At 39.3% G+C, this 72,089-nt stretch overlaps 1 protein-coding gene across 2 annotated transcripts; it reads right to left on the bottom strand.

The window, feature by feature from the left end:
* Positions 1-21,500: 21,500 nt before the first annotated feature.
* On the bottom strand, positions 21,501-64,900 carry cybb (cytochrome b-245, beta polypeptide (chronic granulomatous disease)). Of its 2 annotated transcripts, XM_072585103.1 has the most exons (13): positions 64,839-64,900; positions 54,326-54,421; positions 54,124-54,234; positions 51,836-51,908; positions 50,030-50,169; positions 47,693-47,874; positions 44,105-44,234; positions 43,904-43,996; positions 40,657-40,910; positions 37,836-37,998; positions 34,056-34,202; positions 29,111-29,235; positions 21,501-22,450 (listed from the first exon to the last, which is right to left on the bottom strand). In XM_072585103.1, exons 1-13 carry the CDS (start codon positions 64,881-64,883, stop codon positions 22,324-22,326), a joined length of 1,686 nt encoding a protein of 561 aa, XP_072441204.1. In that variant the 5' UTR covers positions 64,884-64,900; the 3' UTR covers positions 21,501-22,323. The 2 variants fall into 2 exon arrangements, with proteins under 2 accessions (XP_072441204.1, XP_072441206.1); XM_072585105.1 differs by lacking the exons at positions 51,836-51,908; positions 64,839-64,900.
* Between the last annotated feature and the right edge of the window lie 7,189 nt (positions 64,901-72,089).

The raw sequence follows: 72,089 nt of genomic DNA, 5'->3' as shown, positions 1-72,089 counted from the left end.
CAATGAGTGAGGTAGGTGCCATTGTACATTGATAAGGAGGAGGGGAGACCACCAAGCCCCCAGGGATTGTCAGCTTAAGATATTTCAAAGTCCCTGGCACGCCATCTCCTCTGCCAGGGGCACAAACACCTCCATCAGGTCAGATCAAGGTGGTCTGCCCTGCAGCTATGCAGGAAATCTCAGCAGGCCAGAGAACACCCTCCAATTACTCTCTGAGGCAAGCTGTCAAAATGAGCTTACTCACACTCAGCTGCACATGCTGAGGTGGCACCAAGATGTAGCAAGAGGAAAAGAATGATTAAACTATTATAAAGTCACTTTAAGATACACATACATATTTAAGCTACACCGCTATCAACCTTCTGTACAACCTAACACATTGTCACCATGTAGCAGTTTGGAGGCAATTTGTGTTGTCTCTGTCAATCTATTAAAATTTTGACTATAAATGCTTTTCATGTAGGCTACCCTGAATTACTTACTTTACATCCTGTTATGCGCAATATGTAGAGCAGAATAAAGAGCACTGAGGCTGTCATTCTCTGCTCCCCTCTAGGAGGAACATAATTTCTGGAAAGCAGGAACTTGATCAAGATGTTTGGATTTTAGGAGTCAATCTGCATAGTGTAACCCATCTCTGGAAGAGCTGGATGCTCCTTGCAAAATGAGGTTTGAGTCCGCAAAGCTCCATGAAATCCTGCATAACTTTATGCTGGTGTTCCGGCCAGAAAACTGATTATTGGTACATAGGTTGAATGGCTGGTTTGTGATGCAGAATGACACTAGGGTGGAGTATCAATTCCTGTTCTGGTTGAAATCACCATCTGGTATCTCAACATCACCCCTTGATTGAAGTTTGGTGACCCTCAGATTAAACTCGCCAGCAGTCATCCCTTTCTTTGAGACAGTACCTCTGTAGCTGTGGCAACTTAGCTGACTAAAGTTTGGAGGAAGAAGTCAATTCCATCGCCTACCCACCTCATATAGAGGTAGACTCATGAACATAGGTAATTCCTGTTCTGTGCCTGTGAATGTAGAATCATAGAGATCCGATAGAGTGGAAGCAGGCCATTCATCCTCTTGAATGCACATTGACCCTGCAAAGAGCATCCCACCCAGACCCATACCCCTACCCTATCCCTGTAGCCCTACATTTTCTGTGGCTAATCCACCTAACCTGCACATTTTTGGTCTGTGAGGAAACCCGTAGGGGAGAATGTGCAAATTCCACACAGATCATCCAATTGAACCAGTGTCCCTGGCACTGTGGCAGTAGTGCAAATCACTGAGCCATTGTGTGGCAAAACATAATTCCAGAGAGCTGGGCTATTAGTAAGTATTGATGGTAAAGAATGAAAAGCCAATCTCCCTGAAATATTCTGAGGACTGAACACCAAAGCAATTGAACCTTTGTGTCTTACCCAATTAATTTCTTCCACACTATGTCCCTTCCTGCTCAAAATCTCTTTCACCCAATGAGGGAGCTAGAACAGAGGGAAATTGTTAGAATATGACACGCACTGTTAAAGTTGTGAGAAGGACAATCACATGTAACAAAGAAAAAAAATATAGTGGCTGGATGAGCATGATACAAGATGAAGGAAAATACAAAGAAAGAAACAACTTTATTTTAGCTGCAAAATAACTGGAAGAGAAGCAGCAATTCATGAACAAAAACTTGTTTTTATATGGCACCTTTAAACCAATATAGCATCTCGTGACACTTTACAGAAATCTTATCAAACAACCTTTGACACTTGATCATATAAGACAACAATATGGCAGATCCAAGAACTTGACCACCAAGATAGGTTTCCAAGGAGAGTATTATAGAAGCTAACAATTATCTTGAAATCTCTTTCCATTCTCCACTGATTTGTTAGCAATACATTGCTGTCACCTCTTCTGAGATTTAAAACTGAAATAACAAATTGAATTGAATGATGCAAATTTCCAGCAACGTTGGAAATTCATGTTAATTTGGTCAACGTGCCAAAACAGACCAACTGATTAGTTAATACTTCTGATAATAAGAGTCCATCCAAAATAAGGGCCTTCCTTAATTAGATTAGATTCCCTACAGTATGGAAACAGGCCATTCAGCCCAACAAGCCCACACTGACCCTCCAAAGAGCAACCCACCCAGACCCATTCCCCTACATTTACCCCTAACTAATGCACCTAACACTGTGGGCATTTTAGCAGGCCAATTCACCTGACCTGCACATCTTTGGATGTGGGAGGAAACCAGACAAACCCCACACAGACACAGGGAGAATGTGCAAACAGTCGCCCAAGGAAGGAATTGAACCTGGGTCCTTAGTGCTGTGAGGCAGCAGTACTAACCATTGAGCCACCGTGCCACCCTAAAAGTGCTTTAAAATATTAAAAAAACAAAGAGAAGAAAATTTTTAAAAATCAGAAACTCAAGAACAGGCACTAGAAAACTGGCATTTGGCTGATCTGTATCATAGAAATGCTGAGTATAAAAGAGGCAGCTTAAGCTCTTATAAGGAATAAATATATATCAGAATAAAATCCCGTCATGCAAGTATTAAGCCTGTAAGGTCTTGGCATAATGTATTTATACGATTTGTGCTTGGGTTGCTATAGCTTCCAATTGCTTCTCTTTAACGTAGTTATTTATTATTAATTAAATCACTTATTGTTGGATTCACCCAAGTATTGTTAGATTAAGCAATTGTTTCACATGTTGTATTCCTCACACAACTGAAATCTAGTCTGGAAAAAACTAGCCAAAATTGGTCAAGTATGTGGCAACATCTGTAGCATGAAAAAAGGAAATTGGCTTTACTGAACTCCAAAAAAGTTTCATTTCCTAAAATGAGTTCTGTTTTAATGATAATTGAAGCAAACATTGTATTTGTCAATCTCTTTGCTGGTCAGAATCCATCAAATCTTATTGATGGTTATTGCATACAGCATTTTGTTTTGTCCTTGGTTTCAACACTATTATATCAGGATGAAATTACACTAAACCAGTATCACATAATAGGCTCATCACAATTGTTAAGCTGCTTTACTATACATTTAATTTTCTGTTGCATTTTGTAAAATTTCACTCTTGCAGGCCTTTTTCTATATCCAGGATAAAAGCTCAGCTATTCATAAATACAGAGGACAGAGCAGGCTTTTAGAACATAGAAGATAGAACATTACAATCCAGTACAAGCCCTTTGGCCCTTGATGTTGTGCCGACCTATGCAACAAATCTAAATCCCATCTAACCTGCACTATTCCATTATCATCCATTGTTTATCCAATGACCGTTTAAATGCCCTTCGTGTTCGCGAGTCCACTACTGTTGCTGGCAAGACATTCCGTGTCCTTGCTACTCTCAGTAAAGAACCTACGTCTGAGATCTGTCTTATATCTATCACTTCTCAATTTGAAGCTATGTTCCCTCATGCTAGCCATCACCATCTGAGGAAAAAGGCTCTCACTGTCCACACTATCTAATCCTCTGATCATCTTGTTTGCCTCTATTAAGTCACTTCTTAACCTTCTTCTCTCTAACAAAAGCAGCCTCAAGTCCCTCAGCCTTTCCTCATAAGACCTTCCTTCCATACAGGTCTACATCCTGGTAAATCCCCTCTGCACTCTTTCCAATGTTTCCACATCCTTTCATATAATGCAGTGACCAGAACTATATGCAATACTCCAAGTGTGGCTGTGCCAGACCTCATTGCTCCAAAACTCAATCTCTCTATCAATAAAAGCTAACACACTGTAGGCCTTCTTAACAATCCTATTAACTTGGGTGGCAACTTTCAGGGATCTATGTACCTGGACACTGAGATCTCTGCTCATCTACACGACAAAGAATCTTACCATTAGCTCAGTATTCCTGTTACTCCTTCCAAAGTGAATCACCTCACGCATTAAACTTGATTTGCCACATCTCAACCCAGCTCTGCAGCTTATCTTTGCCCCTCTGTAACCTGCAACATCCTTTTACACTGTCCACAACTCCACCGAATTTAGTGTCATACGCTAATTTACTAACCCATCCTTCTACGCTCTCATCCAGATCATTTATAGAATGACAAATGACAGTGACCCCAAAACAGATCCTTGCGGCATGCCACTATTAACTGAGCCACAGGGTGAACATTTCCCACCAACCACCACCCTCTGTCTCCTTACAGATGGCCAATTTCTGATCCAAACAGCTAAGTCATCCTCAATTCCATACCTCCTTATTTTCTGCAATAGCCTACCGTGGGGAACCTTATCAAAAGCTTTATTGAAATACATATACACCACACCAACTGCTTTACCCTCATCCACCTGTTTGGTCACCTTCTCAAAGAACTCAATGAGGTTTGTGAGGCACCACCTCCCTGCACAAAACCATGTTAACTGTCCCTAATCAAGTTATTCCTATCTAGATGAACATTATAGTGAACTCTTATAATCCTTTCCAAAATTTCACCCATAACAGAAGTAAGGCTCATTGGTCTATAATTACCAGGGTTGTCTCGATTCCCCTTCTTGAGCAAGGGGACAATATTTACTATCGTCTTGTCTTCTGGTACAATTCCTGTGACGACATGAAGATCAAAGCCAAAGGCTCTGCAATCTTTTCTATAGCTTCCCAAAGAATCCCAGGATAAATCCCATTTGGGCCAGGGGACTTAGGTATTTTCACATTTTCCAGAATTGCTAACACCTCCTCCTTATGAACCTTAATCTTGTCTAGTCTAATAGCCTGTATGTCAATAGTCTCCTCCTCAACACTGTCTTTTTCCTGCATGAATACTGACAAAAAAATATTCATTTAGCACCTCTCCTATCTCTTCAGACTCCACGCACAACTTCCCACTACTGTCCTTGATTGGCCCTAATCTTACTCAAGTCATTCATTTATTCCTGATATACCTATAAAAAGCTTTAGGGTTTTCCTTGATCCTACCTGCCAAAGACTTTTTATGTTCCCTCCTGGCTCTTCTAGGCTCTCTCTTTAGTCTTTCCAGGCTTACTTATAATTCTCAAGCACCCTAACTGAGCCTTCACATCTCATCTTTATGAAAGCCTTCTTCTTCCTCTTGACAAGAGATTCAACTTCTTTAATAAACCACAATTCCCTTGCCTGACCACTTCCTCCCTGCCTGACAGGTGCATACTTATCCAGGACGCGCAGTAGTCGTTCCTTGAACAAGCTCCATATTTCTATTGCACCCATCCCCTGCAGTTTCCCTTCCCCCAGCCTATGCATCGTAAATCCTGCCTAATTGCATCAAAATTGCCTTTCCCCCAGCTAAAACTCTTGCCCTGCTGTATACAGCCATCCCTCTCCATTGCTAAAGTAAACATAACGAATTGTGGTCGATATCTGGTATCAGATGTTGTTCTTGACTCCCCTGACTGATAGGTGTCTCCTTGCACTTCAGTGAGGATGCCTCCCCTAACACTTTGAGTCAAGGCTGCCTGTTGCACATGCAGTGTGTTTATCACAGAAGCTGTTGGCACATGGGGCAACTGTGAGATTGTTACTGGACACTGCTGTTCAGCAAGATGTCCTCCCCCCTGACTGAGGACTGCTGAGCAGCAAGGCAAAATGTAAGTCCTGTGAGACTGTGCTAAATGGAAAAGCATGGTAAGGCATGGGTAGTAAGAGCATGCAGATAGATACTAAGTGACAGAGTATTAAGAAAGCAAGCAGGCTGCTCTGAAATGCAGCCTAATCCAATCCCATGAGCTGGTCTATGGCCTTGTATACAAAATGTCTCTTATGCAGCCTTTCAATGCTAGTTGCCAGTAAGCCCTGCAGTGTAAAACTATGCTTCCAATACACTCTGCCAGTGTATCAGAGAAATGCCATGATGGTCATGAGGGGTTGGCAAATCCAGGATACCAATGTCTGTGGACAAGGGTTGCCTGCGACTGATGCCCGTGGATTGTATCCTGTGATGCTTTTTGGTTGTATGTAGCACAGAAGTCCTTTTGGAGTATGTGGTGAGTTGAATTTACCAAGTACTTTAAGACTATAAGACCATAAGACATAGTAGTGGAAGTAAGGCTATTTGGCCCATCGAGTCCACTCCTCCCTTTATTCATGGCTAATGGGCATTTCAACTCCACTTACTTGCACTTACCCTGTAGCCCTTAATCCCTTGCGAGATTAAGAATTTATCAATCTCTGCCTTGAAGACATTTAACGTCCCGGCCTCCACTGCACTCCATGGCAATGAATTCCACAGGCCCACCACTCTCTGGCTGAAGAAATGTCTCCTCATTTCCATTCTAAATTGATCCCCTCTAACTCTAAGGCTGTGCCCACGGGTCCTGGACTCCCCGCCTAATGGAAACAACTTCCTAATGTCCACCCTTTCTAAGCCATGCATTATCTTGTAAGTTTCTATTCAATCTCCCCTCAACCTGCTAAACTCTAATGAATACAATCCCACGATCCTCAGCCATTCATCATATGTTAGGCCTACCATTCCAGGGATCATCCGTGTAAATCTTCGCTGGACACGCTCCAGTGCCAGTATGTCCTTCCTGAGGTGTGGGCCCCAAAATTGGACACAGTATTCTAAATGGGGCCTAACCAGAATTTCATAAAGTCTGAGAAGCACATCACTGCTTTTATATTCCAACCCTCTTGAGATAAAAGACAACATTTCATTCACTTTCTTAATCACTGACTCAACCTGCAAGTTAACCTTTACAGAATCTTGCACTCGCACTCAGATCTCTTTGTACTTTGGCTTTATGTATTTTCTCACCGTTTAGAAAATAGTCCACCCTGTATTATTTTTTCCAAAGTGCAAGACCTCACATTTGCTCACATTGAATTTCATCAGCTGTTTTCATCAGTATTCTCCTAAACTGTCTAAATCTTTCTGTAGCCTCCCCACCTCCTCAGTACTATCTGCCTGTCCACCTAACTTCGTATCTTCAGCAAACTTCACCAGAATGCCCCCAGTCCCTTCATCCAGATCATTAATATATAAAGTGAACTACTGCAGCCCTAACACTGAACCTTGCAGGACACCATTTGTCACTGGCTGCCATTCCAAAAAAAAGATCTTTTATCCCAACTCTCTGCCTTCTGTCAGACAGCCAATCCTTAATCCATGCCAGTAGGGCATCTCGAACACCATGGGCCCTCACCTTACCCAGCAGCCTCCTGTGAGGCACCTTTTCAAAGGCCTTTTGGAAGTCTAGATATATAACATCCACTGGATTTCCCTGGTTTAATCTACTTGTTACCTCTTCAAAGAATTCTAGCAGGTTTGTCAGGCATGACCTTCCCTTACTAAATCCATACTGACTTGCTCTAATCTGACCCTGCACTTCCAAGAATTTAGAAATCTCATCCTTAAGATGGATTCTGGAATTTTACCAACGACTGAGGTTAGGGTAATTGGTGTATCATTTTCCATCTTTTGTCTTGATCCTTTCTTGAACAAGAGGGTTACAACAGCAATTTTTCAATCATCTGGGACCTTGTGACTCCATTGACTTTTGAAAGATCACAACCAACACCTCCATTATTTCCTCACCCACCTCCCTCAGAACTCTAGGATGTAGCCCACTGGGGTCAGGAGATGTATCAATTTTTACACCTTTTAGCTTTTCTAGCACTTTCTTTTTTGTAATGGCTACCATACTTAACTCTGCCCCCAACACCCTTTAATTGTTGGGATATTACTCATGTTGAGATATTACTCATGTATTACTCACTGTGAAGACTGACACAAAGTACTTATTAAGTTCTTCAGCTATTAACCTTATGTCCCATCACTAGCCTTCCAGCATCAATTTGGAGCGGCCCAATGTCTACTTTTGCCTCTTGTTTGTTTTTTATGTATTGAAAGAAACTTTTACTATCATTTCTAATATTACTAGTTGGCCTACCTTCATATTTGATCCTCTCCTTCCTTATTTCTCTCTTTGTTATCCTCTGTTTGTTTTTGTAGCCTTCCCAATCTTCTGATTTCCCAGTGCTCTTGGCTACTTTATAGGCTCTCTTTTTTTCTTTAATATATTTCCTAACTTCCTTTGTCAGCCATGGCTGTCTAATCCCACCACCCCACCACCCCCGATAATCTTTGTTTTCTTTGGAATGAACCTTTGTACTGTGTCCTCAATTATACCCAGAAACCTCTGCTATTGTTGCTCTACTGTCTTCCCACTATATTCTGCTTCCAGTCAATTTTCATCAGTTCCTCTCTCAGGCCCCTGTAATTACCTTTATTTAACTGTAAATCATTACATCTGATTTTGCCTTCTCTCTTTCAAACTGCAGACTGAACTCTACCATATTATGGTGGCTGCCTTACTTTAAGATCTTTTATAAAATCTGGCCCATTACATAGCACTAAGTCCAGAATAGCCTGCTTCCTTGTGGGCTCCATCACATGCTGTTCCAAAAGGTCATCCTGTAAGCATTCCACGAATTCCCTTTCTTTCGATCTACAGGCAACATTATTCACCCAGTCCACTTGCATATTGAAGTACCCGACGATCACCGTGGAGGGTTGTTTTTTCAGACTGGACACCTGTGACTAGTGGAGTGCCACAAGAATCGGGGCTGGGTCCACTTCTTTTCATCATTTATATAAATGATTTTGATGTGAGCATAAGAGGTATAGTTAGTAACTTTTCAGATGACACCAAAATTGGTGAAGAAGGTTACCTCAGATAACAACGGGATCTTGATCAGATGGGCCATTGGGCTGAGAAGTGGCAGATGGAGTTTAATTCAAATAACTGCAAGGTGCTGCATTTTGGGAAATTAAATCTTAGCAGGACTTATACACTTAATGGTAAGGTCCTAGGGAGTGTTACTCAACAAAGAGACCTTGGAGTGCAGGTTCATAGCTCCTTGAAAGTGGAGTCGCAGGTAGATAGGATAGTGAAGACGACGTTTGGTATGCTTTCCTTTATTGGTCAGAGTATTGAATACAGGAGTTGGGAGGTCATTTTGTGGCTTTACAGGACATTAGTTAGGCCACTGTTGGAATATTACGTGCAATTCTGGTCTCCTTCCTATCGGAAAGATGTTGTGAAACTTGAAAGGGTTCAGAAAAGATTTACAAGGATGTTTCCAGAATTGGAGGATTTGACCTATAGGGAGAGGCTGATCAAGCTGGGCCTGTTTTCCCTGGAGCGTCGGAGGCTGAGGGGTGACCTTATAGAGGTTTATAAAATCATGAGGGGCATGGATATGGTAAATAGGCAAAGTCTTTTCCCTGGGGTCAGGGAGTCCAGAATTAGATGGTATAGGTCAGGGAGTCCAGAATTAGATGACCAAGGGGCAACTTTTTCATGCAAAGGGTGGTGCATACTTGTGCCCCTGGTCCTGATTCCTGTACATAACTCCCATTATGATTTTTTGCCTTTGTGGTTCCTCAACTCCATCCACACAGACTCCACATTATCTGACTTATGTTATTCAGTGCCTGTTCTGGTTTGCCATGTGGGGTTTTCTCAACATCCAGTTTGTTTGGTGCCTTTGGTGAGATAGGAACGTGAACATTAATAAAGCAATTGGGACTGTCAACAAAGTGTTTAACAAGCAATAATCCATTTGCACTGGAAACTCCCTGCGACATAGCAAGAAACTAGTCATGCTGCTCATCAAAACCGTAAAAGGTGAAGCGAGATGCTGCCAATATTGAGATGGACTTTGCTGGACATTTCATCTGATTGGGCCATGAATTTTGCCTTAACCCACATCACTCCGATCTATACAGGATTCCACCTTTAACTCCAGATAGACACTAGGACGTTTCTGAAACTCACTAATTCTGTTAAACTTTATCAGGTCAATCCCTCCAGACTTTATATCTCCTGGATAATTATGGGAGTGCTGTGTAGGTGGAGATAGTTTCTTCCACTCTCCTAGACATCTTAGTGATATGTGGGAAAGTGTCATTTCTGAGTTATATGCCATTGTGGCCATTTCTGGAGACTAATACTGAAAGTAAAGACGTCATGTTGCCTTGTAGAAAGGTTGATAAATATGTTGAAATATGTATCATTGTGAGTCAATTCAGCCAACTTTGCTAATGCAAATGAAACCACACAAGAAAGCTTTTTTTAGTCAGTTGATAATTATTATTTTATAAAGTATAAAACTTCAGTGACTCACAAGTAAATGTATTGCTTTGCTATAGTGTTTATCATTTTAGTATTAACAATTCATAAAATCCTTGCACAATTTTTATTAACAAAAAGAGGAAGCAGATATTTGCAACTCTGTAAAGGCTGGCTATTTCTGCTGGGTGTTACTGAAAAAAGGTCAGTTGCAACTGACAGGAAATTGATAATTATGTTGAAATATGTTTGACTATGAATTACAGTGTTGGACAGATGACAAATGTAATCTAAAAATGTAGAATTAAGTTGGGAAGCCTTTGACTCTGTTGATGCTTGCATTATTTATCTTGTTTAAAGTATCAGAGATTGGTGAATATACTATTTTTGTATGTTAATTGTTTAACAAAAATAGTAGATAGAACAGTAAATACCTAACACTTCACTGAGCAATTTGTAAAATATAAAAATTTTGAAAAAAAGACAAACAATAATATTTGTAATTCTCTGAAGCTTGTCCACTTCTTTTAGGCTTAAATTACTGAAATATTGTACAACTAAACCTTGTTTCACAATAGCAGTGATGCAGAAGAAAAAACACATGATGCTCAATTCACCTTATTCTATTATTCCAGAGAGGTTGGCTAGAGGAAGAGCTGATAAATTAATTTTCAAGCATTTGTTTTTAAGAATAGAAAGTTTATTTTATTAAATCTTCCGATGTCACTGAAGAATAATCATTTGACTTGGGAGTGTGAGGCATTGACAGTGTGTGTGATGTAAATTAAATTTCTATTTAAAATTTTATGTAACAGATTTCAAGGTACAATACGTCAATTTAGAAGCCAAGTCATCAACTAGCTCTCTCCCTTATGATGTCAGACAGGATTTTAATTCACGGTAAGTCCATTCCTTTGCACAGAGTCAAAATCTGGTCCATAAATTTATCGGAATCAGGCTATCACAGAATGCAGATTCACAGAAGTGTTAGGATACAGAATGATACCATTTGATCCATCGTGCCTGCACCGGTTCTGTTACTAGTGCCAATCTCCTGCTTTTACCCCATATTCCTGCACCCCATTTCTATCCTGTTTTGGACCAGACCTAACCCCCTCAAAACACATTAAGGAGATAACTGGGACCCTAATTTTTTTCTTATTTTAAAGGCAAGTGCCAGGTGTTGCAATTCAATTGGCTAAGCTACCAGAATAAAGCAAAACATACTTTATTCATACACTATAGTCAAAATATATCAAAAGAAAGAAGAAATTGGAAAAATTTAACTCAACTGGAAAACCTAACAGGATAACAGATTATTTAACAATGAAATAGTAACTGTTCCAACATAGTAACATCTCATAAGCACATCTTTGGCAAAGGCAAATTTAGTCAAATAGATTGTCTCACATGCAATTCTAGCAGCAGGAAACGAAGTCCTAGCTTTTAGCTATAACAGAGGGAGGAAAACCAGCTTCCATGTCTGGCTTCAAGACCCCAGCAAGACATACTGAAAATCTAAAACTAAAACACCTGGTTCTGTGGGAGCTTGACCCCACCCATTCAGACTGCTTCTATTGAACCAATTTAAAAAAAACTCACAAGCTGTTTACTTTACTGGCTTTGGAATAGACTGCACCACTTCTGTCTCAACCTTTCTTCATTAAAACGAGCCAGGAAAAAAACACCTCTTAAAGGCACAGTATCATTGCAATCTAAATAATTAGCCAATTTTTTTATATGTCAGTGACAGTCTCATTGAAACATTAGAAGAACATTGAAAATATTTACAAATTTAGGTGCAGTGATGACCTTAATTTACTCAAACTAATTAAGATACCAATACACTTATGCAACTTGTACATCTCCATTTATGAACATTCTTTGAACTACATAGTAATACAATCTGAAAACTCTCAATCTCTGTAAATAGGTTAATTTTCTATTCAGTCAGAATTGTGGATTAAAATCCTTACAATGACTTGTTTGCATTGCCAAACTATTTTGTGTAATATTTCACTGGTAACAGCTCCAGGTTTAGTTGTTGTAGGCACAACCTTTTTCTTTGGATATACTATTTCCTCAAATATCCTGAAGTTGTTAGTTTCCTACTACAGTACAGTTTCTAGATAGTAGGTTATATAATTTCAGATCCCTGTGTTGCATGTATGGTATATTTTTGGTATGGCTGAGAAGCTTTGGGATTCGCTGACATGAAATCTTCTTGTCAATATTAGACCTAGCTCCTGATACAAGGTGGGAAGGTAATCCCCCATGTGCTGATTTTGGCAGAAAGTTGTCTCAATATTGATAAAGTTAAAAATCACATAACACCAGGTTATAGTCCAACAAGTTTATTTGGAAACACTAACTTTCGAAGCTCTACTTCTTCCTCAGATGGTTGTGCAGAATAAGATCATGAAACACAGAATTTATAGCCAAATAAGTACAGTCTCATGGAGATGTGATGATACATTAAACAATTTTAGATCAAACCTTTCATCTTTTAAAATGGGATTTGTTAGTTTCTGTTCTTAGATATGTAAATCCCAGAACTACTTTTTCTTAAGATAGGTCTAGTTTTTCTACTAATAGGTGCCATCTCAGCTCAGACAATGCATTAAGGTGGGAGGTCTGTCTGTGTCCCAATGTTGAGTTAGACTGTTTCTATTTCTAAAGTGGGATTTACAGAGTTTTACATGGCTTCATGCAGTTTTTTAGCAAAACAAAATGTAATTCTGCAAAAACAAATACACTCCATAAAGTTACGTGTGTGCATATGTAGGAGAGACAGAGTGTGTGCATGTGAGTGTATGTGTTTAGGTGTAAGTGCATGTGATAGAGTGTGTGTGTGTAGTCATGGTTAAGTGTGTGTGTGAGTGTGATGGGATATATGCCTGTGAGAGGGTGAATGGTGGGTGTGAGTGCGGGGGATGTATGTGTGTGCGTATGAGAGAGAGCTTGTGTATGAGAGAGGGTCTGCATGGGTGTGTGAGTATGTAGGAGTGTGTGTGAATGGACACTGCACAACAGTTCAGGCAGGATCCGAGGAGAAGGAAAATCGACGTTTCGGGCAAAAGCCCTTCATCAGGAATAGAGACAGGAAGCCTCCAGGGTGGAGAGATAAATGGCAGGGGGGGTTCCCCTCCCCCTCCCCACATCTTACCTCTTCCAACCTTCCAGCTCCGCACTGTCCTCAAGACCTGTCCTACCTGCCAATCTCCCTTCCCACCTATCTGCTCCACCCTCCTCTCTGACCTATCACCTCCATCCCCACCACCATTCACCTATTGTACTCTTTGCTACCTTCTCCCCAGCCCCACACACCCCACCCCCATTTATCTCTCCACCCTGGAGGCTTCCTGTCTCTATTCCTGATGAAGGGCTTTTGCCTGAAATGTCGATTTTCCTGCTTCTCGGATGCTGCCTGACCTGCTGTGTTTTTCCAGCACCACTCTGATCTAAACTCTGGTTTCCAGCATCTGCAGTCCTCACATTTGTCCTGCACAACAATCACCAGGCAGGACTGTTCCCTCCCAATCAGGAACACTTCAGTGTTCGACCTCAGATTTTCAGGTGACCATTCTCCAAGTGGACTTTGGGACAAGCAACAATGCAGAGTGACCGAGCAAAGGCTGATAGCCAAGTTCAGTACCCATGGGAATGGCCTCAACTAGGACCTTGGGTTCATGTGACGTTTTGGGTGACCCCACCTCATTACACACTCTCTCTCTCACACACACACACTCCTACATGCTCACATACCCAGGCAGACACTCTCTCATACACAGGCACTCTCATATGCACACACGTACACCCACAGCACCCTCTCACAGGTGTATATCCCATCAACTCACACACACGCGCACGAACACACACATGCGCACACACAAGCACGCATACACAATCGCATGCACTCACACCCACCCGCACACACTCACATGAACACACTCAAAAACTGCATGAATCCATGTAAAACTCTATAAATCCCATTTTAGGAATAGAAACAGTTTAACTCAACATTAGTACACAGACAGACCTCCCACTTTAATGCATTGTCTGAGCTGAGATGGCACCTATTGTTAGAAAAGCTAGACCTGTCTTGCAAATGTAATTTAAAAGAAGTTTTGGGATTTACATATCAAAGAACAGAAACAACACATCCCATTCTAAAAGATGAAAGACTTAATCTAAACTTGTTTAATGATTCATCACATCTCCATGAGACTATACTCATTTGGCTATAAATTCTGTGTCTTATGATCTTAATCTCCACAACCACCTGAGGAAGAAGCAGCGCTTCAAAAGCTAGTGTTTACAAAAAAACCCTGTTGGACTCTAACCTGGTATTGTGTGACTTTTAACTTTGTACACCCCAGTCCAACACTGGCACCTCCAAGTCATCAATATTGATAAGCATAAAAGTGTATCATGTAGCTGCTTAATAGCTAGTTACAATTGTCTAGATACATAATTGTCTCTTGTGAGACAACAGGCTTAACTTTAGGTGTGCATTTAGGAGCTACTTTGCACTAAACAGCAACTGAATACTTGCAGCAAGCTAGCTCCTGCCAGGTACTCTCCTTTATATCCTGATGGTCAGAACTTATCATGTGATACCATTTAAGTCTTTCAGGTATTAACTACCTCATTCAGCATCTCCCCTCAATCTTTTTTGTGGTTTTTAAATTATTTGTATAATTGTTTGTCAGACATGCTGTGAACATGCAGGTTGACACTAAGTGAGAAAGTGCTGAGCAAGCAAGTGAGCAGCTTTAAGACCATAAGACATTCCTGATGAAGGGCCTTTGCTTGATTTTCCTACTCCTTGGATGCTGCCTGACCTGCTGTGCTTTTCCAGCACCACTCTAATCTAGACTCTGATTTCCAGTATCTGCAGTCCTCACTTTTGCCTTTTGATTTGGAGTCAGACCTCGCCAGACTTCTCTTTCAATTCTGCCACAAATCTTGTGGTCGTCCAGATTGTTCAAAACCCCATTAGATTTGCTTTGCGTGTTTAATTTAAACATATTATTACGGTCAAAGTAAGTATAACTATCAATCAGAGACAATTTTAATAAAAGAACAAAAATGCCCCTTAAAGATGCCTTTTCAGTTTTAGTAGGTTGATGAGATGATGTTCATTTGTACTATATTGTTATTAACTAGGAACTTGGATTTGAAAATGGAAGAAAAATTAATTTTTATTTGTTAGTAATGTGAAGATGACATGTTCTGCTCACAAAGTTGAGAAATTAATTTTGGACAGTGAACTAAAGGCAACTTTCCCAAGAAAACATGTGATGTAAGTGACTCAATTAACTACTTTAGAAGTTAATTGCTAAATATTTGTGAGGTTGAATTTTAAAACAGAGAAACAGATGTTCAGGGACCACTGGTTGAGTTCAGCAAAAGAGAAGTTTGATTTCTGATAATGTATACCTGTTCCACGTAATATTGACCTTTGTATTTTAAGACTACTTCCTGTATTCCTTCAATTTTGAGCAGTGCTTATCTGCTCCATGCCTTTGCCTGTCAGATGTTTGTAGTTTTATTCTCTTCCATCAAAGGATTTTTTTTAAGTTAATACAGTAACCCTTGTTCTTGTGTCAAGTTTGAAATTAGTTGGGTGATAGTTAATCTGTAGGATCTCTGTCATAATGGCTTCACATGAATCACCTAATGCCTCTCAAAATGGTTGATACACATCTTCAAAAAACAGTGTATCTTCACATAGTGAAGATATCTTTGAATATTCTGGGTTTTCTTCCAAATCTGCTTGCTATAAGGTGTTAACTTCTTTATGCAAGTAAGCATCATTAGTTATATTGTTCAATAATTATTTTTGACTTTTGCACATTCTGTGGAACTGTATTTTTCATTCAGTTTTGAGGACCAATGTATTCCAGACTTCTTAAAAATCTTAATCTTACCTTCCTGAACTTCTTTAGAGAGTCTATCAAAATAGACTTGCAATCCCCACCACAGCATCTTACCACTCCTAATATATCTTTTACTCCAGCTGTTTTTGTTTTCGCAAACTCTCTGTTAACTGCTGAGAGAAAGTGAGGACTGCAGATGCTGGACAGTCAGAGTTGAAAAGTGTGGTGCTGGAAAATCACAGCAGGTCAGGCAGATCCGAGGAGCAGGAGAATTGATGTTTCGGGCATAAGCCCTTCAACAGGAATGTGGGATTGAGAAAGGGCTGAGAGATAAATAGGAAGGTGGGGGTGGGGCTGGGGCTGGGGAAGGTAGCTGGGAAGGTGATGGGTGGATGCAGGTCAGGGTCGATGGGGAAGGTGGTGCAGATAGGTGGGAAGGAAGGTGAACAGGTAGGTCGGGTCAAGAGTGCGATACTGAGAAGAAGGGTTGGATCTGTGCACTGCTGTCTAGCATACCTAAATGCACTGTACATCTAGGTTTACTTAAGGTTTACTCAACATGCATTTAATTATAATGTAAAACTGATGTTTCCAAGGTTCTCAAATTTACAGCCAATTAAATGTTGACTTTACCGTGATGTCCCACTTCTACCAGCACTGTTAGATTTTGGGGTTTAGTTATCTAATATAAGCAATTGACCATTGAAAGCAATTTTCAGGAAGTTTATTGAGTTAGTGAAGAAAGGAAATACATGACTACGGTCAGAATGGAAGTACGTCTCCACATTTCTGTCCCTTCTTTTGTCAAAAATGAAGGGCTGGGAGGCAACTTGCATGAGGTTGCCAGTCCCGTGAGCCACTCCTGGGAGATGCAGCCACAATTTCTAACTATTGTCTCAAGTAAAGACACCAGCTTGAATCTGTACAGCATGGAAACAGTTGAATGCTCCTTTAAAGCAGTTGGTTATTTACGTTAATCCCTATCCTTAGCACCTTCAAAGCAGAAATTTATCTCATTTTTTGAAGGACTACTGATGCTGGAACTATTCCACACCTCTAAGTCTCCAAGACATTGAAACTCTACTTTGTAGCTGAAATAACTCCACGGAGGCCAGAATCCTGACACCAAGTCACCCTTTATTTACATGTGCACATTACATGGACGCTGACCAGCCAGCTCAAAACCAGTCCCTGGGGTGAGGAGAATCCCAGAGACGCCTGTTTATGTCTATCAGCCAAGACTCCCTGATTGTCCCAGGTTAACAGCCCCAATCAGGGATCTCATATTCAATGATCTCCATCCAGCCACCTCTCATTCCAACCACTATAGTGATCCTACAATGAAGTTAAGTGAAGAATTAGGCCACCTTCTCCCTATCAATTCATCCAGCTAAGGAACATCATCACCCCTCTGTCCCCACTGTACTGACCAAGTATTTCTTAAATTATCCTTAGATTTCAAGTTTCCACAACTGTTTCTCAAAGTATATTGAATGTGCCATAAAGAAGAATTCCAGTGGTATATTTTCAAATCATCATCTAATGTTTGAACCTGTCACTGCTAATTTTACACTTGCAGTTTGGTTAAAATAATGTGACTGGTTAACTTTTTTAGAGCATCAACAGTCATATTATCAAAGGATTAAAGACATGAGAAATAGTGTCAATAGGAATATTATAGAAGTACATTAATGAATGCACCAAACATTATGCTGAGCTGGATTTAAATGCAACTCAGGGAATTTTGATTTGAGACATGTACATTTCAAATGTGCATTTTCTTGTTCCACATCCAAACCAGTCTGCTTACATCGACATTATTTACAAAATTCAGCATTTCTAAAGATCCTGTCCCTCCCAATCTTTCTCAATGAAATGAAAGTAAGGGCTTTTCTTTGTGCCAGCCTCCTCTTATAATTTTAGATCAAAGCTATTATTGTCACACAGCACGGAAACAGACCCTTTGGTCCTACAAGTCCATGCCAGACCTAATTCCAGTCTAAACTAGTCCCACCTGTCTGCACTTGGCCCAAAACCTGCCAAATATTACTTCTTCATGTATTTATTCAAATGTCTTTTAAACATTATAACTGTACTCACATCCACCATTTCATTCTGCACACGAACCACACTAATGTAAAAGAAATTGCCCTCATGTCTTTTAAATCTTTTTCCTCTCACCTTAAAAATATGCCCCCTAGTCTTGAAATCCTCCAACCTCTGGAAAAGACACCTGTTATTCACCTTATCTATACCTCTCTTGATTTTATACACCCTATTAAGTCACACCTCAACCTCCTACATTCTGGTGAAAAATCCCAGCCTATTCAGCTTCTCCAACTCAAGCCTTCCATTCCTGGCAACAACCTGGCGAATCTTTTCTGAACCCTCTCCAGCTTAATAATATCCTTCTGATAACAGGGGGACCAGAACTAGACATAGTATTCCAGAAGATGCCTCACCAATGCCCTGTATAACTTCAACATAATGTTCCAACTCCGATATTCAAAGGTCTGAGCAATAAAGGCAAGCATGCTAAATGTCTTCTTTATTGCCCTATCTACATATGATGCAAACTTCACAGAATTATGTACCTGAACTCCTAGATCTCTATGTTCTACAACATTACCCAAGACCCTACTTTTAAATGTAAAAGTCCTGCCCTTGATTGTTTTGCCAAAATGCAATGCCTCACATTCATTCAATTTAAATTCCATCTGCCACTCCTTAGCCCACTGACCCAATTGTTCAAGATTTCTTTATGATCTTCAATAACCTTTTTCACTGTCCATTGTATTACCCATTTTGGCATCATGCACAAAATTACAAACCATGCATCCTATATTCTCATCTAAATCATTTATATAAATAACAAACAAACATAAACCTAACCTCTATATTGTGGACCATGGGTAGTCACAGGCCTTCAATCTGAAAAAAGAACCCCACCACCACTCTCTGTCACCTGCTGTTAAGCCAATTTTGTATCCAATTTGCAAGCTCATCCTGAATCCCATGTCATCTGGCTTTAGTAATTAGTCTACCATGCAGAACCTTGCCAAAGGCTTTACTAAAGTCCAAATAAACAATGTCTGCTGTTCTGCTCTGACCAGTCTTCTTGGTTACTTCCTCAAAAAACTCAATCAAGTTTTTGAGACACAATTTCCCTTGTACAAAACCACACTAACTCTCCCTAATCATTCCTTGCCTCTCCAAATGTATATCCATCTTACCTTTCAGAATCACTTCCAACAACGTACACCACCAAAGTCAGACTCTGAGCCAGGCTTCTCCCTACTTCCATTCTTAAAGAAAGGAACATTAATCACTCTGCAGTCATCAGCCACCTCACCTGTAGTTACAGATAATATAAGTATTACTGCAAGGGCCCTGCAATTCATTCCATAACTTCTCACAATATCCTGGGAGATACTAGATCATGTCTGGAAATGTATCTATCTTTATAGTTTCTAAGACCTCCAATACCTCCTCTACTGTCATGTGAACACTTTTCAAAACATCTATATTTATTTCCCTAAGTTCTCTAGTCTCCATATCTTTCTCTGCAATAAAATTGGTGTGAAATATTTATTTAATATCTCTCCCTCTCCTGAGTTTCAACAAAAGGATGACCGCTTTGATGATTAAGAGGTCCTATTATCTCTCTCTTTTGCTCCCTTGCACTTAACATGAATCTCTTTGGATTATTCTTAACCTTATCTGCCAAGGCTATTTCATATTCCCTATTTGTCTTCCTGATCTCCCTCTGAAGAATGGCCCTATACGCTCTATACATTTCAACAGAATCATTTGAACCCAGTTGACTATTATCTAATATATGATTCTTTTTTATTCTTGACTGGAACCTAAAAAGCTTTATTCATCCATTGTTCCTCACTCCTACCAGCCTTACCTTTCACTCCAAAAGGAACATAAAGACTGTGAATTCTAATTCTAACAATTTTGAAAGCCTCCCACTTATCAGACATCCCTTTAACGATGAACAGTCTACTCCAATCAACTTTTAAAAGCTCTTGTCTCATACCATACCTTATGCCTTGTCTCATGCCTTACTCTAATTAAAATCTTTAATTTTTATGGAAGGCTTATCCTTTCCCATAACTACTTTAAAACTAATAGAATTATTTTCATTGGACCTAAAATGTTCCCCAAAAACACTTCAGTCAGTTGCCCTGCTTAATTACCCACAACAAGGTCAAGTTTTGCTCCTTTTTCTAGTGGGAACATTTACAGATTGATAAAGAAAATTTTCTTGAACACATTTGTCCAGTTCCTCTTTTAATCTGGTCAAATACATTGGCGCTATTTTGAAGTAAATGTCCTAAAACTACACATGAGGTGTTCAGCCTTTACATTAATCCCATGGGTATGTCGTAATCTTTATTTTCCTTTCTGAGAAGTAATAAAAAGTAGACGATAACCCAACTTTACTTTCTGATCTACTGCCTGCAAATTCCTTAATAATAATTGACTGTTTGACAGTAAACACTTTTACCAGACACCAGAGATACAAGAATGAATCAGCTTGGGTAAAATTAATATCTAAGTCACAGAGCTTACTGGACCTTAGTGGCTAACTTTCTTTGAGGTCACTCTGGTGAGCACAATCACTATACCGAGAAAGTGAAGAAAGGAGTTCAAACCAAACCAAACCAGTCAATGGGAGAAGAGGATAGGCAGGGAGCCTGTGTTGAACTGAACATTAGGTTGCTTTAAATATCTTACACAAAGACAAAAACATTGGAATGATTTTTCTTTGCTGAAGGGAGTAGAAAGAGCAAATAATCAGGCAGGTTTTGCCCTGGATTTACATCCTGCCACATCAGCAATTCAGTTCTGGACTGAATGGTTCGTGGTTGAGCTTCCCAACTTGCAACTACTTGCAACCTTAACCTGCCACTGCCCCAATTATCTGCTTTTCCAGATAGTGACAAAAATAACTCCTAGGGCTGCCAACCTTCCATGTTGGAAGGAGGTCCATAATTTGACCCATGATGAGGAGGAGATAAGAGACCATTGGAATGGCCACTGAAAGCCACTCCACTGGACTTGCCTACAACTTCCCTGATCTTTCATCATGCCTACCTTGTGAATGCCCCTTCCTTGAAAACATATACTCACTGGTGCAGCCCTTCAAAGCTACACAGCTGAGGTCTCCAGCAATGCTCTATAGCACTCTGAATGTTCCAGCCTCTGACTGAGTGTCCAGCCTAGGCAAGGGTGGACTTTAGTGGCTTGGATCCTAATTGGACAAGAAACTTTCAGGACCGCATATAAGTACCTGACTGATGAGTCATCTGTTGGGGGTAAAGAATTCATCATTCCTGAAGTCACATACCCCAAACCTTAGCGTACAGAGCACTGAATCCCAGTCCTCTACTCCAAAATATAGTTTTGTATAGTGACACCTTTTACTTGAAGAAAGTGACAGAAATTATCTGTGTGAAAAACCAAAGACAATCATCCTCATCTTCTGATCTAGGCCATCAAAATCAAACATCAGACATAATAATCATTGAGTTTTTTATTCAAGTATTTCTTTAATCCTATACTGAAATTACAAACAGAAGTATTATGTTACATTCAATGAAGTTGGTGCTTTATCTAAAATTGGAAACTTGCATTACTCCAAGGATTAAATACAATGTACACACAATACATTCATTTTCTGAGAACTAGGCTTTGCAGCTTTTTTTCTGATATAGAAACTCAATGTCAAATATCAACAGTTTATTTGTATCTATTTTTCAGGCAAAGATAAAGCAATTTGTTCAAAAGATTGAAGCTTTATGCATCCTTATCTTAGTCTGTTGAAGCTGTGCCATTTACATTTAAACTATTGCCTTAAAGCTTTTTGATTTCTAATTACCTCAGGTGTGACAAAAAACAGATCTCATTTTTGGCTCCATTAGCATAAAGCTAGTCCTTGAGCTTCTTATTTTCCAATGTGTCAGAATGAATTTCAAAATTATTTGCAGTTACTGAATGCCTATAAATGACCAGAATGTATTGTAAACTCCTCACGAAATCATATGAAAAATTCAATTGTTTACTGCAAATATCTCATGTAAAGTGCTGTCAAAGTTACTGGGCATGAATTTCAACTCATTTGAATTCACGCCCAAGAATTTAATTTGTAATCTCTTTTCTCACATTGAGGATATTTGCACTAATCTTTTATGCACAAGCTTGTAGCAGGAATAGTCAAGAATAACATTTTAAGAAAATAATGAAAAACTAATGATGATGCTAGCTAATGTAGATGCATGATGACGATATCTGAGTGTGTTTTATCATGAAAAGTTACAAATAGTGTGGAATTAATGAAAACAAGTGACATCAATAGAACTCAGAAGTTTTCCTTGTTGAATATGAAATGCACTCCTCTTGGATCAGCAGATGAATGAGCAATACTCATTTTATTTAATGTTTTAGCCAGAGCCTGTGGTCCACAGAGGAAGACTCCCACATTAGTGCTGAAAAAAGAAAGATATTTATTTCAATAACAAGTCCTTACTTTTTAAAAAATATGGCCTTACCTATTTTTGACTTGTGTTTACTCTTTAGCTGGAAGGGTAAAATTCAGGATTCTCTTAAAAGTTTTATCAAATTGGCCAACAGAAAACAAAGTGTTTTTAGAGTACTCATGGATCCTGTCCTGCATTGGAAACGTAGGAAATGTGATAACCACTTTGTGCTGGCAGTGTTCCACAAACAGACACAGGATGGATGACGATTACAATTGAATAAGGGAAAATGTTGAACAGAACACTAGGGGAAATGTCTCACTTCTATTCAAATCATTAACATCTAATATAGACAGAAAGGATGTCACTCAACTGAGAATGGTACCTACAAAACTTTATTGTCAACTACATTTGATGTTTAGTTTGGTGCTGGAATTAAAATATTCTAACTATGAGCCAATAGTTGATACACAACAATGCAATAATACAGTAATCCTAGATGAAGCTAGCTAATAAAGTTGACGCTCATAGAGTTAGAGGGTGCTGTAAGACAGTTCAGTGGGGGTAAATTCCCAGGCTGAGAAATGAAAAAAAAACAGAAGTATATGCTCAGGAGTTACAAATCACCTTGGACTGTTTCCTGGAGAATTAATTGTTTCTTCAATGGACAGTGTGGAGTATATCTATGAAAAGTGTGTTTAATTGTGCTAAAAGGAACAGGGAAATGTGTTGCTTTGTGGCATACAGTATAAGCTGTCTATAAAGAGAGTGCTTAGTCAATGATGCTCATTAGAATTTGCTCAATATTATTCATTAGAATTTGTGATATCTTGATGGCATTATCAGAATTTGAATTTTTGTCAATATGATTATTGACCAGACAATGTAGCAAGTATATTGACTACATCCACATGTAGTGTAAATATCAGGTATAGGCCAGAATAATGGAAGCCACCAAGCTGTATCCCTAAACCATTTGAGATTATCTAGGTCCTTCTGATCCTATTATTAATCTTAATCAAGAAAGCCATTTTGCCAAATAAAACTGACTTTGGATGCTGGAAATCAGAAACAAAAAGAGAACATGCTGGAAAAGCTTAGCAGGTTTGGAAGCTGTTCGAGGCTGTTAATCTTGTCCAATCAGGAAGCTCTGGCTGACCCATAGAACAGGAGTGTCAGACATCCTGTTCATTCTGACAACAGGCTCTGAGGAAGCTGGATCAATGTCAAGGACTCTCCACATGTAAATAATGGGTGACTTGGTGACATGATACTGGTCTATGTGGAGTTATGTCCATCAGGATTAATGCAAGAATCCAAGTTGTATGAATCTGTTGTACAACTGTATTCATTATTTCAATATTGTGCATGAGTTAGAAATTTGCACTTAAAAAACACACTCAAAACTAAATCAGAAGAATTAATCTAATTGTATCTCAAGGTTTTCTGAACAGTGCTTTTGTCCTTTTCTTACTGGAGAAGTATTAATACAGAATATCTTGTCATATCACCCTTTCAGCTATTAATGAGAAATTCAAATTTATTTTTAACAGTTTACAGTTTTAATGGAGGTTGTTAGAAGAGTTCTCAAAAGTCTGCAGGAAAAGAGGCACCTGAGCATGCATGTGCTTTGAGTTTTGAATGTGGCAGAGTATATTAAGAGAATAGTTAGCAAAGCATATAGGGTCTTGGATTTCATAAAACAAAAGCAAGGAGGTTATGCTAAATCTTTATAAAGCTTTTGTTATTCTCCAAATGGAGAATTGTGTATTGTTCTAGTCACCACAAGTTTTGGAAGAGATCTGTCGAAAAGGTTTGTGTGATGGCTATTTCAATATTAAACTGGGGCATTTTCATGTTGGAGCAAAGGAGATTGAGGCGAGTGTTGATAGAAATATGCAATTTTGGTCCGGGTTTGGATAAGGTAGAAAATGAAAAATTGTTCCAAGAAAGATTCAAAACAGTAACTCTGCTTCTGTCTCCACAGATGCTGTCAGATGTTTTGAGTTTCTCCAGCACTTCCTGCCTTACTTCAGATATCTAGCTTCTGGAGTATTTTGCATTTATTTGAATGAAAACTATTCCCATTTACTGATGTTACAAAGACTAAGAGACATAGATTTAAGGTTTTTGAGCAAGATACAGAGAATAAATATAAATAATTTGGGACTCACTACCAAGATGATGATGGAAAAGGAAACAACAATGTTTTCAAAAAAAAACATTGTGGTCAGCCGAAGTAAGTAAAGCTGCTGAGCTTTGGGATTGAGCTGAGAAGTGGAACTGACTTAGAAGTCATAGAGTCATAGAGATGTACTGCACAGTAACAGACCCTTTGGTCCACCTCGTCCATGCTGAACAGATATCCTAAATTAATCTCGTCCCATATCCCTCGAAACCCTTCCTATTCATATCCCCATCCAGATGCCTTTTACATGTCGTAATTGTATCTATATGCACTACCCTCTGTGTGAAGAAGTTGCCCCTTAGGTCCCTTTTAAATCTTTCCCCTCTTATCTTAAATGTATGTCCTCTAGTTCTTGATTACTTCACCCCAGGGAAAATACTTTGTCTATTTACCTTATCCTTGCCCCTCATGATTTTACAAACCTCTATAATATCACCCTTCAGCCTCTGATGCTCCAGGGAAAACAGCCCCAGTCTATTCAGCCTCTCCCTATAGCTCAAACCCTCCAACCCTGACAACATCCCTGTAAATTTTTTCTGAACTCTTTCAAGTTTCACAACATCTTTCTGATAGGAGGGAGACCAGAATTGCACACAATATTCCAAAAGTGGCCTAACTATGTCCTGTACAGCTACAACATGACTTTTCAACTCCTACACTCAATGCACTGACCAAGAAAGGAAAGCATCCTAACTACTTTCTTCACTGTCCTCTCTACCTGTGACTCCATTTTCAAGGAATTATGAACCTGCACTCCAAAGTCTCTTTGTTCAGTAACACTTGATGGGGTAAATGGAAATCATTTATTCTAAAAGTGACTATGTGGCTAAAAGTAATTTATTATTTGCGATGCAGAACTTCCTTATTTTGATCACATTTGTTTGCATCGAGGACATTTCTGTGTGCATTACCATCAATTAGTTTCAGATTGTGATTACAATTAAAACAGAAACAATATAGTAAGGAAAATTTAGAATTACTTTCAATCACCTATGAATCTGAAATTGTTTTGAAGAATGTCTAAAGAAGGCTGTTAAGAGTTTGTATAATTTGTAAAGTGATTAATTATTTTCTTTGATAAGTAATAGTGATCTCTGTGATCTGGAGACATCTAACCTGGAAGTGATATCATCAGAAAAGAAAAAGACAAAAGAGAGAATGCAGGTCTACAAATAGAAGAGTTGGAGGGTGAATTTAAAGATGCAGACATAAAAATAGAGTAGACAGAAACAGAAAGAAGGATACAGAATTCATCTGAGGAAAAGCCAATGAGGTCACCCAACAAAAATGTGTTTTTCGGTTTGGCAGTGAGAGGAAAAATAGAATTCTGGAAATGAATATGACGAGCGGAAAGGGCTGGGTCCCAAAACATGGTGCAAATAGCTCAGGCATATAAAAGAGCTGAGGGATTATGTTAGAAGACTGGGCTGTGAACTGGGTAACATTAGGTGATTAGTTGAAAGCTAATGTTTAAAAGCTACATCATCAGAACTGCCAAGCTTAAAGGAGCGAGGTTTCATCGAAATGCATCCGACTGTTCGTAATCATACCCTTGGGGTCTAAGGGTGAAAGCTGTTGCTGGATAGGACCCCTGATCTACCTTGCATGAATAAAGAACAAGTTGTAAAATTGTGCTGCATATGTAATGCCATGTTGGCTGAAGGGGGGAGGGCCTGTTGCTGTGTAACAAAAATCTTTTCCATAACAGCTGCGAAATGTGCAATTTATCTTTTTACTTCACATATGATTTGCCTGTTAATTCATGTTCGTTTGTGTTGTGTCAATGCAACAATTACAAGCAGTCAAATCTTGCTGGTGATTTAATCATTTAGCAGTTTGGTAAATTTGATTATTTTGGTAACAGTTTGTAACAAGATTTACAGCTGTTCATTTTCATTGAACAGTCACTTGTTTACATGTGAAGAGTCTGCATTAAAAAATTGCTTTGCAGACACTAGCTAATTAAATTTGTAAAATTAAAGTACAGTTGGGAGTATTGTATCTTCTAATTTATGGCGAGGGGGGGGGTGGTTGGTTGTCTCACTTGGCTAGCTAGCTGGTTTGCAATGCAGAGTAACACCAATAGTGTGAGTTCAATTCCTGCTCCTGGCTAAGGCTACCATGAAGGACTTTCCTTCTCAATCTCTTCCTTCACCTGAGGCATGGTGACCCTTGGGGAAAACCATCACCAGTTAACTCCCTCTATTCAGATAGCAGTCCTCTGGGACTGTGGTGGCCTTACCTTGTATCATTTAGTTTTTAATTTATATAGAAACTTTTCTGTGGCCGCATCAGCTTCTTTCAGCACATAGTTAGGTCCAGAAATTCATAAAGGCAAACTATTCATTTGTCTTTGTACATGCAATGGAGGCAGCTCTATACAGATAGGACTTGACCTGGACTTCTTGATCCAGAGGAAGGGAAACAACCACAGTATCACGGGAGCCCAATATAGCTGTTTTATCATGGGTGTCTGGTGTCCAAAGGTTCTCCACAGACCATATTGTTAGCATGCCCTGTAGTCATCAAGGAATCTGTTGAACAATGGTAAATGGACTCATAGAGTCAGAGGTGTACAGCATGGAAACAGACCCTTCAGTCCAACCCGTCCATGCCGACCAGATATCCTAACCCAATCTAGTCCCACCTGCCAACACCTGGCCCATATCCCTCCAAACCCTTCCTATTCATATACCCATCTAAATGTCTCTTAAATGTTGCAATTGTACCAGCCTCCACAACTTCCTTTGGCAGCTCATTCCATACACGTACCATCCTCTGCGTGAAAAAGTTGCCCAGTAGCTTTCTTTTATATCTTTCCCCTCACACCCTAAACCTATGCCCTCTAGTTCTGGACTCCCGGACCCCAGGGAAAAGACTTTGCCTATTTACCCTATCCATGCCCCTCATAATTTTGTAAACCTCGATAAGGTCACCCCTCAGCCTCCAATGCTCCAGGGAAAACAGCCCCAGCCTGTTCAGCCTCTCCCTTTAGCTCAAATCTTCCAACCCTGGCAGCATCCTTGTAAATCTTTTCTGAACCCTTTCAAGTTTCACAACATATTTCCGATAGGAAGGAGACCAGAATTGCACGTATTATTCCAGCAGTGGCCTAACCAATGTCCTGTACAGCCGCAACATGACCTCCCAACTCTTATACTCAATACTCTGACCAATAAACGAAAGCATCCAAAACACCTTCTTCACTATCCTATCTACCTGTGACTCCACTTTCAAGGAGCTATGAACCTGCACTCCAAGGTCTCTTTGTTCAGCAACACTCCCTAGGACCTTACCATTAAGTGTATAAGTCCTGCTAAGATTTACTTTCCCAAAATGCAGCACCTCGCATTTATCTGAATTAAACTCCATCTGCCACTTCTCAGCCCATTGGCCCATCTGGTCCAGATCCTGTTGTAATCTGAGGTAACCCTCTTCACTGTCCACTACACCTCTAATTTTGGTGTCATCTGCAAACTTACTAACTGTACCTCTTATGCTCGCATCCAAATCATTTATGTAAATGACAAAAAGTAGAGGACCCAGCACCGATCTTTGTGGCACTCCACCGGCCACTGGCCTCCAGTCTGAAAAACAACCCTCCACCACCACCCTCTGTCTTCTATCTTTGAGCCAGTTCTGTATCCAAATGGCTGTTCCTTAGGAAAAGTAAGGGGCTAGCATCTGATACAGACTTATTTGCAAAATCCATGTGTGACTGACTGGAGAATGCGGAATTATTATTTTCTCTTTCTTCAGCAAGTTCCAGACAATTTTCAAAAAAAAATTTGAATAATAGCATATTCTGAGTGTGCAACTATTCATGAACAGAATTTGAAATAACACCATTAAGTATATGACAATACTGATGACTGTCAGTCATTTCTTCTAGAATAGATTAGATTCCCTGTTGGAAGCAGGCCCTTCGGCCCAACAAGTCCACACTGACCCTCCGATTAGCAACCCACCCAGACTCATTCCCCTATATTTACCCCTGACTAATCCACCTAACACTACGGGCAATTTAGCATGGTCAATTCACTTGCAAGCAAATAGAGATTATATTTAGTTAATGGAAAAGTTTCATCTAAGACCCATTTTGCTTTATGTAATGTATTTTGTAAATTTTTAAACTTTTGTTTTAGTTTGTATTCGCTATGGAGTGAAATGAAAATTATGCCTGTTCTCTTTTTCTGCTACTTGCAGACTACATCACAGTATGCAAGTCATTCAGAAATTGCTGTCTCACTGCGAGAAGGAGTCTTGAAATATTTTAAGTTCAGTTTATGATAATGTAACACCACAGACTAATAAAGGCTGGAAACCATAGCAGCAATGAAAGATATAAATGTGTTATTAGTACAATTGTCAGAAATCTATTTTACTTTTAGCATTTACAATGTAGATTTGTGCTGGAAAACCAAAACAAAAACATAATAAACCAGCATTTCAGGTTCAGTTGCTCTGTTCACTCAGCCTACCTTGGATGATTGGTTGCAATGTTTTTGAACTCATTCTCCCAGTTGGGTCTCCCATATAAAGTCTTTTGTTTCAGTCCTGTGATAACATCTGTTTGGGCTTCATGGTGCATGGCAAAGTGAGTGGCCTAACAGCATGAAAATAACATTTAATATCTGCATTAGTGTCCATCATTGACTTGAGAGGCAACAGTGTGTTCTAAAAATATACAAGTGGCTAGAATGAATTTACTAAGCCACCTCGTACAAAGCAAATAGGTAGTGATAACAAGGCAGAAGATGTATTATCATAATCAAGCAAGTGCTGAAACATGGAACCAATCCCTCTTTATTTGAAGAGAATAATAGAGAAAGAAATCTGATACAAACATGTTCACCATTCAAATAATAATTTTACAAACAGTACTTATCCTGATGGAAATTGACAATACTTCAGGGTGGACTCCTTAAGATGGAAGCCTGTAGTAAGAGTAGGTACTATTAATCAACCTGTTCAGACATGTCTCTGGAGCGGGTAAGACTGGAACCCAGGTTGTCTGGTTTAGAGGTAAGGACACTATTACTGTGCCAGATGATCCCTTTGGAGCTGGTGTAGACCATTTACTCCTTAGTTCTGCTCTGCCATTTACTAAGATCTGATTTTGGACTTGACTTTTCTGTCTATGTCTGATATCCATTGACTACTTTGTCAGTCAAGAATCTACATCTCAGCCTCCCAGGAAGAGAATTTCACAGACTAACCGTCTTTGAGGCAAAAAAACCTCCTCATCTCTATCTTAAAGCGAGATGACTTATTTTTAAGCTATTCCCTATTTCTAGTCTGTCCCATAAGGAGAAATACAATTTCAACATTCAAAAATCATTATGCATTCTTCGAACTGGTACCCCTGGGGAGGGCCTCAACCGGGACCTTGGGTTCATGTCACATTACAGGTGATCCCATTGCACCACACACACACACACACACACACACACTCATGCAGACCCTCTCTCAAACGCTCACACATACACTCCCACACTGAAACATGCACCCTCTCACAGACTTACTCACCCTTACACTCACAGTCTCACACACACACACATATACACATGTTCATTCTAAAAGATGTGAGACTTAGCAAACAATCCTGGTCTTTTTCAATGTATAATTTCAGTTACATCACACTGGAAACTTTTGCTATAAATTCTGTGTCTTATGATCTTATACTCCACAACCACCCGATGAAGAAGCAGTACTCCGAAAGCTAGTGCTTCCAAATAAACCTGTTGGACTATAACCTGGTGTTGTGTGATTTTTAATGCCGTACACTCTAGTCTAACACCAGCATCTCCAAATCATGAGTTCCAAGAAAAACATTAATTAATTGATGACTACCAAGCCTCTGAGTCTATTCTACAATATTTATTGACACACAAGGTTAAGAGGTTGCAAACGTTTGCAGTTTCTACAATTGATATTTAAAGATTTTGGATGATTGATATTTTTATTGACTCACAGTAAGAGGAAAGTGATCTGGATAAAAGAGAGCTGGCTATATATTTAAAAGTGATAAATTTAGAGGGCTATGGAGGTCGAACTGAAGAAGGTGACTAGATGAGTAACTCATTTGGGAGCCAGTACAGACATGATGATCAAATAGCCTTCCTCTATATTGTTAAATTCTATGATTCATTTGGATGGTATAAGGTGTGAGGATATTGCACAGGGGATTCCCCTACACCTAACACTACAGCCAATTTAGAATGGTCACTTCACCTAAACTGCACATTTTTGGATTGTGGGAGGAAACCGGAGCAAACCCACCCAGAATCGGGGAGAATATGCAAACTCCACACAGAGAGTCACCTGAGGTGAGAATTGAACCTAGGTCTCTGGTGCTGTGAGGCAGCAGTGCTAACCACTGTGCCACCAGGCTGCCCATTGAAATGATGATTTGTTAGGAGAGTTGTGGGGATAAAGGTGTGCTACTGGAACTAAATCAGATGTGTCTTTTAAGGAATGGACACACAGATAACTGGTCAGTTGGCCACTTTCTGTGCTGTAGGGTCATAGAGTCATTGAGATGTACAGCATGGAAACAGACCCTTTGGTCCACCTCGTCCATGCTGACCAGATATCCTAATCTAATCTAGTCCCATTTGCCAGCTCTTGGTCCATTTCCCTCTAAACCCTTCCTATTCATATATCCATCCAGATGCCTTTTAAATGCTGTAATTGTACCAGCCTCCACCACTTCCTTTGGTAGCTCATTCCATTCACGCACTATCCTCAGTATGAAAAAGTTGCCCCTTCAGTCCATTTTAAATCTTTACCCCTCACCTTAAACCTATGTCCTCTAATTCTGGACTCCCCCACCCAAGGGAAAAGACCTTGTCTATTTATCCTGTCCATGCCCCTCATGAGTTTATAAACCTCTATAAGGTCACCCCTCAGCGTCCAATGCTCCAGGGAAAACAGTCCCAGCCTATTCAGCCTCTCCCTATAGCTCACACCTCCAATCCTGGCAATACCCTTGTAAATCTTTTCTGAACCCTTTCAAGTTTCACAACATACTTCCAATAGGAAGGAGGCCAGTACTGCGCTCAATATTACAAAAGTGGCCTAACCATTGTCCTGTACAGCCACAACATGACCTCCCAATTCCTATACTCAATGCTCTGACCAATAAAGGGAAACATCCCAAGTGCCTTCTTCACTATCCTATCTACCTGCAACTCTACTTTTAAGGAACTATGAACCTGCACTCCAAGGTCTCTTTGTTCAGCAAAACTCCTCAGGACCTTACCATTAAATGTATAAGTCCTAAAGATTCTATGATTCATAATATCTTTATTGTGTAATGTGACCAGTTATTTGCTCAATATGTATGTTTGTTGTTGTTTAAAATGTACTAGTTATCATTAGCAGAAAAAACCTTGAAGATAACTGACTGGATCAATAGAAACTTTCAATTCTGTAATACTTGGGTAAGTTTGAAATTGATCGCCAAATAGAACTTTTCTTAGTGAAACACTGAATATCCACGATGTCAGAATCACTAAACAATTTGCTACAATTATATATTCAGCTTTAAACCTGTACAAATACTGATGTTACATAGGAACATATGAGCAACATAGGCCATTCAGCCCATCAAATATGCTCTACCGTTCAAACAGATCATAGCTGATCATTTACTTCTACTCCATGTTTTGTTACTATTCCCATATTGCTTGATGTCATTCTTATCCTGAAACCTTTCTGTCTTGAACATGCTCAATGATCGGGCTTTCACAGTAATCTGGGTAGAGAATTCCAAAGATTCACCACTCTGAGTGAAGAAATTCCTCCTTGACTCAGTCTTAAATGGTTTGCCTCTAATTCTGAAACTGTATCTCTTAGGTTTTTGCTCACCAAACATCCCAACCACACTTAACCTTTCTTGTGCAATAAGAATTTTGTTAAGTTTCAATAGGATCACTTCTCACTTTTTGAAATGAGAAGTGATCCTATTGCAGAATATCAGCGCAGTTTCTTCAATCTCTCCTCATAAGACAATCCTGATATGTGAGGGATTAGTATGTTGAACTTCTCTTGCTCTCTGTCTGTGGCAAGTGTATACTTCCGATAAAGAGACTAAAACTGTACATGATATTCCAGGTGCTGCCTCACCAAGTTCTAAACAACTGCAGTGGGACATCTTTCTTCCTGCATTCTAATCACCATGCACTGAAAGATGACATGCCATTTGCTTTCCTCGGCAACAGGACTAAGCAGGGAGATGCAGGAAGGATGTTCCAAAAGACAGGGAGTCCAGAATGAGGGATCACAATCTAGGGATATAGAGTAAACCACTTAGGACTAAGATGAGCAAACATTTCTTCATTTAGAGAATAATGAGCCTCTAGAATTCATTACCACAGAAAGCAGTCAACGCCAAACCATTGTTTGACTTCAAGTGGAGTTAGATACAGCACTTGGAAGTAAAGGGATCAAATGATATGGGGGCAAAGCAGGAACAGGCTGCTGAATTGGACAATCAGTGATGATTATTATGAATGGCAGAGCAGGCTTGAAGACCTGAAAAACCTACTGCTATTCCCTTTCTCTATGTCTAGGTTTCTGATAATTTGCTGCACATGCACCCTAGTTTATAAGTAATTCAGAAACAAGCATACCCTTTGGACATCAGCACTTCCCAACATTTTTCAATTTAAGAAATGCTCTGTCTACTTTTTTTGATTTCTACCAAAATGAATAACTTCACATTTACTCACTTTATATTCCATCTGCCATGCCATTATCCATTAACAAATCACCAGTTAGCCCCTTATACTTTTTCAATATTCTTCCTGACCATAACCTTTACAATAATAAATTAAACAAAATAAGTACGAGGTGTAAACAAATTACTTCTGGCACATACCTTATTAATCTTTTTCAGCAAATCTTTTGTGAACCCAAAAATCTGGCAAATATTATGTTTTTATTTGCTTCATAGACAGATGCACTCACCAAATTATTTCCCACAAGTAAAATTCACTGACCAACTGAAAGATGAATTGTACGGAGTTTTAATCAGTGGTACTATGTCAGAGGCAATGCTATTTGACATATGACAATTTATGCCTGGATGGACGCCCTTAGCAGAAAACCTAGCTGCACTTCCCTTTGCAAAGATCCAGAATGCTGGGGCATGTTGAAATGTATCCTGCTGCCCTGACTGAAATCGACGATTTTACATGTTATAAATCAGGTCCAGAATCTTCCCTCTCTGTACAGCTAGCACTATGAAGCCCAATGAACCATTAGGGATCTCCTTTGGCACAATATGCATTCCAACTGCAGATTAATCATTAGAAGGCAAAGGAAACAATGAACAAGAGTTGAGATCTGTCCCTTTTTTGATCAGACCTCTATGATGAAGCTTGCTGGCTGAGTTTGTTAACAATAACAGTAAATAATTACCTGATTTTCATCCCATCCAGTGAGGTAGATGTTGTAGCTCAGGAAATTTGCATTGCCTCTTTCAAGCATCTGTGACTCAAGTGACTGGAGGAGGTCTGCAAACCACTCAAATGCACTTGTTTCTCGGCATAGCCAGTAGAAGTAGATCTGAGAGGAGAACATAGATCAATTCCCTCCAACTCCTTTTACCTTTCCAACTACCCATTCAGAAATTATGTCCTGCCATTTTATTTGTCCCTGAGGCACAAACAATCATTTTCAAATTACTGAGAAGACCCAGATGTAGAATTCTATATCACAGAACTATTGAATGCTCAAGAAGACTTGCAATGGTTTGGTGCCCCCTTCCTCTCTTATAAAGTCTAACTGTCACTTGCAGAAAGGACTAACTCTTACTATATCTGGAATGCACATGTTCTCCTTATTAGCATAATGAACACTTACATTGACCAGGCGATTCTGGCTTTAACTGTAATTAAATATTTCGTGTTACTACTTTGCATCTCTTTTGTGGTGGTTTTTTTGTACCCAAAACTGAACACATATTCCAAGTTGAAAAATAAGAGTGTGTTGCTGAAAGGAAAGACATTTAGCAGAAGCTTTTTTGTTTTGTCTTCAGCAAGAGAAGGTAGTCAAATTTCAAATGACCAGAACTATTTCTATTACTGGAATAGAGGATGCTGATAGATTGGCAACTTGACTGATTGAAGTATGACCACGGAGAACACAGTAGGGAACAATGGACTCTCTAGACTCTGGGCAGCATAGGTGACTCAGTGGCTGGCACTACTGCCTCACAGCACCAGGGGCCTGGGTTCAATTCCAGCCTCGGGTGACTATCTGTGTGGAGTTTTGAACATTGCGTGGGTTTCATCTGGGTGCTCTCCTACAATCCAAATATGTACAGGTTAGATGGATTGGCCATGCTAAATTGCCCCATACTATGCAGGTTAGGTGCATTAACCATGGGAGGTGCAGTGTTATAGGGGAGTGGGTGTGGACTCAATGGGTCAAATGGCCTGCTTGTACACTGTAGTGATTCTATTCTATTCTACACCCCATACTTCCAGGTAATTGAGTAAAGGGACAATGTATTAACATATTTTGGTTTTTGGCAAGAATGGATCTTTGCAAATTAAAATAGCAAGCATTAATGAGCCATGTTATGAGATTGCCTAACAATCTTAAATTTATTGTTAGTGCTGCTGTTAGCACACTCAAGACTGTTCATTACACAATTACAGAATTACTTCTAAGAACAAGCATTTTGATTTGGGTTTTGCAAGCATGGAGTGTTTGAGTATGATCCTTACTCTGCTATTACCAACAGCTTTGTGGTTTTTGTGAATCATCAGATTCCTACAGTTTCCCATTGTTTTTTCCATGGCAGTGAGTCAGCCAATCAATTATCTCAATGAGAATATGTGCAGTCTTTTTGTAAGGGAAGAGAAAGTGGTGTTAAAAAGTAGGTTTTCAATTATTCTTACAGGCCCCAGAGAATTAGGAACTGACCCCGAAACCTTCCTACTCTTTGTGATTATTACTTGCCTCCCTCTCCCCACCCAACATAATTTGTTAATGGGAATTCCGGGCTGATTCCTCAGCTTCAGTCAGGCTAAATGCATCGGCCTACCAGCATTGTCTGTTTTTATACTTATTGTTACTCTAATGTTAGCACTGCTGCCTCACAGCACCAGGGTCCTAGGTTCAATTCCAGCCTCAGCAACTGTCCATGGGAAGTTTGCATGTTCTCCCTGTGTCTGCTTAGGTTTCCCCTGCTGCTTTGGTTTCCACCCACAGTCCAAAGATACACAGGTTAGGGTGGATTGGCCATGCTAATATGCAGGCTAGGTGGGTAAACTATAGGAAATGTAGGGGATCGGTCTGGGTGGGGTGCAGTTTGGAGGTCAGTGTGGACTGGAAGGGGTAAGCAGCCTGTTCCCACACTGTGGCCATTCTGTATGATCCTAGTGCTGGGTTCTCCCACAAGAGGAAGCATTCTTTAAAAGGCAGCACGGTGGCTCAGTGGTTAGCACTGTTGCCTCACAGCACCAGGGTTCCAGGTTTGATTCTAGCCTTGGATGACTGTCTGTGTGGAGCTTGCATGTTCTCCCTGTGTCTGCGTGGGTTTGCTCTGGTTTCCTCCAACAGTCCAAAGATGTGCAGGTCAGGTGGACTGGACATGCTAAATTGCCCATAGTGGTAGGTGCATTAGTCAGAGGGGAATGGGTTTGGGTGGGTTACTCTTTGGATGGTCGGTGTGGACTGGTTGGGCCGAATGGCCTGTTTCCACACTGTAGGGAATCTAATCTAAAACTGGTTTAGCATTAGAAATAACATCGACTGACCAGTTTTTATCTGTTCCAATCCAATAACTATTCAAAATATATGACCTGCTCTATTTCTGACCATCCAGACTTAGAAATGCTTGGCCCAATTTTTCTTTTGATTGCACTTGATGGTAGTCAGGCAGCAGGCATCCTGAGATGATTTTGAATTTGCCAAACTTTCTGGGTTAGAAAATATTCCCAAAATCAGAGACCTAGGGTTAGAGATCTCTCCCCTTTCTCACTCTACATTGGGGATTAAATGTTTGCTAGGTGCATTATGCTGTCACTGACGAGACTTCATCTACGCTACCTTTATTCCAGCTAAACTATCAGATCACAAGTTGACTACTGAGTCGATAGTCTATCTTCTTCACTGATGGCTCATCACTCTTCTTAGGAACCCAAACCTTATGGCAGTGTTTTCTTACAATGAGGGTCATGCTATTCCAAAACCATGATCAACAAAACTCATGATCTAATGACTAATGATGTACTCAAGTCTTTTGGACCTCTTGGACTATTCAGGAGGAGTCATACAGCACAGAACTGAATCATTGTCTGACTTTTTGTCATCGGCTTTTTGAAGTTTAATTTCTAATAATGAGGTGCCAATCCTATTTTACCTGCGCAACAAGACATATAAGAGGTGGAGGATGAAGTGGAGGAAGATCAAGAGAAGAATCAACCACCAATACCCCTAGTTATCCAAATCACTTGGAGATGTTTACTATTCCTCCTATTCTCACAAACAGCATACACCATCTGTCCCACAATCCATATAAAACTGACCTTGCTGCCACCATTCAATTTCCTTCCTTCAGACCAGTCATATGACCAGTCATGCCCTCAATTCACCATAAAGGTCAATGCCTCCACCAAATATAGATCAAGAAGCTTAACCCAGAAACTCAACTGCATCTGCGTCTAAATATAAGAATCATTATGAAACAGCTTTGTACTAGTCCTTAGTCCCAGTCTGTACTTGTTTGTATCTCCTGGTCCTCCAATTATATCTTCAGTTACTACAGGAGGTGAAAAGCTGTTGGTATTTTTGTGTGTAACCACGATTTTGAGAGCCTTAAGGGTTTGGTTACAGACTGCTGCATCCTGGCATGAATCCAGACACTTTGTTCCAACTGGCTACATGCCACTAATAATAAAATGGGCAGAATAGATGGTACAGAATGGACATTGTGTCAGCCTGAGAGAAGATGCATGTGAGCAGCTCATCTTCTGTTTGCCTGTATTGCACAATCATATTTCTAGGCCTGATAATTTTGCAGGAACTTAAGATCCTTGCTGTACATTATTCTTTTACTTCTGTTGTTGTATTTTACTGTGCCTTAAGACCTGTTTTTATTTTTGTTTAAGTTCTAAGCCTTTGAATCAAAACCAAATATCAGTTACATCTCAATAATCAATTCAGTAAATGTGTTTCTGGTATCATTACCTTTTTCAGTTTCAGATTGGGATCAGAGTGAGTGTATTTGTACCAAACCGATTTGAGGATAGATGCAAAAGGAGTAACTCCAATTCCTGCCCCAACAAGGACAGCAGTTTCATACAGAAACACATCCTCGCTGGCTGTGCCAAAAGGACCGTCAACTGTAATACTGAAACAACAAGTTAATGTTAAAAAGTGATCCTACCTGTAATTGTAATCTCTTAGATAATAAAGTATCCCAACTGTTAACAGGGTCTCCCAAAGGATAAAAGGACAAGTTAGTGCTGAGAAAGGTTTAATTGATTAGCATCTCTGATAAAATGCTGGAAAGAGAGATTTCACAAAATACATTGGTCAATGTATTTGGCAGAATAATTCCAGGGTCATGAGTATTCCTGAAAAAAATCTCATGTCTAGTCAAAACATTTCATTTTACATTCATCCGGACAATTTGTAAGAAATACCAAAATAGACAGAAAACAACATACTTGATGCTGACACAAAAAAACCCAAAAGAACTGCCAATGTGAGAACTCAGAAACAAAAACAGAAATTGCTGGAAAAATTCAGCAGGTCTGGTAGCATCTATGTTGAGAAATCAGAGTTAACATTTCAGATCCAGTGATCCTTCTTCTGAACCAGGCTCACTGGACTTGAAGCGTTAACTCTGATTTCTTGACGCAGATGCTGCCAGACCTGCTGAGTTTTTCCAGCAATTTCTGTTTTTATATACTTGATGTTGGGGATTAAAGCCATCCTGCAGGATAATTGCTATCCTGAACAGACCATTTCTCAGTATATATCATACAACATTATGAATATATTATACAATATCATACACCATTACTTTTGGTTGTGAAAAGCACCCCGTCTGCCTCAGATTACCCTGGAAATGTAAGGTAGCTCACAAGTTTGTGTAATCGCTAGCTGCTTCATATTGCTAATTTGCAGAACAATATAAGTGATATTCACCACTAACAGGATACTGCCATAAAGATAAAAAGAAATTTTGCCTTTCATGCTATTTAATAATATAGTTTATGCATTTCAGTGCTGGTGTTATGCTCGGCATGTAGGACGTGCATTTCAAAAATGGATGGATCAAGGTAAGGATGAAGCAAGGTACAGGTTGGTCTGCTATAATGTTGGTTTGGCTAAAACAAAATCAGTATAACGTGATTGATGAATTGGGGGCACTGTTTCTGAAGCACAAACTTTTAAAACTTGTGTTGGCCGGAAGGCAATTACATCGCCAACATTTTACGTGCTGTTTCTAAAGCCTGATTTTTCTATAATGTGGGGTTGCACAAGAATGCAATCATTGTGTTGTAGAAGAGCTACCTATACTGACCATAACCAAACAGCCTGCACTAGCAGAGCCTGCAATGCAGTGTCAAACATTAGGTGTGATTCCATGATCATAATATTTGTTAATAATCCTGGGTGTGCAAAGAAGTGCCACTTTAAGATTGTCATTTGAGCTTGTAATGTGGAGCACTTCTGTTACTGGAATCTACATGTATTAATAAAGGGTCCAGTTCTTCGCAGACAAAAAGAACATGTATGCACACTACATCTCTTTCAACTCAATTAAATTGATTTAGTTGTCAGGTCAATGCTTTGACCATTCAGAGTCAACCTGCCTGGTTTAGAATTCAAAGCTTGGCAGTTAATTGCTGGTTATCCTTAAGTAATGAACTCTTCATGGCAATGCATAGACCAATCAGAATCCACTTGCCAACCAATGAGCACCCCTTTATCAAATAGTATAAATATGTTTTCCCTTTACCGTGGTATTTCTTGTGAATTGTCCTGATCAGTGCAAGGGGAAGAGCTTTGACAAATGTGTCTTATTCTGCTATACCATCCAATGTCAGTATCAGAGTTATTACATATGGGAATTAGATTTACTGCATATATTCATATTTCAGAGATCTGAAATTTGTACTTTAATTGCTGATTGGAAAACTCGGAAGTGCTGTTAAACATCCTGCTCGGGAATATCTGTGGAGGGGAGATGAAGCATGCTCAGCTGGGTTTGAGCTGTAGGTCTGGGTTTGACCCTGGCCTCATTAACATACTGCCAACCTCCATTAATTGCATCCCACAACTCAAAGGGTTGTGGAGGGCTTGTTGCCAACAGGAGAAAATTGAACAACTCAGGACTGTCCTCCAGCTTTCAGGTAAGTACAGAGGGGTTTAGAGGTTGCTGAGTGGATGGAGAGGGTTTGTAGATTTGGTAATGGGTGCAGGGCAGAGGGAGGGGTTGTTCAGATGAGCAGAGGTCCAGCTTCGTTGTGGTGTTGAGAATAAAAGAATTGAGTCATTTTGCTTACATTTCTGGTCTTCTGCTGAATGCGAGGCAAGTAGTTCTAGTCAAACTGGCTGGCCAACCCAGCCCAGCAGACCATTACCATTACTTCAGGGGATCTGTTAATAAGCTGCAGGCTTAATTCTGGTAAGCACCTCAACTCTGAGTAGGGAAAAGGAGCCTGTACATTTTGAATCTCTCTGCCTAGTTTCCACTGAGTGGAGTAAATTAAAACCCCTCCTTTTGTGTCAGTAAAACTGACAAACCTAGAATCCATAGGAATAGCCCTATCATCAGTGTTCTGACGAGGTAGCAATCTGCATGATGAGGGAAACTTGGGAATTCAGTTCCCAGAAATCTACCCCCCGTTCGCACAGCAGCTTCTTACTGGGAGTGGCAGTTTGGGGAAATCAAGCTTCAAATAACTTATGGAATGTATACCGTAATTATGAAAAGATCATAAAGACAAACAGAAATAATATTAAGTAGATGAATCCAGATTGTGAGTTCCCTCACCTGGGGAGTTTCCATGCTTCTCGGAATTCCTTTTGGTCTCCACCACATACTTTGAACAAACTGTCTGTCCAGTCTCCTACTATTCTCACATGAATGCTGAAGTGGTCTTCTTCTGGAGAGGAAGTCAATGTGAAGGGGTGCCACTCTAACCTTGAAATTTTTGAACATTGGACAAAAACGTATTGACCGACCTCCATCTTAAAACCTCGCTTCTTCATCTGCAGTTCCAGCACTTTAGAGGGATGGGTAACAACCTGTGAAGAGAAACAACTTTGAGCAAATGGCAAATGAGTGTACAATTAAACACAATAGCAAGCAATTCCTGTCTAATTTTGTTTCCCTTACATAAAATCCTCTGTAACATAAATCTATCAATCGATAATTTGTTTTGCCTTTCATAGGACCATTGTTATAGTTGCCTCTAACATGTCCATTCCTTCAACCAGCCCACAGAGGCCAAACCACCTCTAGAACATTTCCCTTTGGCTGGGCCTGGATTCACCTTTTCCTCTCATTTATTTCCCATGTTTCCTCAATCTCTCTCTGAGTGAATCTTGTCCATGGGGACTAATTTCTGCACTCTTAATTCTATCTGAACTAAAATGCTAACAGCTCAACTTCTCCTCTTTGTTGCCATGCTGTCCAAAATTATTAATGCTTTTCTCCTTCAGATGTGTCTGTTTCTCCCTTAAATCTGCTGTTATCACCCTGTTCCTCAAAAAATCCTCAAAACGCCACTGTCTTTTAAAACCATCTCCAATGTCTCCTTCCTCTCCAAAGGCCTTGTTTATTTTGTCTAAAATCCATTTCCATCCTTCCCAGCATATGAATGTTTGAATCCTTTATCAATATGATATACTGAACAATAAAATCTCAAATCACATCCGGTGTGACTGAGATGAGTAAATTTTCCCTTCTTATCTTTGAACCCTGTACATAGTTTGTGACATAATGGACCATACAATCTTCTTCCAACACTTCTCCACTGCTGTCCAGCTGAGTGGGACAGCTGTCACTTGGTTATATTCTTATTATCAAACCACAACTGGAGAATTGTTTCCAATTGTTTTTCTCCCACTCTTACTTTGCTACCTTTGAAGTCTCCTAGGAATCTAATCTTGGCCCCAAACATTTCTCTTCTGTGTGCTGCCCTTGGTGATATTGAAAGCACAGAGTTAGTTTTTACATGTACAAAACTCCCAGCTCTACCACTGTGGCTAACTTATCAGACTACTTATCCAATATCTAGTAATGGTTGAAAACAAATTTTCTATGATTAAAGATTGGCAAAATTGAAGCGATTGATCTCAGTCTCCACGTAAACTTCTGTTTCATAAAACAGGCAGAAGTCTGAGAAAATTCAGTCCATTCAGACAATGTTGTCACACTTGGTCCCAAGATCAGTTACCTTTTTCATTTTTGAGGCAAATACTCATTTCCACTTTCATAACATTACCAACTTTTCTCCTATTTTACTCATCCGCTACTGAATCCTTTGTTTATATCCTTGTTACATGTAAACTTTGTAATTGCCATGGACTCTTTCCTGCTTTCCTACATTCTATTCTCCATCTTGCTGTCTGAGAGTGCTCTGCTACCTGTTCCTCTATCATTCCTTTGCTCATTTGGCTCCCAAACAAACAATGTATTGATTTTAAAACTCTAATTCCTGTTTTCAAATCCTTCCATATCATTCTTCCCTGTCTTTGTAATCTCTTTCAGCCCAGAACCCTTCAAGATACCAGTGTTCCTCTAATCCTGGCTTCTCGGGGACCCTAATTTTTGTTAGTGGTAGTCATACCTTCAATTGCCCAAACTCTAATCTCTGGAATACCCTCCCTGAACTTCTTCACCTCTTTACCTCTCAGACCTCCTGAGTGAAACTCCTTAAATCTACCTTTTGAACATGTTTTTGGTCATGTGACCCAATCTGACAGTAGGCCAAAAAAGGACACACAGTATTTTGATCTTAACACTGCTGTGAAACATTTTGTGAAATTTTATATTAAATATAAGATGTTGCAACTTCAGTGAGAATGAGAAAGTACATTGTATGTACATATCACATGCTGTCAAGTATTATTTGTCCCTTTTTTGTCTTTTTTAAAGATGTATTTTCTGTCCTTTCTCTTTTTCTCTTCTCAATCACATCTCATCCACTTTCCGCACCTCCACCCTTGAACCCCATCCCTCCAACTGCAACAAGGACAGAACCCCCCCCCCCCCCCCGCCCCCCGTCCTCACCTTCCACCCCACCAACCTCCATATATATTGCATCATCTTCTGCCATTTCCACCACCTACAAATGGACCCCACCACCAGAGATATATTTCCCTCCCCACCCCTATCCGCTTTCCGTAAAGACCGTTCCCTCCGCAACTACCTCGTCGGTCCACACCCCCGACAACTAACGCTCCCCTCCCAGCACCTTCCCCTGCCACCGCAGAAATTGCAAAACCTGTGCCCACACCTCCCCCCTTACCTCCGTCCAAGGTCCTAAATGAGACTTCCACATCCATCAAAGTTGCACCTACACTTCCACACATGTCATTTACTGTATCTGTTGCTCCCGGTGCGGTCTTCTCTATATTGGGGAGGCAGGATGCCTACTTGCAGGGCGTTTCAGAGAATATCTGTGGGCACTTGCACCAACCAACCCCACCACCCTGTGGCCAAACACTTCAACTCCTCCTCCCACTCTGCCAAGGGCATGCAGATCCTGGGCCTCCTCCATCGCCACATCCTAACCATTCGACATGTGGAGGAAGAACACCTCATTTTCCATCTTGGGACCCTCCAACCCCAGGGCATCAATGTGGACTTCACCAGTTTCCACATTTCCCCTCCCCCCATCTTATCCCAATTCCAACCTTCCAGCTCAGCACTGCCTTATGACCTGTCCCACTTGTCAATCTTCCTTCTCACATATCCATTCCACCCTCCCCTTTGACCTATCACCTTTACCCCCACTTCCATCCACCCACTGCACTCTCAGCTACCTTCCCCCTAGCCCCACCGCCCTCCCATTTATCTCTCCAACCCAAAGGCTCTAGCCTCGTTCCTGAGGAAGGGCTTTTACCCAAAGCATCGATTCTCCTATTCCTCAGATGCTGTCTGACTTGCTGTGCTTTTCCAGCACCACACTCTTGACTCTAATCTCCAGCATCTGCAGTCCTCACTTTTGCCAGAAAATATTTGTGGTAATGCTAGACATGATCAAATAAACTTCAATTGAACATTTGCTTACCTTTGTGATTACAACTTTCTGATGGGACCGACAAAACCGCACAAGTCTCTCACAAACATACAAGAACATGGGGCCCACCACCCATTTCCATGTCTGTAAAGAAGATCAATTGGTTTAGTTAGAATAGCGAAAACAATTCAATGTGATTGCATTCTCTCAACTAAATATTATCATTGAAAAGTGATGCAAAGACAGATGTACCATTGGAGGATTCCCTGAGAAAACAGGCACAGGACACTGTCTGATATTCCCCCATTCCATATATTTATCCTTGCAAAAGGTAGCATTATGGTTGTGTAGACTGCCTTCTGTTTGGCCACGAACGATTCGCCTGTTGGTTGAAGCACAAAATATTTCCTTTGTAAGAAAGTTTTAAAGAGATTTTGAGCTTTTTAAAAAAATAAGTGTCAGCATATGAAATTCTATCGATGCAAAAAGTGCTGGAGACCCTCAGGAATCCAGCAGCATCTGTGGAGAGGGAAACAGAGTTAATTTTTTGAGTCCAATCACTCCGTTCTGAAGACATGTTCAGACTCAAGATATTAATTCTTTTCTGTCTCCACAGATGCTGTTAGAACTGTGGAGTTTATCTAGCACTTTCTACTGTTATGAAGATGTACCTTTAAGAGAGTTAAAAGCAGCAGAACTACTGGATACTGCACCAAGTGTTCTCAATAAGGCAACAATGTATGTAACGTTGGGTTGAACAACTCGAGTAGTTTGTTGCCTGGAGACAAAAAAAATTTGAATCTGGCCAATCAGTTTAAATTATATCCCGATAAAAATGCCATTTTCCAATTAAGTCTGAATTGGGTAAATTGACAATCTTAAAAGCCAATGACACAATCTGATGCTCTGGGGTATAAGACTGGGGGAGGGGGGAAATTGAACAGTTGAGAGGAGAACTGACAAGCCCAGCATGTAAACAGACTGCATGAAAAATGAGCTCTCTTAAAAAGGTATCTGTGAGGCAGAAATTCCCAACAAGGAGAAAAGAAGACATAGGAAAATCCAAAGACAAGAACCTACAGCTGCCTGGTTTTGAGATAAGAAATGTTGTTTTGTAAATCTTAATTGGGAGTTTTATTGGGCTAGTATTATAGAAGGGAAGGTAAAAGATAGATCACAGAAAGAAATTTAAACAGTGGTTAGTTAATTATTCTCTTATGCTTTAAGAAATAAAGTTGTTAATTTTTACTTAGTTCTTGGCCACTCAAATGTTTACAGATTACTGCATGGGATAAATCTCTTGTGTTGCTGGTTTTAAATTAAGCAGGTGGGTTTATCCTGTGTTGTAACAGTTTGGGGGCTCGGGTCTGTGATTTGAAATGGTTTAAACAGTTTTGAATAGATTTGGGGGTATGAAAACTCCCAGCAGACTTAAACGCTTGCAGGTTAATGTCCTCATTTTAAATAAAATGCAGGTGAGACAATTTGTTTAATTTTGGTGACTTGTGGTTGATTAAATTAAAAGTGAGAGAAATGGCTCTTAAAATTGCTTAAGAGGCTCTGGGATTTGAAGATGATTCTCGAATTTGCCAAGAAAGTTTAGAAGGAAAGCAAAAGACCATAGTTTTAAAATTAACAAGTTAAGTTTGTGTTTAACCAAGGACAAAAGTAAAGCTGAAATAATAAAGATTAGATTACTTACAGTGTGGAAACAAGGCCCTTCAGCCCAACAAGTCCACACCGACCCGCAACCCACCCATTCCCCTAACACTACGGGCAATTTAGCCCAGCCAATTCACCTGACCTGCACATCTTTGGACTGTGGGAGGAAACCCACACAGACACAGGGAGAATGTGCAAACTCCATACCTGAGTCAGGAATTGAACCCAGGTCTCTGGCACTGTGAGGCAGCAGTGCTAACCACTGTGCCACAGTGCCGCCCTAGGGATTACTCAAACACTTAGGTGTGTCAGAGAAAATGACAAGTGCAGTAGAGGTAGAAAACCTTGAATTACAATTAAGGAAAATTGAGTTAGATGATAAACAGAGGGAGAAAGAAAGGAAAAGAGAAAGAGAAGTTGAACGCGAGAGGTTGTGACTTAGTCAGCAAAGTCAAGTTAATAGGATGGAGATTAAAAGAGAAGGTAGTGTTAGAGATAGATATATATATGTGTCAAAACTCTGCCACATTTTGAGAAAGATGTTGAAGCTTTCTTTATTTCATTTGAAACATTAGCAAGGTAGATGGAGTGGTCTGATGATTTATGGGTAAAGCTAGTTCAGACTAAATTGGTAGGAAGAGCTAGTGAGGTATTTGCTGCACTGTCAGATGAGGTGTCAAGAGATTATGAAGAGGTTAAACAGGCAATTTGAAGTGCTTATGAATTGGTACCAGAAGCATATAGACAGCGGTTCAGGAACACAAAGAAGGAACAAGGTCAGACTTAGGTTGAGTTTGAAAGAATTAAACATCATCACTTTGATGGATGAGTGCATGCTTTGAAAATAGATAGCACATTTGAGGCTCTCAGAGAGATTATTCTGCTGGAGGAGTTTAAAATTCACATGGAGGAACAGGAAGTGAGAAGGGCAGCAGAACTAGCAGATGAGTACATCTTGGTGCATAAGACAAGCTTCCAGTCAGAATTTTGTCCTGTAAAGGTTAGAAGTTGGGAGAAGGGGAGATCCTACACTGGTCTACCAAGAGTAGAGAGCATTGGTAAGATTTTACCACCGGATAAAAAAGAAGCCCAAGAGGGTGGAAAAGAGGTGAAAGGCCTTAAGTGTTTCCACTGTGGGAAAGTCTCAGTGCAGGCCGTTAAAGAAAGGCACTGTGGTAGAAGAAAAGCCAGTGGCATTAATGAAGGTAGTAAAGGAAACCCCAAGAAAAGTGGAGGAGCTGCAGGACAGTGCACAGCCTAGGTAGGGGCTGCTTATGGAGTTAGTACCTGATCTCTACAAAGAATTCCCCTGTGTAAAATTTACTCAGAAAGAACAGGGGGAGAAGGACAAGATGTTATAATTTTGAGAGATACAGGATCTAACCAGTTGCTGATGAGCAAATATGTTCACTTTCTGATCTGTTACCTGAGCAGGTGATAATTTGTGGGACAGATGGCCAGAATTTTAGCATTCCCCTATGTAAGATCAGGTTGGAGTGCCAACTTAAGACTGGGCAGTTACAGTGGTGTGATTGACAGAGTGTCAGTTCCAGGAATTACAGTTTGTTCTTGGGAATAATTTGGCAGGATCCAAGGTGGGAGTGACAACTCTTATTGTGGAGAAGACCAGGAAACTGAGGAGTATAACACTATTTTTATTTCAGATCTGCAGTATTTTACTCATTTAAAACACTATTGAACCTCTTCTCCAGTCAAGAACACTTTGCTGCAAGTCTGCATGACATGTGACAGTAGAGAATGAATATGGGAGCAGGCTAGTAGGTGTGTGCACTCTGGGGCTATCTACAAAATTCTGAAAGACCTGCAGCCACAATAAATACACTTAACAGCCTTCGTTAAACAGTAGGAGTTATGAAGCATTTCACGATCGTCAGAGTTTTTTTCCCTTTTAAATGTAACAAATGTGTAAGTGAAATTTCTGATATAGAATTTGGGCATTTTGGATTGTGTTTTTAGCGTATCTTGCAGCCAATGGTGTTTTGCACCTTGCTACGACTGGATACAGATCTGCTGATACTTTTTGCCAAAATGTAATTTAGCATTTATTCATATAAGTCTGCTGCTCCCTTGATATTATCTGAAACAGATTTGCTGAAATTAGAAAGATGGCACGTCAGTAGGTGTAAATGGTAGACAATTTACAAATACAATACATACCCAACTCCATGGATCACAAGCCCAGCGAAAAAGATCACAAAAAGATGATGAGTGTACCAGAAAACCTCAAAGTATGATCTCCTGATAATTTCTGTTGATGTTGTTATCATCAGTATCAGAGCAAGAGTGATGGCAATACCACTCAGTCCAGCCAGGGTTGTGAATGCTACTTTAGTGGGATTCTGGAAAGGAAACATAATAAGTTTGTAAGCAATGTAGAAACAAAAAACCCCAACACCTTGACCGATCATTAAAATGAAAGAGAAACTTGGATGTTTCAAGAAGTGTAATAACAGAACATGAAAACACGGTGAGCAAGAAATTGAGCTCTGTTCAACCATTGATTTGGGCATGAAGAAGGCTGCTAGGGTTCTACAATGACACCTTTTGTCTGCATGGATATTTTTGACATGAATACTCAATGCCATCATGGCAAAGGTGTTGGCATATATTGAATATTTACTGCGGTTCTTCACAGCAAGGAGATCTTTGTTAATCAACTTTATAGAGTCTGTTTCTATGCTGTATGACTCTAAGAATCGATGACTCATATAACATGGTAACAGAACATTCGGTCCAGCTCATCTGTGCAGACCAAGTTTCCCAAACTAAACTAGTCCCATTTGGCAGCACTTGGCCCATATCCCTCTAAGCCTTTCTTATTCATGTGCCCATCCAAATGTCTTTTAAGTGTTGTAACTGTTCCTGAATCTACCACTTCCTCTGGCAGTTCATTCCACACATGAACCAACATCCAAATGAAAATTTTGACCCTCAGTTCCTTTTTAAATCTTTACTGCCTCACCTTGAAAATATGCTACTTGATTTTGGACTCCCCCAGTCTAGGAAAAAGAATTTTTCTATTCACTTTATCTAAGCCAGTTATGATTTTATAAACCACGACAAGGATACTGTCCACCTCATTACATTCCAGTGAAAGATGTCAAACCCTATCCAGCCTTTCCTTAACTGGCTTGGAGGAAATTCACAATACGTTTACTAGTTTGATACCCCTGGAATAAGCGTGTTTCACAAGGAGGGGATGTAATGGCCGGGCTTTGTTCTGCTGAACTCTAGGAGACTGAGGTGTGATCCAATGGAAGTGATAAGATCCTGAATTGTGCTACAAATTGGATGTGGATAAGTTGTTTCCCGTTGTCAATCAATCCAGAACTAGGGAGCATCATTTTGAAATATGCTGCCTTTGTTTTAGGACAGAGTAAGGAGGATATTTTTCTTTTGGAAGGTTGTGACTTTGGAACTCTCTGACTCAGAAGACAGTAGAGGTGAGATTCTTAAAGTTTTTTTAAGACAGAGGAGAAAAGATTCATATTGGCAAAGGAATCATGGGTTATCAGAATGGATACGGCAACAGAGTTCAAAACATAAAACATATCAGTCAAGATCTTCTTCAATGGCAGAACCATGTCGAAGGGCTGAATGGTTTACTTCTCCTATTTTAGATGTTCATTTGTTCAGTGATCTTGGCCAAAACATCTTCAGCTGTTTTGGCCTATTGTAAAGTCTGAAGTGGGGAAGTTCACTGATGCTCACAGAATGTTTAGCACCAATCGCAGCTCCTCAGATATGAAAGCAGTCTGTGTCCAAATGCAGCAAGGCCCGGGCAACATTCAGGCTTGGGCTGATAAGTAGTAAATATCACTCGCACCACACAAGTACCAGGTGATGATCATCTCCAACAAGATCGAATCTAAAAGCTCTAGTCAGGTGTGCATTGGGATACTTCTCTCTTACTTGAATGGACCCAGTTCCAACAACAAGAAGTTTGACACTGTGCAGGGCAAAAAAGCCTGTTGATTGGCATCCCATCTGAGTTTCAACATTCATTCCCTCCATCACTGCTGTACAGCATATAACATCTACAAGATTCACAGCACTAACTCACCAAAGCTGTTCTGACAGCACCTTCCAAACCCACAACATTTATCACCTAGGACAAGGGCAGCAGATGCATGGAAACTGCATTGCAAGTTATATTTCAAACCACATAGCATCCAACTTGAAAGTACAATGCCATACCTTCACTTGCTCGATCAAAGTCCTATGTTATCCGCCATAGGTGTACCAGCACCAGATGGAACACAGCAGTTTGTGAAGACAGCTAACCACTGACTTCTCCATGGAAATTAGGGATGGTAATAAATGTGTGCCTAGTCAACAATGTCCACACATCAGGAATAAATATAGAAGATGTAAAATGTAGATTGTGGGAAATCCTATCTTACTTTTTTAAATTAGTGCAATTATAACAATGTTTGCAATTTAGCCACAATGTATAATGACTTCATTAGATATCAAAAGGAAGTTACAGGTTACCGTGTTTGGGTCTCGAATTGGATTCAGATAGCTTTCATCATTTCCAAGTTTAGACAAAACATTGTTAAGCGTTTCATTTTCATATCCTTGGCTTGTCATAAATCGTTCAAAGTTGAACAGATGTGCAATGATGTGAATGGCTGTAAAGGAAGTGATGGAGCATCCATTATAACCTTGTTAAAATGCAGCAATATGTACGTGATCACCAAAACTGCTTGAACTACTTTATCGTTCAAAGAGGTTGTGTACTAAAATATGGCCAATAGGGTCAACTTAAATCATGCTTCTGAATCTGAGAAAAATTATATCAGTTAATTTTTAACCATAGTCAGCATGACACGGTCTGATCCCTTGTGGTCGAGATAAAGTATTACTGCTATAGATTTGTATTAATAGGTATTTTACAACAATGTCATGGTCACATTTCCAACTCTTCTTAAGGTTAACCTTAAACTTGTTATATTTGAGAAAAATATTATCCTCTCCCATTTTTAATGATATCACTCCTTTTAGAATCTCCTAAAGGATCTGAAGAAATAGTGAAGAGAGACTATGATTATGTCTAATAAAAGAAATAGCGCACATGCTGGAAATCTGAAAGAAAAACAGAACTGCAGGAAAAACTCAATAGTATCTATGGAGAGGGAAACCAAATGTATGACCCCTACATGAATGAAGAATTTGAAAGAGGGCAGGAGAGATCAATAACAGCTGAAGCACCTTCCAGGGCCAGAGTCCTGGTGAACCTAATAATAGGCATCACTGATGTGCTTTAGTTTCCTTTCCCACCAGGCAACTGGTGAAACGAACAACCTGAAGGAGCACCAGGTGTAAATACATGCAGTCTGGGATCTTAACAATGCCCAGACTTTGGGATGTCATATGGCAGGAGGGAGAGGTTGTGAATGAGGTCATCAATTTGAGGCCAATAGTTCAGGTTGATGGGCTTTTAACAGAATAGCTTCTCTTTTTAACATTGCACTAATGCCTACATGCTCACTTCTACTTATGCCATTGAGTGATTCAATTATTAGCTTTAATAATGTCAATTATTTAGGTTAGCATACAGGGACACTTTCACTGATATTGCCTCTCCAAAATTTACCCAAAATCAGGATAAAATCCTATAAATCTGGAAATGTCATTATTGCCATAAGACAATCCTGATGATATTCATGTTTTGTGCAGAGGTGAATTAATTGATTGTACACACAAACAGACCACATGCATACAGACAGTGCTTTCAACTACTGGCATTACTGAACTAATTTCCAGAGGGGAATCAGTGAAGTATTTATAGTACTGTACTCTGGCGTAAAGCATTTGAATAGTTACAACGTTGGGCGGCACGGTGGCACAGTGGTTAGCACTGCTGCCTCATAGCGCCAGAGACCTGGGTTCATTTCCTGCCTCCGGCGACTCTCTGTGTGGAGTTTGCACGTTCTCCCCATGTCTGCGTGGGTTTCCTCCGGGGGCTCCGGTTTCCTCCCACACTCCAAAGATGTGCAGGTCAGGTGAATTGGCCATGCTAAATTGCCCATAGTGTTAGGTAAGGGGTAGATGTAGGGGTATGGGTGGGTTGCGCTTCGGCGGGGTGGTGTGGACTTGTTGGGCCGAAGGGCCTGTTTCCACACTGTAAGTAATCTAATCTAATCTAAACGTTGCTTGATTATATCCAAAGGTTTCTGATTTTTGAATATTTTTGCTTTTAATCCCCCCAAACAATTAACTTTTCTAGTCCATTTTATTTGATTTCTTGAATTCAGGAAATAAATTACAATAGTGTAAGAAAACTGTTTAGGTTACCTGTATGGAGGGCAATCATGTAAGCTACCAGTTTATGGAAGGAAATATTTCGGTCCAGTTGTCTTCGGCAGCACTTTAAATGAAAACAGATGTTACAAGACACTGTGACAGATGAGTGTTTAAACAGATTGCATTAGCCGAGGTGATGGCAGTAGAGTAATATACAAGCTCAAATAAATAGCATCAAACGCTGGGTCTTAGTTTTTCCTAATGATTCTTGTTGAGTTTCCTGTTATTCTGTTGATAAATGATTATGTCTCAAATGGGAATGAGCTCTGACAAATTATCAAGCAGCACACATTTATAATTTTTGCTTGCAGCTTTAGCCACCTTGATAACAATATAAACCAGCAGTACAGCAGAGATCTTGTGTTTTTTTTTATTATTCCACTAGCTTAAGCAATGCCTTGAATTTCCTTGGCAATAGCAAATGACAAACACCAGACTTATATAAAATTTTCTCTTCTCCACTAACTGCAGATTTTACTCTGGAATTTGTGTAACTAGAGAGACACTTTAGTAAAGAGCTCTTTACAGGGTATCTGAGATTTACTATGCCATTAAGGATATCTTTCTTTTCAATGGGCAAGCCTGAATTACTTTTGAGAGTACTGCATATCCATCATTGTTGATAAAGCAATTTATTGTTATTCCATGTATTTCAAAGCCAAATCTCTTGGTGAGATACTGGCAAATTGCTTGATTATTTTCATCACTTTCTTATTTTACATTTTATTTTTATTCAGGTATGTGTAAGAATATTCAGCATCTACCTTTATAATACAATGAGAAGCCTGTGAATGTCTTGTTTACCCCTTGGTTCAGCACCAACACTATGATCAGGGTTTAAAATGGCAGTCAGGACTTTCCTTTCCTCTCTCGTTCATGCCACCTGCAATGTTAATCTTGGATGGCACAGTGGTTCAGTGCTGAGTACTATGATCTCAAAATTCCAGGTGCGTGTGTCCTCCCATAGTCCAAGGTGACTTGACCATGTTAAATTGCCCATCGTGCGCAGGGATGTGTAGGCTGGTTGGGTTGGCCATGGCAGATGTGGGGATTTGAGAGGGATCTGGGTGGGATGCGCTTCAGAGGGTGGTGCAGTGTTGATGGGCTGAATGGTATCTTTCTGCACTGTAGGGATTCTGTGATTAAAGTGGTGATCTTCTGGCTACAGTTCTCAAACTTTTTTTAGTTTTAAAAACAAACTGGATTTAAACATGCATGATCAGAAATTGCTGGAAAAACTCAGTAGGTCTGGCTGCATCTGTGCAGAAACATCAGGATTAGCATTTCAGTTCCAGTGACCCTTCCCAGACCCTTCGGGTCACTAGATCTTATTTCTTCCCACAGATGCTACCAGATCTGCTGAGCTTTCCCCATAATTTGTGTGTTTTGTTTCTGATTTCCAGCATCCACATGTGCACATTTTGAAATGGTGCAGCACAATAGAAAACCATCTCAATAATTCTGTAGATACTTCCTAACCAATCTGTTCAGCAATGTGATGACCCACCTCTGGAGCAGATGGGGCTTTATACTAATGCCTCCTGAATCAGAGGTAGGGAAACTACCACTGCACCATAAGTCTGCATTGGTGTTCCCTTCTATATAACTCACTTAGTTTCATCCCACTCATCTATTTACTTTCAATATCCCATCAAATTCACCTCTTTCAAACAGTTAGCCAATCTCTTATTGAAAGAGCATCAGCTTACAATTTCAACTTTTAATTTCCTCTTTAGTTGTTTACAAACTGCCCTTGAATAATCTGTGATTTGGGTGGGGACATTGTTCAATATTAAATGGGTGATTAAAAAAAGCAGCTAATGCATTTCTATTGAGGTACAGCAATTGAATTTCAAATCGTTAATAGCCTCACAGCTCAAGGGTCCCAGGTTCGATTCCAGCCTTGGGAAACTGTCTATGTGGAGTTTGCACATTCTCGCCGTGATTGCATGGGTTTCCTCTGGGTGCTCAGGTTTCCTCCCACAGTGCAAAGGTGTGCAGGTCAGATGAATTGGCCATAGTGTTGGATGCATTAGTTGAAGGGAAATGGGTCTGGGTGGGTTACTCTGCGAAGGATCGATGTGGACTGGTTGGGCCGAAGGGCCTGTTTCCACACTGTAGGAAATCTAATCTAAATATTAGAACAGAAATAATCCACAACAGCAACTTGGTGATTTTGTACTATGAGTTGTGCCTTGGCTGATGCAGCAGATGTTAAATATTGATAAAGGTAAAAGAGCATGCACATTTCATACAATCCGATTTATTTGAATTCTTACCCCACATGATCCTCTCAGGAATGACAAAAGATTTCGGCATACAGGAAGGAGGATCAGCATGCAGTTGAAATTCAAGCATGCAGCCGGGGCTCTAGCCCAGGCCAGAGCAGACTACAGAAATATAAAAAACACACATGAGCAACAGTGCATTTGCAGAAGAGAAACTACCATCTAAAATATTGGTATCTCAAGGCAAACTTACTCCAAGAAGCTCTCGTGTGTAGTAAAACTTTTCCCCAGCCTCATACACGTTAAAGAAATTCACAAAGAGAAACGCATTTATTCCAAGCCACACCAGCTGCAAAAAAAAAGTAAACTCAGCATTCAGTTTAAAAAGGTAAGCTGAAATCTACTGATGACCATAAAAGCATTGCCATATGTAGAACTTGCTGGAAAAGCTCAGCAGGTCTGGCAGATCAGTGGAGAGAGATCAGTTAACATTTTGGATCCTTCCTCAGAACTCCTTTGAAGATGAGTACATAGAGTATATTCAGGATATTTCCCAGTTCTGAGGAAGGGTCACTAGACTCGAAACATTAACTCTGATTTCTCTCTACAGATGCTGCCAGACCTGCTGAGCTTTTCCAGCAATTTCTATTTTTGTCTTTGATTTACAGCTTCTGCAGGCCTTTTGGTTTTTATAAAACTATTCTTTTTTTTTGTCAGGAAAAACCCATCTGGGTCACTAATGACGTTTATCCTTACCTGGTCCGGCCGACATGTGGCTCCAGAACCACAGCAATGTTGCTAACTCTTGACTTCCTCTGAAATGGCCTATCAAGCCACTCACTTCAAGAGCAGCAGGGGCAGGCAATAAATGCTGGCTAGCCACGAGTAAATTTTAAAAAGAATCTCTATTTTTATTGCAATCTCTTCTCTCATTATTTTGCTGATATTAGGGACTTTACTCCTCTGGAAGCTTCTAATTCATCCTCTGACATCAAATATCCTGTTCCTTTCATTGTCACAGGTACAGACTGGAACTAAACAAATTGCTCTATCAAGTTGTTTAATGTACAGAGTACAGAAACTCAGGAAAGGGGGATCATATGCTTATTAGAGATCCTGTCAAATCTCCATTCTGTTTAAACTGATGGAGGAAGCTTTAGCTGGGCTGTGCTACACTCTTGTGAAATCCCCTGAACTGAGTTTTCCTGAAAGCACTTGTTCCAGGTGATAATAGATGCTCAGACAACAATGCAGAGAAAGATTTAACTCACCATGTAGACAATCAGACTTATTTGTCCTCCCCAAATCTAACTCATTGCTCCCTAGAACTTTGGAACCATAATAGGAATAAAGTCAATGAAGGGGAAGTAAAATAACTTTTTTTGCTAACTTTTAGAAAACCCTTGTTTCCTGTCAAGTGCAGAGCTGAAGTGAGTGGTAATTGTATTACATTTTTACTGAGCAATTTATTTTTTAAACTGTCCAGCACATGTAAAACAAAATGTAAGGACCAAAACAATAAAAAGGAAATCTGTTTGTTTCTTATAGAAATGATCGTCATATTGAAATGTAAGCAATATTTCTTGTCTTCAGCTTAGTAAGGCCAGTTATGATTTTAACATTCTAAGGGAAATTCTAGGAAAATAAATGTGGGTTCTTTAGCTTCTCAAGCTAATCTGCCAATTAATGAGATCATTCCTTCTCTGTATCTCAACATCTACTGATCTTGATTCCACACAGCTTTATGCCTCTGCCTAACTAAATAACGTAAGAATATAAGATGTGAGAGGAAGAATAAGACATCCAGCTGCTCAAGCCTGCCCTGACTTTCTATAAAACAATGGCTGTTCTACTGAAGCCTCAACTCCTCTTTCATGCCAGTTCCTCACAGTTCTCAACTTTGAGACGTTTCAAAAACCTATCCAGCTCCTCTTTAAGTATTTTTAGTGGTCTAGCCTCCATAACTCTGGGGTTACAGGCTTCCAGGCATTCATTCCCCACTGAGGACATTCCTTCATCTCATAAGAATGTCTCTTATTATATAACTATGTCCCTTAGTTTGTGACTCCTAGCTAGTGGAAACATCTGATCAATATTATCCTGTCAAGTTGTCTCAAAATCTCATATGTTTCAACAAGATCATCTCCTATCCTTCTAAACTCTAATTTATAATGGCCTAATTTGTTTAGCTGTTGGTGATAAGTCAACCTCTTCTTTCCAGAATTAAGCCTAATATGTCTTTTGAGCTGCTTTCAATGCTAGTAAATTATTTCTTAATTACACAGACCAAAACTGTACACAGTACTCCAGGAACAACCTCACAAACATTGTCAGTTGTAAAAATTCTCTTTATATTTAAACTACAACCCCCTAAAGTCAATCAATTTCCAAATTCTAGTCTTTCCATGAAAAACTCTTTGCTGTCATTCTTATTTTAGGGCTAAGTCAAGAGAGGAAATAGTTTCCTTCACCTCAAACAAATTACATTTCTATACTCAATGTACTATAGGTCTAGTCGATGCAACTTGTCCTCAGGTTTAACCTTTGCAGAACACATTCTGTAATCTTATCAGCTTTTATATACAAATAGATATTTCCCTTGAACCAAAACTTGACCATATGCGCAAAGTAACAAGGATAACAAGTCTATAGATGAAGAGAATTTGCTTTCAGAGCTGTGCTATTCACTGGAAGTAGGATGGATAGCACTAAAATTTCCTGATGTATCCAAAGAGAACCCATGCTGATAAGTTATATAATTCAGGCTGAAAACTATGAAGGAAATTACTTGGAAGTAAGATTAATATAAGCAAGAACAGATACAAGAAGTTCAATTAAATTACTATACTTTCTTTGTACATTGCATAATGTCAATTTCGATTGGTATTTGCTATTCAGACATATAACAGACAGCAAGGCAGGAAAAGACAGTGATGAATCTGGATTGCTAAACTGGAATATAACAAGGCTCAACTTAATTTTACTTCAAGTAAGCATGTAGATTGGTAAGATGTTTTCATTCATTCAATCCCAGGGTTTCAGCTAGCTATAGACAAGGAAGAGTAGCAATTGGAGTTAAAATGCATAATTGGAGGTGAGTCAATTTCTGTGGTGAGACTTGTTATGAAGGTGTAAAAATGTACCGTACCTTTAAGAGAGTGAAGGACTTAGCAAGCCCACAGTGCTGAAGAATTTACAATGTAACATTTGGTCCAGCAGCTAGCACTGGCTGAGTTGCTATGAGACAAATAAACAAATTCAAATTTGGCCAATTAGTTTAAATTATACCCCAAAATACCAACTTCCAATCAAATTTGAATTTAGTATCTTGGCTATAGTAAAAACTAATCCGATGAAACAATCCGATGCTTTGGGAGTCCAAGACCAGGAAAAATTGAACAATTGAGGGGAGAACTGCCAAGCCACCAGCATATACAGACTGCCCGAAACACAGCTCTCTAAAAGGTACCATTATCTATTAATGACCCGTGAAACAGAAGTCTCTAAGAAGAAAATCTACAGGAAGATACAAAGGGAAGATTTGACAGCTGCCTGGTTTTGAAATTTGAATTTTTGGTAAATCTTACACGGGGATTTATCAGACTATTATTACAGAAGGGAAAGTAAAAGATAGGTTAGAGAAAGGAGTTGTAAATAGTTAATTATTCTCTCATGCTTTAAGAAACAGTGGTTAATTTTTACTTTAAATAGGTCTTGGCCTTTTGAATTTGCACAAATTACTGCACGAGATAAATCTTTTCTGTGTTGCTAGTTTAAATTAAGTGTGGGGGTGGGAGGGGGAAGGTGTCGTAACAGTTGTCTGGGATTTGAACTCGGGACCTCTAGTAACACCTGGACCAGATAAGTTACAAGCAAAGCTTAGTATTTGTACTAATTTTGTGGCAGTTTATCAAGTGCTCTTTGGAAATCCATAAACTCTACTTCAATCTGTTTGCTCTCATTAAGAAAACTCATAAATTTAATTAAACACAGTTAATATCTCAGACAGATTAAACTGCAATGGAATAATAGGCTACATTTAAAGAAGAGAAGTCTTGGGTACAGTTGAAGTTCATTTACACAATGGGGAAAAGTAATAGAAGCAAAACCAGGTGTCTTTCATCAAAGATGATAAGATGAAGCAGGAAAAGAGTGCATATGTCAGATTGATAATATAATTATGAACCAACGTCTCTTAGAAAGGAAGAGGTCAAGTGAAGAAAATAAGAGGCAAAGTTTGAGAATGAGAAGAAACTGTTAACTAATCTAGAAGTCTGACTGAGTCAAAAAATTAGTAAGAAGAGCAGTGATGCTCATTAGAGATCCAAAGAGGATTTACACAGGGAGGAAAATGACATGGTTGAGATAGTAAATGAGTATTTTGTATCGATCGTCACCAAGCCGGATGTCTGATGAAAAAGGTGACACTTAAGGCTCTGGATGGATAAAAAAATTGATAAAGAGGAGGGATTCTAAATATTGACTGTGCCTAAAGTTGATAGGACACCAGGACCAAATGGGAAACACTCGGGGATACTAATGAAAGTAAAGGAAGAAATTGCAGATGCCCTGGTAACAACCTTCCAATCCTTCTTGGTGGTGCCAGAGAACTGGAGAATCACAAATATTGCATCTTTGCCTAAAAAGTCATGGGAAGATAAATCAATCAACAAGACATCAGTTGGCAGAGAAATTTGTATAGATAAGAAATAAAAACAAAGCCCTGGTGACACTCAGAAGATCTGGTAGCATCTATGTAGAAACAACAGTTAATGTTTCAAGTTCTTCGGTACTCATTTAAACCTCAGTTTGAACTCAGATGCAGCCAGTAATGCTGAGTGTTTTTCAGATTTCCAGTAACAGCAGTATTTTGCTTTGAATTGTATCAAAGAGAATGTTGCACAAAATCAAGTGTGAGTACCACTTGATAAAGATATTTGATAAAGTGCTACATAAAAAGCTTGACACGAAGTTGAATTTTTGAAAGTAAAAGGGAAAGTGGAAACATGGATCCAGTGTTCGTTGAGTGAAAAGAAATCGAGTAGTTGTGAATGGTTAGTTTTCAAACCAGAGAAAGGAAGTGGGATTCCCCAGGAATTGATATTAGAACTGCCATTTTCCTTGATATACTGACTAGAAATTGGGTGCACAAAGCAGAATTTCAAAATTTGTAGATGATACAAAACTTGGAAATAACTGCATGGAGGAGAGTAGTGGACTTGCTGAGGTCCGTGGCCTCGTAAAGTTCTGGGCATTGGTGATGGGAAAGGGAAAATTAGTGTTGTTGAAAGTAATAGTGATTTTAAAAAGTCATAAAGTATCCAAAGACTTATAAATAGAGGCACAGCATACAAAATCAAGGCAGTTATGATGAGCCTTACGACTGGATTTATCTGAGTATTTTGTACAATTCTAGTTATTATATTTTGGGAATGATATAAATGCTTTAGCAAGGGCGCAGAAAAAGATTTACTTGAATTATTCCATGGCTATGGGACTTCAGTTATGTGGATAGGTTGGAAATGTTATATTTAGAGAATAGAAAGATGAGAGGAGATCTGATAGTTGCTCAAAATCACAAGGACTCTAATTAGGATAAGCTAAAGAAAATGGTTCCTGTTGGAGGAAGGGTCAAGAAGGATGTAGGAGGAATAGTCAAAGAATCGATGGCAATATGAATATTCTTAGCACTAGAAATAGTGTTTGGATCAGGTGAAGTTGGTTACACACATTTACTCCATAAGTAATGTTGGATATCATTCTAAGTTACCCTGGGAAGGAATTGTTGCATTTTTTTCTTTTAATGTGAATTACAAGACAGAGGGTGGTGGTGGAGGGTTGTTTTTCAGACAACCTGTGACCAGTGGAGGCCTGTGACTAGTGGAGTGCCACAAGGATCGGTGCTGGGTCTTCGACTTTTTGTCATTTACATAAATGATTTGGATGTGAGCAAAAGAGGTACTGTTAGTAAATTTGCAGATGACACCAAAATTGGAGGTGCAGTGGACAGCAAAGAGGGTTACCTCAGACTACAACAGGATCTTGACCAAATGGGCCAATGGGCTGAGAATTGGCAGATGGAGTTTAATTCAGATAAATGCGAGGTGCTGCATTTTGGGAAAGTAAATCTTAGCAGGACTTATACACTTAATGGTAAGGTCCTAGGGAGTGTTGCTGAACAAAGAGACCTTGGAGTGCAGGTTCATAGCTCCTTGAAAGTGGAGTCACAGGTAGGTAGGATAGTGAAGAAGGCATTTGGTATGCTTTCTTTTATTGGTCAGAGTATTGAGTACAGGAGTTGGGAGGTCATGTTGCAGCTGTACAGGACATTGGTTAGAAGGATGTTGTGAAACTTGAAAGGGGTCATAAAGATTTACAAGGAGGTTGCAAGGGTTGGAGGATTTGAGCTACAGGGAGAGGCTGAGCAGGCTGGGGCTGTTTTCCCTGGAGCGTCAGAGGCTGAAGGGTGACCTTATAGAGGTTTACAAAATTATGAGGGGCATGGATAGGATAAATAGGCAAAGTCTTTTCCCTGGGGTCGGGGAGTCCAGAGCTAGAGGGTTTAGCGTGTGAGGGAAAAGATATTAAAGAGACCTATGGGGCAACTTTTTCACAGAGGGTGGTACATGTGTGCAATGAGCTGCCAGAGGAAGTGGTACAATTGCAACACTTAAAAGACATTTAGATGGGTATATGAATAGGAAGGGTTTGGAGGGATATGGGCCGGGTGCTGGCAGGTGGGACTAGATTGGGTTGGGATATCTGCTTGGCATGGACAAGTTGGACTGAAGGGTCTGTTTCCAGGCTGTACATCTGACTCTACTGATACTTTGTTTACAGTCCTGTTCCAAGGCATGAATGTATATGGTGGGTTGGAAATTATTTGATCTTTGCTTGGTGTGTTCTCACTAGCAACTTTTCAATAAGTAACTTGTTTTGCTACAATGACTGCATTGTTGGCAAATGTCTTCACTGATGTAGTATTTTGGAACCACATCTGTGACAATGTATTATAGCATTTGATTGTTTAGTATTTTGAGTTGATGTTGTTGCACTCAATTTACTGGTCAAATGAGAGGTCTACCTTCTCTGGTCAGATTGTGTCTTGTGCTTTAAGTTTGCATGTAGAATGTTCTAAATTAAATTAAACTTTTGCTGTGTCATGTTTCTTTTCTAGTTCTTGATTCCACCTCTATTTGGGCTGGTCTTCTAGAATTAGATCTACTTTCAACAGAAGTTCAGTGACTGAGAGGCCACTCTTGTAAGTTCCCTAAGCTGCATGGTCTGATTGCTTCATTTATATATACCATTTGCAGACTTTTCTGGAAGTTGATACCTGCCACTGAAGCATAATTTCACTCATGTCTTGTTTGTTCTGTTGTTTATGTAACACATGATGTGATGTTTTTAGAGAACTGACTAACCTGTTCTTCATTTGATTTGGTGCCCAAATCTGAAGCTACTTAATATTTAGGAATTGTGTTTTCCACATTTGCCAATTTGTTAATCTGTCAAATGGATTCAATAGCTTGAATTTTTCAGTTGGAAAGGTCTATATAGACATATTTTGTTACGTTGTTTGATCATTCGTAGGCATCTGAAGTTGTTGATTATCTTTGTGATGTGCATAATGGATTTTACAATTTTTTATCTTTTAGTGCACTAATTTGTTGCCTTGTATTCTTTGTTCATTAAAGCTGTTGTTGAATCATTGTTGTAAGTCTAAAACTGAAAGCTGTCAAAGTTTCTGCTGTTCTAACTGCTGTTTTCAAAGTAAAACTTGGTTTTCCATTTCCAAAATGCCATCTTCTTAGAGATGAATAAAAATATTCCTTTTCCAAAATGGCTGAAGGATTTCCAAAGCTGACAATTTATGATAATCTTTCCAGCATCTGAGGTTTATTTCAGAGTTTGGTGGCATGTAGTCAGATTTGTGCATTTTTTAATTCCATTTTTCAGTTTAATAATTTATATCAATAAAACTTCCAATTTGTTGAATAAAATTTGAATTTGTCATTCAAACAGTCAAAATAATAAAAAATCTCACTAACTTCACTGTTAGTGCCTTCACTGTACCTGAAGAATTACTTTATTTTCTGCTTTTGTCTTTTCCATCAATTTAATAGGTCAGAAATTTGATAACTCATTGTTAGAAGTCTTAACCAAGTTCCTCAGTGGGTTTTCGGGTAGTAATGAACCAGATTAAATGACTAATCTCTCTCTTCTTTGTGAGTTCATGTACCTGTTGTAGTCTGCTCTGGTACAGAGTCTGAATTTTTTCATTCTGGTGTGTTCTAATTTCTTCCACTCTGACCATTTATACTCTGTGAAGTACAGATATCACTACGAGGTTGTTCCAGGGTCCTAATATCCTTACACAATAAAATTCTCCTTGCCTAACTGAAAGCCAAGCTTGTAAATGAAAATGCCATCTAGGTGGGGTGCTCGTTAGAGAGTTGATGTGGACTCTCTGGGCCAAATGGCCTGCTTCAATGCTGTACGGATTTTATGATTGAACCTAGCTAAGAGCATCTGTCATAAATCATGCTTGAAATTCTCTTAGTCATTGTACCATTGGGCTGGGCCTTGAATCCAGAACAAAGTTATTAGAAAATTACATCTGTTCTTAGAAATGTTTGCCTCCTATGCCCATTCCTGGCCTACTTCCAATGATAGAAGAATACATAAACTTTTCCCTTTCAACAAATCATGCTCCAGATTGCTCACCATAAAGAGTAACTATAGGATAAGGTAGAAATCTAGGCAGAAAATGAAGTGAACTACATAGTGTAACAAGTGATCCTGGTTGCTAGCCAAAAATGACAATGTCTACAAACAAATAGTAAAAATTACTGCTGTCAGATGATTGGCAAATAATAAAATTAACCATTGTCATGATTTTTTCATTGGTACAGTCTTGCCCTGAGGAATACTAACAATGACAATGCAATCATTGGGTTGACAGTACAGGAATAAAAGAAGGGAATTGGTGTGAATTAATTTCGCTTTTAATTCGGTACCAAAGAAGAGTCATTGGACTTGAAATGTTAACTCTGTTTGCCTGCTACGTTTCTCCAATATTTTCTATTTTAGTTCAGATTTCCAGCATTTGTGGTATTTAACTTCCTCTTTGGTTTAAAATTAATGTTCAAGTCATCATAAGTAGAATGAGAGCAAAGATTAGTAAACTTTTTTTTCTTTCAGTATTGCATTAACTTTTGCAAGTTTTGAATTTCCCTTTATTGAGCACATACGTCTAAGTAATCACAACTCTGCATAAATTGTTTTGTAAAAGTTCACTTTGAATTTTTGATCAGAATAAAAAGATTAAAATATTCCCTGTTTCAGTTCCTAACTTACACCAATCTGAATGAAATATACGTGTCTTGCAAGCATGTGCTATTAATAACAATTAATACAATTAATTTTGATATACTTCAATGATCATATTGACTGAATAAAAATTTCTCCAGAATCTTCACCAATTTGGTAGAGGTGCTTATAAAATTTATTCTAACTTTTAAAAATATTAGCCTCTCAAGTCTTTAAAAAAAATCATTTTGGGGATGTGGATCTCACCCTTAAGAGTGTCATTTATTGTACAACCCTAATTGTCCTGACAGGTCAGAGTGGGTTACCTTGCAATTAACAAATTCTTGAACTGACTAATTCAACACTTGCAGAGTTGTCCTCTTATTAACATGTGCCTCATTACCTTCATTACTGATTCATTGTAAATTGGATATCTAATGCCTTTTGCCGTTATATTACTGGACTAGAAATCCAACAATCTGAGCTAATAAATATATAGAATGAGAGTTTAATCTCATCGTGGTACCGTAATTTCAGAACTTTAATACATTTCAAATCTTGGAAATAGAACATTTAAACATGTCCTGGAAGTGACTGGCTTGCTGTAAGAATGCTATTGTCTCTTAATATCCTCCAAGAGAAGGAACAATGCTGTGGAACAGTCTCATTTATATGCAACTCCAGTCCCACTCCATTACAGTTGATTCTCAGCAACTCTGAAGTAATTTTGAGAATGTATTTAATTGTATCAAAACCACTAACAAATGGAACAAGACAGGCTGGAACAGTTGAAGAAGGTAACCCAATTTAACCCCTCAGGGCAATTAGGAGTGGAAAATATATGGTAGCATTAAGAATGACATCCTGGGATGATTTTTTTAAAAAGAGTTGAGAGAGTAACTTTTTAAAAAGTTGGACTAATTCTTTTTAAGCACTTCTATTATCTGACTGAAGAGTAGAGAAATTTATTTGGTAAATATGGTCTTGTGAAATCAATAGATTTGAAGTGAATTAAAATGAATTGTTCAAATAGTTGTGACTAACACAAGCCTCTAAGGTGTGTAATATATGTATTTTCATACTTGAACCCAAACACTTAATCTTCATTATTTACCTAAAGCACCATCAAAGTAAATTTTACTTCCAACTTATGAGCAATTTTAATACATTTCCCTGTGTGATCTGTATTTTAATTTTTACTTTTTTATTTTCCAAAGAAATACAACTGAAAGCATAAGCATTTCAGATCTCTAAAATAGCAGACGCAAAATAACAAGATATAAATATAGCCTCAAAAAAATTAATCTGCAAAGTCTTCAGTTTTAAATGTGTATTTTAATCAAACTATTTTGTTTATGAAGGCTTAAATTAGCCAATTAATATAACAAGAGGATTCAAATAAAATGTGAAAACACAGAACATTTCCACATTGCTTTTGCTTTCAGAGTACTTACAATCACGAAGATGGAAACTCCCTCGTTCACCAGCCAGTTTCCCATTCTTGGAGAAACTATGAATTTACCAGCTCACAGATGTGAATTTAAGCAAACAAATAAGGAAGTGAGAATTTTGTTGATAGTTGTGCAACCGTTCTCTACTTGTAGAATAAATTAAGTGAATAAAATTAATTACATGGATATCCATGGATGCTAAAACTATTAAATATCGTTTTTTCTTTGTTTTTCGTTTAAGGATGTGGATATTATTGGATAGGCCATTATTTATTGCCCATTCCCAATTGTCCTTGAGAAGGGAGCTGTGTTCTTGAACTTTTGCAGCCCTTTGGGTGTAGATATCTCCATGCTGTTGTTGGATTTTGACAGTGAATGAATAGCAATATAGTTCCAAGTCAGGATGATGTGTGCCTTGGAGGTTTGCTGGCAGATGGTGCGGTTCCCATTTATCTTTTGCCTTTGTCCTTCTAGGTAGCAGAGGTCACTTGTGTAAAAAGTCCTGTCAGAGGAGACTTGGCAGAGGACAGGAAATGCAAATTTCTGTTAGGGATGTCAATTGTGACTCTGACCCCATGTAGGCTAAACTTGACATGAATCTTTTTCCATCTGTAAACTGTTTGTGTGGGCTGCTTTACCAGTAGGAAATTCAAAGTTTTGATCCAGCAGATTTGTTTTCTATTCAACTCACTCATTCTTGTTTTTAGGACATATCTGGCCCATAATATGGGCATGGTATTCCACTTCAAGTGGAGGCAAAAAACTTGGTGGGTATGACAACATAATTGAGTGAGTGTCCAAAAATAAGATGTTTGCGTCGGAGAGTTGCTCCTCAAAAGGCAAGTCGACCTTCCAGCAATCAAGTATAAAGAACCTCAACAGTAGGCATTTGTGTCCCAAGAATTGCACCAATTGCATTTCAGATTTGGTGGCTTAGCTCCAAAAGCAAGGCAGCAACTGTGGCTGAGAGAGCAGAAGATTGCACTTCAGCTTGTGCCAAAGGGCATAGTTAATGTTTAAATAAAAGGGAATACTTATGGTTGAAAGGCTTGGTGATATGTTACCTTCAGAGGTGCTGCATGTGCCTGTGCCAAGCACAACTTGAGGATGAAAAGCATGGGGTATGTGAACAGCAGAAGGGAGTCATGCTTAATCAGGGACATCATGTAAGGCCATGCAGGAGTTTGGGCTATGTTGATCAGGAAGATAGATGGTGGATTAACTGGGAGGGTGGGGAGTGCCATAGAATCTGTCCATGGCATCTTCAAGGCTGCAGGCAGCTCCAATCTGGGACTTGTCTGATTGTATTGGCTAGCTGAGGGAAGGGCTATAGTAATAGGAAGAAACTGATTGTAATGGGGTGAGATGTGGTAGTCTAGCATACGGGTATCATCAAGGAAACACAGTGACTGTACCTGCATTTGGGAAGGGGATCATGGGCATTAGGATCATGATTGTGAGGGGTTGTGATGAATAGTAACATAAAGGGCTCAAACGAAATGGGGGATGGTGAAAGGTCATTGGGGAAATAGGGATTGCGAGACAGTAGGGGAAATGCAAAATGGGGGTTTATTGTAGATCATAGGAGAGGCTGCAACTCATTGCAGTGAATACAAATTGTGAAGATTGGACACTTTGTACCATTGTTTTTCAGTTCAATGTACTTTCAGTTTCAAGAAAGCTACTCACAAAGTGGAAGAGTATACTTCTAAATAACATTGGAGGGTTAAGAAGTGAGTTTCTGAATTTTGACCTAGCGACAATGAAGGAATAGTGATATAATTCTGAGGTGAGGATCTTGTGTGGCTTGATCCCCTCCAGCATTTCATAATCACCCCCAATCCAATGTCCGTTTCTCTCCTATCCCCTCTCTGCTGTCCCTTTCCATTATCAGTCTCCCATATTCCACCTTGCCTCTCTCTTGCCCATTTACTATCTTTCTACTGCGTCTTCCGTCCTTTTTTTTCTCCCTGCACTTTTCTCCTGGATGACATCCCTATCTTTCTTGCTTCTCCCTCTCTCCTCTCTCTTCCCCCATTCCTTTCTAACTTTTACGGTTCAGGCACAGAGCCATGAAAAGGTTGTAGTGGGTAGGGGCAATCATCTAATAGTTAGAACAGGTACGACAGTGTAAGAATTTGGTCTGGGGTGGCCATGCAAACCTTTGTGTTTGTCCTTCAGAAAGGACAGCAGATACCATCAGGAAGTGGTCAAAAACCAATGAATTGCAATTGCATCCTTCACATTATGGTTGTTTCCACTGAGAACAATAGACCTCTCCTTGCACAAGGTTAGAGGGAAAGGAAGGAATGGTAAATCTGGTACCTAGGCTATTCCTAGTTAATTACCTGCTTGACTAATCAGTGCAGTCCAATTTACAAAACTTCCAGTGAGCAGGAGCAATGGTTGTGGTCAGGCAGAAAGAGGAGATAGAGTTGTGCTGGACTTCACACGTTGTGGTTCTCTACCCCCTCATTCACCAGGCACCCTCTGAGACCCACCTTGTCGTTATCCTCGCCCCTCACAAAGGTTGTACTGGTCCCAGGTACCGTGGTTCTCACCAAACTTTGCACAACATGCGGGAGTTAAATATTACGTTTTGCTTTTAAATCAAGGATTGTCACCAAGCTAATTTTGTCCAAGTCAATTCACAAGTGAAAAAAAAGTAACTCCGGCCATTTCTCAAGTCCAAGTCACTGATTTGAGTCAACAACTCCAGACCATACATAGAGTTACATCCATAAACTAAAATCTTGTCACTTGTATAACCATTCCTGCGGTACAGCAATTTGCACTTAAGTGTGAATGGCCCCAAGAACACTCATTGCTAATATCCCTATAGGCCCCTCCCTATCTCTGAAATCTCCTCCGTTCCACATCTGCATCTAATGTTCATTTAATTCTGATCTCTGGTGCATCCTTGTTTAAAATGACTCCACAACTGTTGGTTTTACTTTCATTCGCCTCGATCCTACAGTCAGGAATTCCTCCTGCTGTAATATCTCCTTACAGGCTTGGTGTCAAATATTGCTTTCAAAAGTTCTTTTGAATTACTTTGAGACATTTTATTGCATTAAAAGTGCTACATTAATACTCATTACTATTGTTGTTATGAGCATTAGAGAAATAGGTAGATCATAGAATGAGGAAGTTATTCAAACTCAGTAATTTTTAAACTAAAAATAAACTGCTGTACAGTGATATTTAAAGACTGTGTGTTTCTTTCAGATTCTTCAGAACAGTCTGTAAATTATAGTACCAATAAAAAGGGAATCGTTTTTTCCTCCAGATTTGTATTTGTTGTATGTGTGAACTATAATTTCCCATGTCAACACAGTAAAGGTGAATATTAGTTTGAAATCATAATGTAGTGGGTATCTTGATCCACTCTCAACACTAAACTTGTGTGCAGAAACTACAGAACTGGAATAAAAGACTAAAAGTTGAACAGTTTATTTGAAGACAAGTCAGTTTCCCTTTTGGTGTATTGGTATAGTTACAGAACCTGCTGTCATTGCAGTATCTGTATGAGTACACTGCAGTGCTAATCACAGTAAATGAGATTAACATGACCAATTTAATACACAGGAAATTCAATTTATATTTTACTGAGATTAACTAACTTCTGCATATTGACGTCATTTTGTTTCACCCAGGTTAATTAATCAACCATCAAATGGTTAGCACACAGTTGTGTGAAAAGCTATGACATTATGCCATTGTAAAACGTACTGGGTATTTCACATTTCAAAATAATTTGCTATTCCTCATTTTGTATTTTGCACAATGTCAGAATTACTCCCATCTCCTTAACTTAACATAATTAGCAAATTACAAGGGAAGCCTAAATGAAAAATGATCATTCTACTCATATTGCAGAGAGAAAGACTAAGGGGCTCACTGCAATGAACATAAGCAGTGACTCATTCTTCTGTTCTTCTATTCAGTTCCTTTGCCTATTTTTGGGCCAAGGCTCTAATGCAGTTTTGTGTCAAGTGACCTGGTAGACTGGAATCATTGAAAGTCCTTGACGCAGAAAGAAGCCCCTTGATCAGTTGTGACTGCTAGTTGAAAAATGAAACATCCAGCTTAATCCAACTTTCCACTATTTGATCCATATTCCTACAGGTTACAGCACTTGAGATACATTTCCAGTCATCTTTCAAATGAATTGAGGGTTTCTCCCACTACTTCGTTTCAGATAATGAGTTTCAGACCACAACCAACCTTTTAATGACAAACATGTTCCCCAGTTCCTCTTTAATCTCTCCACCAATCACTGTACACCTGTGCCCCGAGTCACTGATTTCTCTGCTAAGGTAAGTTGGTCCTTCCCATCTGCCCAATCCAGACCCCTTACAACTTTGTATACAATTAAATACCTCTTCAGCCCCCTTTGACCCAAGGAAAACAATTCCAGTGTATCAAATCTTTCCTCATAGCTGTAGTTTCCTAGTCCTGGCAATATTATCTGAAAAGTCTTCTTTACCCTCTCTAAAGACATTCACTCTGTGGTCTTTGATAGCAAGAACAGATTGCAAGCTGGGAAAAGACACAGTATTTATGCTGAATCCAAAGACTGGGGGTAGGACGTAAAGGGAAAACTGAGTGAATGGGTGGAGATGGAGCCTAAAGAGAATTGAAAAGGATAGGTAAACAAGGAGATTATGGATTAGCAGGTCAAGGCAAGACAAAAGCTGAATAAGTGATAATAAAGAGCTAAGAGCAGAAGAAAAGGGGTTAACTGTGCTGAATGTAACCCATATAATATGGTAATGAATTTAGGAGTACGTTAGGGTGACTGTTTTAAAGGCAACCCATGTCATAACAGGGTGTGGGGTGGATAAAGAAACATGGAAGGATGGAATCAAGTTCTGAAGTTCTTGAACTCAATGTGGAAGAGGCTGTATGGTCCCTGAGTGGAAAGTGAGATGTTGTATGTTGAGTTTGTGCTCAGGCTCATTGGAGCATTGCAGCAGGCCTGTGACAGTGAACTTGGGAGCATGGGATAGGTTCTTGCAGGGAGTGAGGATGTATATTGCTGGTAACTTCCGCATATAGGCATACACCTCATACTGGTACCAAAGTACAGCCAACTTCCTGTGACTCCCAAAGCTGTCAGTCAGCTGGGCAGAGTCAGGTTTGTTCTCTCCATAGCTACCTCTGCTTCTTTCATCTCTTCCTGGTAACTAGTGCCATTCTGTCCTGAAGTGAATGGTGAAAATTAGACAGTATGGGCTTTCTGATCTCAAATTACAATTAAAGATGTACTTAAAGCAAGAAGATGTGAACATGTTACGATCCAATGGGGTAGTATAGTCACATGTATGCATTTAAATATGATTGGATAATACAGTCATGTGTACTAACCCAGAATGTAGACAACATGAACTTAGTTCCATAAAGACATGGATGAGTGAATGTGTAACCTTTTGATTAGCAATTATTGTCTGTAGAAATAGTTGATTGGAAGTTTGTAATTGTGAGCTGTACACCATTTTTTGATATATACATCTCCCTTGCATGCATGAATAAACATTTAAACCAAGAAACTGGAGTCGAGTCTGTTCTAAAGAGGGAGTACAGGATAAAATCCTTCTTTCACCCACTGCCATCCTTTCTAACTGTGTACAAAGACCAATTGGTGTGAATGTATCTGCGCTGGCAGAGGTTGTATAGAAATAAGTACTTTCCGCTAGTGCACATACTGTTGCAACTGCTTTCCACCCAATAAGGCTGACAGGTGAGAAAATTATGACCCATGACTGCTTCCCTGCTTGCAGAGCTGTCAGATAATGGTATCTCAAAGGGTGCTGAAATTCCTGCCCCATAAACACTATTAAAAAGTTATTAAGAAGGAAATGAGAACACATGGACTCAACAGGGATATAAGAACAACTTATAAGAGATTTTACCAAAAAAGGAGGGAAGGAATAGCAAATATTGGCCCTTTAAAGATTAAGACAGTTGAAATTATCAAGAGGAATCAACAAACAACAGAGATATTGAATAAATTCTTTTTGTTCTTTATACCTGCCTGGTGACTTGTAGAAACTGACATAAGTACACAGAAAGGGAAATCAGACAGCTAATAAGAGTGAGGTACTTAATATAATTTAATAGTATCAGATTAAATACACTTAAAAAACCAAACACTCAGGACATGTTGGTCTGCACCCCCGGTTCAAAAGAAGTAGCTTCAGAGAGATTTGATGTATTTTCCACTTTATTTTTTTAAAGTGTTTATGATTTTCCAAAATTCCCTAGATTCTAGAATAACCTCAGGGGACTGGTGGTTAAAGAATAGCTTACTGTAGAAAGGCAATAAAGAGAATACTGGGAAATGCAGATGTGATTTCCAGATATGGGTCATCAGGAAAGTGCTAGAATCTCTTATTCAGGAAGTCTTAACAATATGCTTAAACTCTCAGGTGATTGACCAACGTCAAAATGTTTTTTATAAAAGGGAAATTTTGGATGACAATTTTTTTTTTAGAGATCTTGAGAATGTAAAATATATGGTAGATAAATGTAATGTACATAGATTTCCAAATCCATTTGATAGAACAGCACAAAGTTAAGGTACAAAATTAAGTCTCATGGCATTGGTGGTAATATATTATCATGTATCAAGGATAGTAAAGAAGCACAGAGTAGGCATAAATGGCACAACCTCAAGTTAACAAGTCATAACCAGTGAAGTGTCACAAGAGTCAGTATTTGTCTTCAGTTATTTATGATCTATATCACTGATTTTGAGGAAGAGAAAGAAAATAAAATATCTCTGCATAGCTGGGTGGGAATGCAAACTATGAGGAAGGCAAAAAGATGCTGCAAAGAGATATGGACAGTTGAATTTTTTTTTTCTTTATATGCTTGTGGGATATTGGCTTTTCCGGCTGGGCCAGCATTTATTGCCCACCTGTTGCTGCCTTTGAGAAAGTGATAGTGAGATGTCTCCTTATGTTGCTGTGATAGACAATAAGGTGACAGGTAGAGACGAATGTGAGGAAGTGTAAAGTGCTTCACTTTTAGAGTGAGAATAGGAAAGTAGATTTTAAAAAAAACATGAAACTTCTAAATGTTGGTACTGAAAGACAATTCAGTGTGTTCGTACAAGGAACACAAAGTTAGTGTGCAGGTACAGTAAGCCATAAAGAGGACAAATATGTTGCTGTTTTTATTACAAGTAGACTGGAGTACAAGAACAAGAAAATCTTGCTACATTTTACCACATTTGGAATTCTGTGCACA

The sequence above is a fragment of the Chiloscyllium punctatum genome, chromosome 15, assembly GCF_047496795.1.
Source record: "Chiloscyllium punctatum isolate Juve2018m chromosome 15, sChiPun1.3, whole genome shotgun sequence".
Taxonomy (NCBI): Eukaryota; Metazoa; Chordata; class Chondrichthyes; order Orectolobiformes; family Hemiscylliidae; genus Chiloscyllium; species Chiloscyllium punctatum.
The sequence above is the reverse complement of the archived record's forward strand: the minus strand, read 5'-3'. Positions and strand labels throughout refer to the sequence as shown.

Excerpts from the sequence above, each read along its gene's own strand:
- cybb (XM_072585103.1), bottom strand. The coding sequence starts at position 64,883 with ATGGGAAACTGGCTGGTGAACGAGGGAGTTTCCATCTTCGTGATT. Across the intron at positions 47,875-50,029 it reads CAATTCGAGACCCAAACACG|AATCCCACTAAAGTAGCATT; the intron begins GTAACCTGTAAC and ends TTTCCTTTCCAG. Across the intron at positions 44,235-47,692 it reads CTTGTGATCCATGGAGTTGG|GCGAATCGTTCGTGGCCAAA; the intron begins GTATGTATTGTA and ends TTCAACCAACAG.